Here is a 72,089-nt window from a genome sequence, read left to right on the forward strand (position 1 = left end):
AGAAACTCCCTAATCTTTTGATCTTGGTTGAAGTGATTTTCTTCTACAATGATTTGTAACGTAAAATTATAACTATGACTCGTGCTCCCCTATCAGATAACTAACTAAACCAACAAGGCATGATCCTCCACAACACTATCTCCCTCAGACAACTAACAACACCATTGCCTTTGCCTGGTGACAGAATGAATCACATGCCCCAATTTATAACCCAAAAGAACGTCCAACGTCACGGGATATAATAAGATAACAAAATGCACCGGAGATGTCAGTGCCCCATTGGGGCACTAGACGACGAGCAGCACTTGTGAAATGGTGAGATACACAGTGGGCTATTTGCTGACATGCAGGATGAGCAATTTCTGTACATGTACCTGGCGCTCCTTAATGTATTTCTGAAGCCAGTCAATGAGAAACTACAGGTGGCATGAGCGTACGCCATGGATAACGCCGGCTGAGAACTGTTAAGAGGCAAAATGGGGTCTGTGTGCAACTTGTTTATCTAAGATATAAAAAGGTGTGACATCTCAGCCGGTGACAGGTTCATGGCCCTTGAGCCTAAATGTTAAACATCTGTGGGACATGTCACCCTTGTTTATTCACATGAGAATCACTGAAATCACCATTAAAACACTAAATTATGCGCAATTCGTCATTCCAATCCCTCGTCATCAAGGCCTGACACCTGTGTGGAATCTGCCCATTTGTTTATTGGTATCAACTTGGGTGCTTCCTTATAATTCCTTCTTCTTTCTAATATGTAAAACGTTGGGTGTTCCATAAAACAAATACACCTTCGCCCCACAATAATTCCAATATGTTTTGTCATTCAATGATTTGGGAGTCCAAGTCCACCATGTTTTTCTTGCTTGCACTATGCCCACTAAACTAAACAATATGTTATTTTTAAATCTTTTTCTTCTCTTCTCGTGCCTTGTTTCTTGGAGAGCTATCGATATTTATTAAGAAATAGTGGGATGTCATTCATGCCCACCCATGAAAGAATCTTGGCATGGTGAATTTCGTGGGTAAATGCTGTAGTTTGACTGATCATAGATGGTGTGCTCGGTTGAACAGGAGGAGTTAAATCATGGAATAATAAATTCATTTTGGTTAAAATCATGTGTTTGGTGTTTATTACGTGCTGGATTAGTACATATAACATGAGTAAAACAATTGCTGATTAAATTACTTATATATCTAAAATAAAATGATTCCAAGAAATCATGTGAAAATTGAAAATTAAATGTATCGTACTTTATTATATTATTAATTTAAGGCATCTTTTTTTTCACTACGAATAAGAAAATTGCACTAAGATGTGTTTAGTATGATTAAGGTCATCTGGAAATTTAATATATTTTACTTAAGTACATATACATTCTCTATTTGAAATGATAGTTCATGATTTGCTTTATATGATTATAATAGTTAAATTGTAAACTCTACAAAAATATACTTACTATAGAGTGAAAACTAAAACTAAATTATTTTAATAATGTTTAATAGTAGAATACTAATAATTATTGTTTATTTAAAATATAATGTTTTTTTATCTAGGTTAAATTTATTGTAGTTATAATTAAGAAATATTAGTTTAATAGTTTAGTAAAGTATGATTGTTTCAATCAAATAATATGATTTCAAAATAATTACTATGAATCTAGGATGAGAGGTAAAGTATAATAATCTATTAGATTCGGTACTTTTTTTTCTTTTCTAATTAAATAGTACTTAATATTAAAAAAGTGGTTTAATAGAGTATGATTGTTTGGACCATATTATTAACTTGTTAATATGATAAAAATTAATAATTATTAAGTTCTTGAATGAGAGATAAAACATAGTAATCCTTTTAATTTTTGTGAGACACATTTTTATATTTTTTATTATATAGTTGTTAATATTGGAAGAGTCAATTGACTTGATAACTAGTATCAAAGTGTACTTTGAATATGAAGAAGTTGTAGATTTCAAATGATAGAACAAAGATGAAAGGGTATGATGTTATCCAGTGAAAAAGAAATATAAGAAAAATTGAAATATAAGAGGAATTATATGATAAAGAAATGGGAGAGAATGGTAGTGAAATGAAAAGTAAATCCATGCCCATTTTGTAGTGCCCCTTGATGTTGCATTCCATCATTGATTTTTTCCATCGAAGTTAGTTTTTATTTATTTTATCTTATGCTTGTTAGTCTATTATGCAATCATATAATTATAATCTTTTGGACTTGTAAGTATCATTACTTTTATGGTAGTAGGTTACACGTGTTATTTAGTGATTATCATATATACATGACAATTTTAGGATGACACAACATAATATTATATGATGATGTCTACACATTATATTTCAAGGAATTTTTTGCTATATTTTACTTCATGTGGTTTCACAATGATATATATATATATATATATATAGCAATGGTTGAGATATTGTTGTTGATCGTGCCTTATTATTATTTGGTTAGGGATTTGATATATGTTCTATACTACATAAAACATTCTTTAAATACATTTAACAAAATAATTTTATTGTAATGATATTTTAAGTTATGATTAGATATGAAATTGAAGATATTATAACCTTTCAATGGATAAGAATGATTGCATTATCAAAATGCCCTATGCTTAGCTTTAGTTAGTAATCATTTACATGTGAATAAAATAAACCTTACTTCATAGTTTTGTGTTGCAATAGTTGTTATAAAAGATAGTGACATTGGTCATTCGTGTGACCTAGCCTATTTATCATTATTTGTTTAGATGATGTATCCTTATTTTAATATTGGTCATATATTTTTAGTTAAAATGGTTAAGTTATGAAAGTTATAAGTAATATGAATAATTTAGATTTATTTTACTTTAACAATTTTGTTTTTTATTTATATTTATTTTGATGAGGACCCAACTTGAGACAAAATTAAAAAAAACATAAAATGAGACTTATATTATCTAAAATAAGAAGATATGGTATGTATTACAACAAGAAAAGACCCAACTATATGCCCTATGGGCTATGATATTATCAAATTTTAGAGGAAAAACTATTCTCATAGTATCTTCTCCTAGACTCCACCAAAAAATTGTCTTTGCACCTCAGTAGTGGGCCTTAAGTAGACAACAAAATAGAGCTTCAAGAAGTCAAATTATAAGTGACCATGGAAATAAAAGGTCTGAGAAAAGTTAATCTAACTTTTGATCTAGGATTTTGATTGAAAATTTTATTTACATTTTTTGAAAGTTCTCTGATCACATTATAGTCCAATGGTAAACCTATGTATGCCTCCATTTTTTTGAATTGTACAAGGTTGTTTAGCACCTTGAACTAGAACTTGAAAGAGTTTTAGGAGGTCTATAAGAAACTTAAAACTGCAAGAATTTTCATGCCATGAAACATGTTGAACTCGTTCTTTTTCTAGAGTGCTTAAAATTTAAATTTCAAGCCCTCCAATTCACACCCTCTAAATCTTTATAATTATGTCTATAAAAAAAAACCCAGATGTTACATTGGGACGTATCTTGAGGTGGACAAAAAGGCTAACCCAAAAAGTGATAATAGAAATCTAAGAACTTTGAAATCTCTATTTTATAGGATATAGGATTGCCCTTACATCAGATGCTCTTCAAGGTATTTTTTAGTGGCTAATATTCGTAAATTGGTTAATTTTAGAATTTTTTTGCTTGTAATTTGGCTAATAATTTAAGATTTAATGCAACCTAAATTGCCACACTTTTACTAAATTTAGTTCTAAAATATTTAAAATCGCCCAATAATTTATTTTATTCAAAAATTTAAACTGAAAGATTTGCCACAATATTTGATACATGATTATATTTGCTTCACCTAAATATTCTATATTATCAAAGACATTAAAATTAATTCACCAATAATTATCATAATTATTAGTTACTTTAGGGATATATCATAAATGTTTAGTTTTCACTATTGATTTAAAATATAATGTAATTATCCTCATAATTTCCATGAGATAAAACATGTTCAATTTTGATTTGTAATATTCCATGGCAATTAATAGACTTCCTATTATTATTGAGATTTGCAAATATTTTCTTCTCAAAAATTATGATTCCAAAATAATTAGCAATGTAAATAATATTTAAAATTAACAAATAGAGAGATTAGTCAATAAAAATAATTTGGTTTTTCAAAATAAAGAAAGATTCGCCAATATTTTATATCTTTTTCTGGAGGGGGTTTCTTAAAGTTTACCCTAATGCTCTTACATCAAACACCAAGGGTAATTAAAAAATTAGAGCTACCAATTCTCAATTGGTTAAGGAAAACTAAAATGGTCAACCTTTTCCTTAGATAACCAAGGTAAGTCTTCCATGTGCATCTTTTCAACTTCACAAGATGCCCTTCATACTTCTTGTTTCTAATATCTCCTTCCCACACTTCTATCCAAAATTAATTTAAGCTTCCTATCTTTGGGATATGAATAATCTTAAAATGAAAAACTAAAGATTTTAAGTAAAATAATAAGATTGCAAGTAAAATAATCTTTAGCTTGTTACAAGTGTCCAAATTTCTTAATAAATTTATTTAACGAATTTCAATGGACACTTGTAACAAGCCAAAGATTATTTTACTTTCATTCTCTAGGTTGTTGCAAGTTTCCATTGGAAACCATTATGTTCTCAAGTACACCACAAAATGATCCCAACCTTGGAACTCCTTATGCCTCCTCTTTTGGTATTACCTATTCTTATATTGCATGTTCATCCTAGTGATATTCTCACAAAAGTCTTCATGAAGATTCTTGACATGCTCAACAAAGTCCTCTTCCTTGGCACTAGTCCTGCCACCTTGGTACATCTTCCTTAATTTTGGCAAAATCCTTGGACTAATCCTATATACAATTTGGAATGGTGAAAAATAACTACTCCTATTCAAAAAATTATTCTAAATAAATTCTACATATGGTAGAATCAAATACCATCTCTTGGGCTTATCATGTACTAAACATCCTTCTAGATTACCGAAACTTCAATTCACTACTTAAGTTTGTCCATCATCTCGTGGGTGATGTCCATATCTGAAATTCAACTCTACCTACAACTTCTTTCAAACGGTTATCCAAAAAAACTCATCAAACTTTGTATTTGGTTCTCTAACAATAGTCTTTGGAAGATAATTTAACCTCACCACCTGTTTCAAAAATAAATTTGGAATGTAAATCACATCATGGCTCTTGTGGAAAGGAATCAAATCAGCCATCTTTGAAAACTTGTCAATCACCAAAAATAATGAATTATTACCCCTTGGTGTCCTTCAAAACCTAAGAACAAAAATGTTAGAATGTTTACAATAACTATGAGGAGGGAGGAGGGGTGGTTGAATTAGTTATTCAAGGTCAAGATGTATCAATTGAATGAATAAACACTTAAACTACTTGTGATCTTCACATTCATTAGCTCAGTCTTTATAGTCAAATTTCAGTGCATCAACTAGAAGTCCACTATCCTCAATATAAAAGACTTGCAAAATGTAAACATTAACAGTAAATTATCACATATAACATCCACACAAGTTTGACACTAGGATTAATTTGGAAACCCAATTTGGGAAAAACCACTAGTAACATGTCACCAATCTTTTCACTCTTCTAAAGTGAACTTTGTTAGGAGCCAACTATATAAATTCTATAATAACAAATAAATGCTTGTGATTCTTCTAATTTAAGACCTAGAAAAGGGATTTCAAATGACAAACTCCTCAAACCCTAATTCTCCTTAAAACAAGTGAAAACTTTACTTTGAAGCTTACAATAATGAAATTTAAAGATTTTGATTTATTAATTTTGTACTATAGAGTCCATCCAAATTTTACTAATTCAAAATATGATTAGTGCCATGTCCATTGGATTGTTACTCATAGAATTTTGACATATAGAACTATATCTATCCTATCACTTTATGAAAAGGAGAACAACACTCAATCTAATTTTTCATTCTTATAAAGATCTTCTTTAGAAAACTTTCAGTTCTCCCAAATTCATATCAAGCCTTTTAAAATTCTATTAGATTATCAAGAAAACATGAACTAAGATATACTTCAAATTGAATTATAATTAAGATTCAATAGAAATTATCATCAAATTCTAGAAAGTCAAAAGGAACACAAGAATATACAAGATCTTGATTGGGTAATAAAATAGTAAATTCTTTTTTATTTTCTTCTTTGAAAATATCCATATTAGTATCAACTTTAGAGAGAAAAAGAACTCCAAAAAAACTCAACCATCTAAATTTTGTGTTTCCATTAATGACATTTCTGAAACAATATAGCTACATAGCTATGGACCGACTCCAAAATATGAAAGTGTATGTTTATTAAAAATGAAAACTCATACTCCCTCTAGCCTTGGGAACTCATTTATAGAGGATGAGTTACAACAAGATTTAGGCATAAAGGGAGAATGATAGTTGTCCTAAAGAAAACATAGTTACAAAACAGACAAAAGTGTTACTATCATCAACCCATAGGATATCTGACTTAAGAACATGTGACATCTTTCATTTGATTTGAAAGTACTTTCATGATTTTTTATGTAGGCATACTCATAGTGAATGAACCAAAAAAGTAAGGTATCCTATTATGATACATACTTTTCCTTTCCTGACAATAATCAATTGCCATACAATCAAGTTGACTTTTCTTTATGGTGGGGTAGGGGCCTCTTCAATTTTATCTATTTCTTTCTTAGTAATATAAATTTTAATTCTTCTATTATATTTATTTTTAAGATGGTGGGGCAATTTTTTCTTCTTCCTCAGTTGTTATCAGATATTTTTTAATTGATTGTGGCACTTCTTTAGTTGTGTCGATGCCTTTTGGTTTGTCTTATATTGCCACCTATGAAGATTCTTCTATTGAGTCATATTTTTCCTTCCATTCATTATTAAATGAGTCATCAGACCAATTAAAATTAAGTATTTCTTTCTCCTTAGCCATGATGCTCCTTCCCATCTTCTTTAATTCTTCAAACTGAGGTAAAAAAGTGTCAAAGAATATTTGAACATTTTGTTGGAAATATGGTTAGATAGGTGTGTTGATGGTTGTAATTTATATAAACATACATTTACCATTTTATTTATGCATTTAGAGTTAGAAAATTCTCTAAGTGTTAGATAATTTATAGCAGCACAAAGAATGGATCTTAAGTGTATGAACAACTCATTGCAAGTTGGCTCATATGCAGTTGATGGAAGCTTCGTGATAGTATTGCGATGTCATGTGCTAGTACATAGATGTGTATGGACAATACAATGTGAGTTATGATTAAAATACTAGTATGAGTATTTAGTAGTGTAGAATAGAGCATAATAGAGAATTGGAGTGTACAGCCTTAGGAATTATTTTGGTCACAAAATAATTAATAAGTTATGATGAGCCGACTATGTGGATATTATTCCATAAGATATTTTATATTATGTCAAGCCTGTGAACATATGAAGGTTGATTGAATAGAGTTTTGTAAACATGCTAGGTATAAATAAAGATCCTATCTTGCAAAGATAAGTGTGCTATCTATGATAGATAAGAAAGTGTTGTATGATGCAAACTATTGTACATAAATCTTGGAATATTTGTGAGCCTTATGTGATGTGAATTCTGATGTATGATCAGAACAAGTATGAAGTACATCAGACAACAAGTATTGTATGTATATCTATTCTTGTGAAAAGCAAAATTGTATAATTGCATGTTAGGGAAGTGGGCTCTTTTTGCATACATTTTATTTGTTCTACCATCTTTGAATAGGGTTGAAGAAACTACTAATAGGGTTAAGGCTTCTAACAAGGCTTAGGCTCCTAATAGAGACTTGATATACTATATGTACTTCATAGACTCCGAATAGGGTCAATATCATTATGATGATCCTATTGTTTAGTGAATCATCTAGTGGGTATCATCCCCACCGAGATTTTCCCTTGGCCAGGGTTTCCCTAGTTAACAAATAATGGTGTTATGAGTTATCTATGTGCATAATTATATTTACTATTCAACATTGTTGGTTTACTTTCATATGAAAGTTATAAAGTAATTCACAATATTCAGTTGTGGGCAAAAGTTTGTGGAATACTAATTCACCCCCTTCCTCCCCCTTCCTCCCCCCCCCCCGGCCAAAAGTATTATCTATTTCTAAAGGTTTGTATTAGACCCAGGTTACTTTGAAGAGGCTTAATAGCTTCAGTAAGATCCAAATGAATATGAAATAGTTCAAGAAAAACCTAGAAGAAGCTCTTAAGAAGATTGACCTTCTTACTAAAGAAAGAGCTAACCTAAAAGATAGGTATGAAGATGCAAAATTCTACATTGCTAAACTGAAAGACAAGATTGATGATTTAGAATCTAGCAAAGAATCAATTATGTAGACTAGTGATAATGATGAAGTATGAGATCTTTAGAAGGAAAATGAGATCTTGAAATATGAACTGAAAATTGTTTACCTTAAGTCAGTCTTAAGAAAAATGAAGGCAAGAATAAACTAGATCTAAAAACTAATAATGCAAATCTTAGATGCTAGTTAAGTCAAGTTACATCTAAAATCAATACTACCAAGATTAAACATGTTGAGTTAGAAAAGTACAACATTATTGTGAAAGGAGAATTGACATAAGCTAAGCAATAGTTAGAGAAATTTTACTCTAGTAGTAAAAAGTTAGATCAACAGATATTTCACCAGAGACCTTCTTATGATAAGACATGACATGGATATTTGATTGGAGAGAAATTAGCCAAGAAAGTTGAAATTAGAAGAGAAATAGAATAGTTATTGAATCCCCTAAAGAATTTGATCTAAGTAAGGGAGGATCAAGAACATCTACTGAAGTATCAAAGGAAGTTGAATTGATTGACTTGTCAGCTAAACTTGATGAACTTAAGAAAACAAAGCAAGTTGATAAACCTAAACTAGATGAACCACTGGAGGAAGTAAGACATGAGTAGTGCCTGAAATCTAGGTTTGACGGTAATAATGCAAATAGTAGAATGTCTAGGAATACTAACCCTATATGTAATGAAAGAGGAAGATCAAATAATAGATCCAATGATGGAGAGACATCCAATGGAGAAAAGAACTAGTTTTTTTGTTACAAGTGTAACAATCCTAGACACATTGCAAGGAATTGCAGAGAACCTAAGAATTGGAATGGAACCAATCAGAGGGAAAATGCACCTGTATGCTAGTTATGTAATAACTTCATACAAACAACAAGATATAGCATAACAAACAAACAAAACTTTAATAGGAATCTAAATAATAGAAGGAACAAAAACATAAATGGTAGAAGGAATGATAATGGCAGTAACAACAATAAGAAGGAAGAAATAAAGGAACATGTTGATGAATTCAAGGAAGCATTTGTAATAGCTAAAGATCCAAAAAGTTCTTATACAGTTTTGGAGGAACAATTTTTCGATGCACCTGATAAGATATCAAAGTCACAAATTGCTTGTGATGATATCCTAACTAAATTAAGAAACTCTAGCAGTGGCAGAGCATCAGTTGGCCAAAACTAATGTTAGAGAGAGAGGTGGAAGTTGTGTAGTTAACAAGAGGTTAAGGACATAGAGAGAAGGCTATGGCCAAGTGCACAAGTCTTGATATGATCATAGTAAGAAGGAATTTAGAAATCAAGCTTACTGGTAAATAAAGATGATATTTGAATCTATGGTAGATATGCATTTAATGTGCACTACAATTTGAAATGATTTAAGGATCACAAGAAAGATTGTATGTACCATTTGTTTATGTGAAGTGTCTTGAGCCAATTAAAGAGTGATTTGATAGTGAATTGAAGTGTGAAGTGAAGTTTGAGAAGTGAAAAAGTTGTAGAAGCCCTAAATCATGATTTTAAGGTATTTTGCAAAGATTGAATCCAATTTTTCAGTATTTATAGTTACAATTCAAATGGAAAGTCAGAATGCATATGATGTAAGTGAAAGATCATGATATTATTTTAAGAGACATTCATTTATTTATCTATTGGATGATCCATTGGGCACTTTTTACAAGTTCTAGAAAATGTTTTGCATGTCAAGGACACCGAAAATTACATCCATTGTAAGATTAAGAGCATAGGAAATTTGTGTAACAATGACTTATCCTTGAAGTTTGAGTATGTGCATCTAGAGAATTTTAATCTAGTGAAGTGTATGTTTTATGTAAAGAGTTTGATAATCATGATTGGACTCAAATCATTTTAAGTAGGATACATGGTGATATGTTTTGGTTAGGAAATGAGAAGATTGTTATTTCGAATGACTTAATTCACAAGGTAATAGGATTAAGTAATGAAGGCTACAATCCTCTTAATGGGAAGAATGTTAGTGACAAACCTGAACATAAGGTTTGACGGAAGAAACATGAAGGTAGACTCCATTCAAGATTAAAAAAAGTAAAGTTGTTAACCAAGAGATTAGAGTAAAAGTTGAACCATGGATCAAGGGTTAACTTAGTACTGGTTGGATTTTTGCATGCATCTTATGTAATGACTATGTAAGGAAAAAAAGTTAATGTATGTGAGATTTATTACTTTTTATCTATTGGACAACTTTGCAAAGATTAAGAAGACAAAGAATGCAATTTTTAGATTTCAGTCCCTACTGACTCATCTATTCTTTTATGCTACAAGGAAGTTTCTTGGATTAATAAATTTCAGTAGCAATGAGTGCACAATGAAAGTGGTGACTTAATGCTATAGGTCTAAGCCAAAAAATGTCAAAGATGATAACATCGACAGAAGAATGAAGAGCTTCTAGTATGAGATGAAACAAAGGTATAGAATAACTTCCTTTATGGTGGAAATTGACAACACCTACATGGAAGCAATAATTCTAGGAGTTCAATTTATAGAACTTATGGGATATGAGATGAGAGTAGAGCTTATAGAAGGGTATGTGCAAATTATTCTTCAATCTAAGAAGGATACAGGGTGACCTAGATGAGGAACATATGAGGAGAAAATAAGAATAGTTCAGTTTGAACTATACAATAAAGAAAGCAAGAAAAAGGTAGAAAAAGAGATATATTTCATCCTTAAGGAATTAGGCATGACTAGGAAAGAGTTTAATGAAATAGAAGGTATTGTGCTAGAAATGAAGGCTAGTGGGAAGACTAAAGTGTTAGGAAAATCTCCTTTTGTAGTTGCAAGACCTTTAGAGGGTGTGACAATAGCACAACCATGTGTGCAAGCACCAATTACACCATATGCAGTAGTTGCATCAGTGCAACTAGTTAGGACAAGGAGTGATCAACCTAGAAGAAAACTAAAGGTTGAATCATTTGTTGCAGAAAGTAAATTAGAGAGATTGGTGAAGGTGAAACATGAACCTACACCAACAACCAAGAAAAGGGTCAAGTAGACCACCAATGAACCTAGAAAGATGAGTGAAACTGCACAATTCAATGATTCTAAGAAATTAGAGGATGAAACAGAAGATAGACCAGTAGTCCAAAATGTGCAAGAAGGAAGAGCAACAACTAGAAAGAAAGCATGGAAGCCAAAAGTAGAAACCATTAACATGCAAATTATTAATGATGACAATTTTGTACAGTTGAATAAATATTATGATTTGTATGGTAATATGGATAGAAGGTAGCTAGAGAATGTCATTATAAGGAACATGATTTTGAGGAACAAAAGGTTTATGAATAAATATTTGGGTAAAAGCACAAACCTATGTCACCTTTTATAAAGAAATGGGATATCAGAATGTGACAGTTCAACATTAATGACAAAAAAAATGGTATTTGTGTTTAGAATATGAAGATGATGTAAATTGATGAAATGTGTAGAATTGGATGAATTTTATGCCTACATTTTTATAATTTTTTGTGTAAGAATTTATTCATTTTATTTTATTTTGAAATCTCTTTTTTAACTGTAAAAAATATAGGGTGTAGTTCCCATCAAACAAGTATATGCAAATCATCTTTTTTTGTTGTAATTTGAAAATATCTTACAGATGGCATGTATAGCTAGGGAATAAAAAAAAGAAATAACTATTTTTGATGTATATTTTCTTTGTTATAAGTACTCAAGTTTGACCTTATCAGAATCCAACAATTTTTTTCTCCTGTCAAAACTTCCCTATCAAATCTACACCTTCTTGAAAACAATTACATATTTGTGAAGAGGATTCTCTCCTCTAGAGATAAATATGATTTTTTTTTTTTTTGATATGATTTACTATTTTTTTCCTTTTTTGAGGGACCATCTTCTAAAATGTTGAAATATTGACTTATAATATTTTGAGATTATAACATATTATAGCTAATCAAAACACTCAAAAATTTATATAATGATGATATTGAATTTGAGATCTATAAAAGGGTATTTTTATTTTTTGAAAAAAATTGAGTTTTGATAGAGAAATGAGATTTGACCAAAACGGGTTTTGGTATCATAAATGGTGACATAGATATGTGCTTTTACCTTAAAATAAGATACTAGAGGATTTGTATAATAGGATTTTAAATAGGAAAAGAAAAATATTAAAGGAAGATATGAATACGAGGATCACAATGATAAATAACTATGTGATGTTGATTTTAAGGATGAATCAAATAAAATTTTGAAAGGTATTGAGCCCTTTCTAAGGAAAAAAAGAAGAGAAATTCTTCTAATGGGAGGTAACTATAAGGATGTTACACAAGAAATAGAGAAGGCAATAATAATATATACAACTACAGTTCCTAAGGTGAGTACATAGTCTAAACCTAATAGTCCATCCTATGTAAAAGTACATACACCTTGTAGGGAAGAGTAAGAAGCAAAAGAGACAGATCAGGAATTCTCACTACCACATATCATTATGGGTACTAAATCCATGAAAGTGGATAGTACGCACATAACTGTTGATGCAAAAAAAATCCTTTTGCAACATTTGGCGAAACTATTATTGGGAATATCACAAAATACACAATTTTTGATAATAAAGAAGTAAATAAGAAAGAGATAGAGACAATAAGAAAGGAAAGGACACAAAGAGAAAAAGAAGAGAAGAAAAAGAAAGAAGAGGAAACAAAGAAGACAGAGGAAGAGTGAAGGAAGAAGTCACAGGGAGACTTTGACCTTAAGCAAAAATGAAAGATTGCGATGCAAGAATAAGCATTTTTTCCCAATCTGAAACATGTAGACATAGAAATGGGAAAAGTAGTGTTCCAACATGAGGTTGACATACCTTATGTAGCTCCAGTAACTGTATCTATTACATCATCTTTAACCAATCCATTAGTAGCAATAGTAGTGACATCAGATGATGAAGATTAGAAAGCCTTGATGAGCACATTAATTAACCTATTTGAGAAGAATAAATTAGTAAAGTATTTGGAGAAGACATTAACTAAAGTCTTTGACATAATGTAGAAGATAGTTACTACAATTATAGCTATTCCAGACTTCTGGTCAAAGGCCATGGAGTTGGTGAAAACCTTTGATAGGGAAAATACAACTTTAGCAGAAGTAGCTTCAACACAACCTCAAGTAACACATGATGCAACACTATTCAACATAGTGTACACCAATGTGTGCAATGATTTGAAGGCACTTTATGGAAACATCAAGGGAATAAGAAAGCATATTGATGAGGGGAAAATATTGTATGGAAAATGTTGGCATTCATACAAGTACCTTGAAGACTTTTAGAGTTAGATAAAAGCTAAGTTAAGTGAACTTGAAACACTCATTGCCAAGTTACAACTCTTAGAATCTAGCATTGAAGACTATGGAGTAGAAGTGGAGAAGATACATGGTATGATCAGAGACTTGGAATCTAATAAAGAAAAAACAACAAGGATATTCGATAGCCTTAGAGAAAAATTTTCATCAAAAATTAGCATTTTGTAGAGGTAACTTGAGGAATGACTTATTGCTTAGGCTTCTTATGACAAGTTTGCCTATACTAATTTGAGTGTAGTTGAAGTGACATCCTATGTAGTTTGTGTAATAATTAGTATCTTAGAGATAGTAAAGGAGAACTAGAAGAAAGAGCTAGAAAGACTAAATGTTGTTTATATAGATTATTTTTCCTTCATCCTATTCAGGTTGATCATCCCTTCATTTAGTGGGGTTTGGATTTTATTGGCCCCATCAATCTAGCTTCCAACTCTAGTCACAAGTGGATCTTAGCTACTACTAATTATTTTACAAGGTGGATAGAGGAAATTACTTTAATGGATGCAACACATATTTTGATGGTTGAATTCCCTAGTGAAATTGTAACTAGATTTGGTGTTACTTCCATAATTATATTTGACAATGCCAAATCTTTTGTTAGAACTCATATATTCTCTTGGGCCCTAGAACATGGGATATATTTGATCTCCTCCTCAAATTATTACCCCCAATGTAATGGATTTTCTAAATCCTCTAATAAGAACCTCATCAAAATCATGAAGAGGACAATTGAGGATAACTAGAGGTGTTGGCATGCCAATTTGAAGATAGCCCTTTGGGTTGATAGAATCAAAACCAAGAGGGCCATTGGGAACTCCCCATTCATGGTAACATATAGAAAGGAAGCCAAGATTCCTATCTCATTTGAGTTCCTCTCTCTTGAGTTAGCTCATCAATTGGAACTAGAAGAACACGACCCCATGACAATCAGGTTGGTAGAACTAATTAAATTAAAAGAAAAGAGGCAACAAGCTATGCATATACTTGAGGCATTCAACAACATGTCAAGAGGAGATTTGAAAAGAAGGCTAAAGCTAAGAATGTTAGAGATGGAGATGTTTTCCTTAAATGGGATGCAGATAGATCCAAACTAGGGAGGCATTCCAAATTTGATACTATTTGGAGTGGACATTATGTTATTACCATTTGAAAGTAGGCCAATGATTTCTAGTTATCTAGGCCTAATGGTGACATTTTTCCAATCCCAGTCAATGGGATCTATCTCAAGCCTTACTTCTAAAGAAGGTTAGTGTTTTCATGTACATAGTTATAGTCTTTTCTTCTTAGTCTTCCATGCTTTTTAAGAAGTGTGTGAACATAGGTTGTCTCCTAAAGAAGGAAAAGTTGAGAAGTTTTTCAAAGTTGCAAAGTACCAAGGGAAAGGTTATGGTGTTCACAATATAGTAGGATTCATGTTTTTTATGACTCCATAGACCAATGGATGTTCAAGGTCACTAGTCAATGCATAGAAAGCTTACATTCCCTTTGAGTTTCCAAAAATGTTAACCAAAATGCTTTCCCACCAAAAAATTGAATTCAAATCCCTAGGCCCATCCAACGGTCACTTCTTAATATTCAAATATTCAAATCTAAATGTAAATACAAAAATAAACAAAATAAAACTATAATGTATTCCCTTATTCCCATAAGTTTATTTCTCAGGCCCCACGACTTTCTCTACTGTTAGATCTTGCACAGATCTATGGTGGTTAGTTTCCCACATTCTAAACATGTTCGATCTTTAGTGAATGTAGGGAACCAACTTTATGACATGTGTATCTGTGGGTCTAGTTTCTCTTTATGGGTTGCAATGAATTTTGGGTGTGTTAGTGAAATGTCCCTTTTCTGATTTTTATGTGATATTTCAAGCCTCTAATCAGATCTTTAAGATCAAACAACCAATCTTTCAAAGATCCACCAATTTCTCAATAAATCCCAAATGGGGTATGCCGAAAATAGTGCCAAAAACTTCACAGCTTCACATATTATTAATAAATCTAAAAGTGGAAATTTTATAGAAATTTGAGCAGCATAACAGCCTATAAAATGATATTTCCAGATCTGTATAACATGCACACAATAGCTCCCAAATGAAGGACAAAAACAATGCTCATCGGGCTCCCGAAAATAGCACAAAATAGCCCGGAATCACCACAAAAAATTAATAATCTATCAAAAAAGTATAATCACATCCAAATAAATATATTCAGCTCTATTTTAACATTTAAAAGTTTTATATATAGTAGCAACCCAAACTGATATGAAATACTCAACTGGAAACACCAAACTCTTACAAAAAACACACCCAAAAACTCACAAATCTGCACTGTTCAGCACAAAGGCAAACTCTGCATGAGCAGGCACATGGAATGGCTTCAAACTACCATACTTAGCCTTCTTGGAAACCTACAAACTCATGTTCTTGGGTCTCCTTCTCCACAAGTTTGGCAGCCTCTGAAGAACAACAAAGCAATGCGCAAAAATCAAGTTCTGGAATGAGCCCAAAATGCCTCCAAACCCCTTAAAAGAGGGCATAACCCTAACTCACATCCAAGAGTGGTTAATAAAACATATTTTAATAATAATTTTCATTTATTAGTCCATTCGCTTCCAAACATTATCCCCTTTTGCTAAAACTTCACCTTTTTGGGCCTGCCTGCCTTAGCAAAGATTATTATTTTTAATTATTTGAAAAGGGGACATGACAAGTCCTCCCCTCCCAAATATTGCTTGTCCTCAAGAAATGGCTGAACAATAAACCAATCAATCCACCTAGATCCCAAATGTAGTCATGAACTATACTATTGCCAATTAGCATAGGCTCCTGTAATATACTCTGCAATATGACCAAGAGGAATCCATAATCAAACTGACAATTACAGCTCAACCAAACTCCAAAATCACAACTTCCACAGTCAAAAACCCATGAGACACAAACTCTTAGAACATAAAAACCCAAGTAAAGTGGACAAATCAAACTACCAACATAGTAAATACCATCAACGCATCCCACTGGCCTATACGGAATGTACAATCCAACTCTGCAACAATGGTGAATGCTCTCAAATGAAATTGTACCATGTATGGAGAATCCACACACTGTACAACTCCTGTAGTCAACAAAACTTTGCAAATCATCGACCACTATCTCATAACCATAACCCCCATGCATTGCTAATGGTGGAAAGATATTACAAGATAAAGAGTAAGAAATGGAACCCAAACCAAATTTTCCATGAACAACTGATATAGCCCACTATGACTAACTACTAGCTAAGTTAGGAGATTTCATAGCCAAAGGAGTAGAATTAGTAACAACAACTACTGAAGCATCACTCCCAAACTCTTGCTCTAAGTCATGTATTATCAAGCTGTCAACTACAGAACCTATCACCATGTCATGCCCATCACAATTCTCATCCCGAGGTGTCAAACTATCCCATAAATGATGACAAGCACTAGGAACCAAAGTACATCTTTGTGTCATCATCTCATCAACATGGTCATCAAAGGTAAATTGATGAGCGTACCTCATAGTGTAATGCCGATAGAATGCACCAATCTCAGTCAGTGGCTCAGACTGTAATCCAGATGAAACTAACTGCAATTGATCATTAACCATGTTGGAACTAACTACTACCTCCAAAGATATCACCAAGGGAATAGTATTACTAGCAGGAACCATGCCAACTGCTGACTCACCAACATATGATCTTTGATACATCTCTAGTCTTCGTGCCATCAGTACTAGAGGCCAACACCATGTCAAGCATACAACAATCTGCTACAACACCCAAATCAACTAAACCTGACTCTAGTGGAAATGAACCTGATATGCCAATGTTAGTATCAAGGATGGATGCATCCCCATCTCCACTATCTCTGACAATCTCAGCCATGGACATCCTCGGATCACCAAACACCACAACTTGTGACTGTATAGAATCAGGTAAAGACTGTAGCTGCTCTAACTCCATGGTCACCTTAGCCAAATGAAACTGTGACTCCTTGAAAGCCAACTATGTACTCTCAAGAATCTCAGAAATCACCTCAAGCTGCTCAGTAAGCTCACTCACCTCATCTTCCTTGGCCAACAATGTATCATATGCTTTACTGCCCCACTCCATAAGATAATCTTTGTCGGCTACCAACTACATATAATCCTGTATCAGAATCTAGATAGCCTCCCATAAAGAGTGGAACTCTGTCAAGGAAAGATAACTGCCTCCCTACTCATCACTAGTAGGAGAACCCATCCATAAACTGCTAACAATTGACGAGCAGCATCAAAATGTTGGCAAGCGATAGCAATGTCTCGCTCACTAACTCTCAACTGATTAGGCACATGATGGCACTGGCTTGACTATCTCCTACAAACCTCCTCTAATGCACTGTCTAAAGGAGTATCCTCAAAGTTACTAGTCTCTAGATTATTACCATCCATATCCTATGAATCAACTCTAAAGCTCATATCAACAAACGAAGTATCAAAAGCTGTAGCACTGCTATCCAACTCCTCTGTACCAAAAGAAACTACCAAGGAAACTAAGTCTTCAACTGTAGCACTACTATCCAACTCCTTTGTACCAAAAGAAACTGCCAAGGAAACTAAGTCTTCAAAACTGCCCACTACATCCTCCTAGATGTCATCAATGCCAATATGAACCTGGGACTCATCTGTACACACTACCAAATATGAAAGATCATCAACACATTCTAGCAAAAATGGTTGATTGGATATATGAACAAAGCCCAACACTGGTGTATAAAAACTAATACCAATATTGGACAAGCTGCTATCACAAGAAAAGACAACACCGTGCAATCTGTTAATCAAATCCATGATAACACCCAAACAATCACTGCTACCAAAAAGTGTTAAAGATTTCCAGTCAATTGAATCCCAAACGCCAATATAACAATCTCGAGTCCATATCCATAAACTAGAATCAGCTAGTAACTCAAGAAAACTCCTCACCTGAGTAATATGACCAATAACAAATAACTCCACATACCTGTCATGATGAGATAATGTAGTCAAAATATTGTCTTCACTCACCTTTAGCTGGTGGGATAAATCATGTGAAGTACTACTAACCTCAACCTCATGTGACGAAGCATCTAACTGTGCCTGGTACTCTCTCTTAGAAAATTCATGAATGCTTAATGTCTTCTCATCTCTACCAGGTATCTCACCATCATGCACAACAACATCCTCATAATCATCATCCTTGAGGTCAAATCTATCTATCACTCTTTGACTAAAATCATCAAATGTAGTTACCTGATCATGACCTTGAGTAGTCATTCCATGATACCACCAATCATAGGCTGCATCTTCCAAGTGTAGACTTGCAATTTGAACAACATCACTCTCCTTCATGGGATTAAGTGTGAAGAAGGTCTGTAATATTTGTAGCCATGCTCTAGCTGAAATTTTATTTGTTCCATCAAAAGTAGGTGCTATAAACTTGCTTATTTTATTTTTGAGCTCTCTTCCACTTATGTCATGCTCCCTTCTGTACTCTTTCTTGGGCATTAAAGTGTTCATCATATCCACATATTCTCTAAAAGGAACTAAGCTGCGAAAGTCATCATCTAAACCATGGTAAGTAGCTCTTAATGCAATCAAATTACCTGTAACCTCTTCCATGGGATTAAGGGCTAGATTTGGCACTGGTGGCTCATCTGCATGCAGAAAAATAGTTTTTGTTGATTGAGAGGGTGTGAGTTTTAGATTTCTTGACTCCTCTAAAGTGCTCCCTTTCTCATTAATAGATGCAACTCCTTGCAATTTTTCTGTCAATATTCGCAAAGCCTCTCTAGTTTCTGCCAAACTATCCACTGTTTGCTTCTGAGTATTTTGAATGTCTTGAAAGAATTTCTTTGCCATCTCATCTAGATTAGCCATACTTTTTCCTTCCTTGGATTTTATACTTTTACTTTCAACTAGAGGTTTCACCAAAATTTCTTTATTCCTTTCTCACTGTAAATATCTCTTTTCTCTTTCACTTAGTTGCATGCAACCATAAATTTTGACATGCAGCTGATTAGAAGCAACATGCAACCACCAAATTCACCAAGAACTAACATGCAAATAATTAGAAGTAGAATGCAACCATAAATTTTGACATCTAGCTAATTGGAAGCAACATGCAAGATTTGGGTAGTTATCAAAATTGACATGCAAGATCTGGGTAGTTGTCAATACTGACATGCAAGATTTGGGTAGTTGTCAAAACTGACATGCAAGATTTGGGTAGTTGTCAAAACTGACATGCAAGATTTGGGTAGTTGTCAAAACTGACATGCAAACTTCTACAAACCCTCAGGCTGGCAAGATCATAGCTTTGATACCACTGAAATGTCCCTTTTCTGATTTTTATGTGATATTTCAAGCCTCTAATCAGATCTTTAAGATCAAACAACCAATCTTTCAAAGATCCACCAATTTCTCAATAAACCCCAAATCGGGTATGCTGGAAATAGTGCCAAAAACTTCACAGCTTCACATATTATTAATAAATCTGAAAGTGGAAATTTTTATAGAAATTTGAGCAGCATAAAAACCTATAAAATGATATTTCTAGATCTGTATGACATGCACACAATAGCTCCCAAACGAAAGACAAAAACAGTGCTCATCAGGCTCTCGAAAATAGCACAAAATAGCCCGAAATCACCACAAAAACTTAATAATCTATCACAAAAGTATAATCACATCCAAATACATATATTAAGCTCTATTTTAACATTTAAAAGTCTGATATACAACAGCAACCCAAACTGATATGAAATACTCAACTGGAAACACCAAACTCTTACAAAAAACACACCCAAAAACTCACAAATCTGCACTATTCAGCACAAAGGCAAACTCTACATGAGCATGCACATGGAATGGCTTCAAACTCCCATCCTTAGCCTTCCTAGAAACCTACAAAATCCCATTCTTGGGTCTCCTTCTCCACAGGTTTGGCAGCCTCTGAAGAACAACAAAGCAATGCATAAAAATCAAGTTCTGGAATGAGCCCAAAATGCCTCCAAACCCCTTAAAAGAGGGCATAACCCTAACTCACGTCCAAAAGTGGTTAATAAAACATATTTTAATAATAATTTTCATTTATTAGTCCATTCACTTCCAAAGATTATCCCCTTTTGCTGAAACTTCACCTTTTTGGGCCTGCCTGCCTTAGCAAAGATTATTATTTTTAATTATTTGAAAAGGGGACATGACAGTTAGAGGTAACATATGTGGTGTGTTCCTATTGGCTGGAGGGTGAGTCTTGTGTACAATTTTTGGTGATTCATTTATGCCATCAGATTCTTTGGGATCTACGTCCTTCACTTCCTTGTATTATGGACTTTCTTAATGGATAAACAATGGAGAGAAGTGACAAGTTGATGTGTGGATTTCATGATGTCATGTGGTAGCTTTCTTTAATATGGGCCACAAATGTAGAGCCTTACAAGATAGCATGGAGACTAGAGTGGATTTGTTAGAGCAGTAGTGTAGGTTGATGGGTCCTTATTGGTTAGGGGATGACGTGCTCAATGAGGTGGATGTTGAATGTTCAATGGGCTCAAAGGTTATAAGGGGCAAGTGCCACATAACTAAAGTATCTTAATGATCATCGATCTTGTAGAGATCGATGATCGTGGCTTGCTTGCATATTGAAGATGTGAGAAAATTAAACAATGCATGGAAGTGATATAAGGATACATGTCCTTGTAGGCCTAGTTAAGAGGGTAAAAACCACAATTACACAATGATTAGGTCTACAATTTTATGAAGTGGATGAGGGTAAGTTGGAATGTTGGTGGTTAGTAGGCTAACATGGCAGTCAACACTTGAATTCTTTACAAGGTAGTAGAAAGAAATAAAACCATTGGTCCTCGTGGCTCATTTTGATTCGATGACCCCATTTGACTACTAATTTTTTCCAATTTGTCAAGCTAACTGTGGGATATGGAAAGTCTTTCCTATGTGATCTAATCTTCTTGATCAATCACAACCAGTCCTAAATGAATGTCATGCTAAGAAAACAAAGTAACACTCCACCGTCCCTAGTTTTATCCGTCTACCTAGTTAGAATGTTAATGATCATTGTTCCTATCTTCTCAAGGTGTTCTTTCGAGAAAAGTATTGTATTTTTTTGCATTTGGACATGTACTAGAATTAGATCTTCTCCAAATTTGCATGACTATCCTTTGCAGTTTTAATTTTAGTGGTTGAACTTGGCTTCTTTCTGAAGTTATCTCAGTTATGCTTGAACTGTAAAAGTAATTTTTTTCCCTCCAAAGGGCTTTGTCTTTTTTGATTTTTAGAGCTTTTCAGTAATTTTCCTATGCTCAATAGAGATCTTTTTGGCTATATCCATTTTCTATTAGCTGAGTAGGTGTGCATTCCTATGATCGTGTTTGTTGAATATATTTTGACAGTTGAAATATCATATGATCATGTTTATATTTTATGACTAATTAGATCAAGTTAATCCATTATATTCCTTCTCTAATTGTTTTATCTTTTGGCTTATCTAAGATATTGCTCAGATTAAAAAGGTGTAGACTATGGTATATTTTGAGGAATCTATTAAGTTCAAGTGCATTCATTGGGAAAGAAGTAGACCCATATACTATTTGGTGCATCACCCCTCTAGATTAGACTAGGTAGTTTTTCTTACATGCATTCTTTCTCCCTTTTCCTCTTGAGAACTAGTTAAGTGTATCCTAATAGTAGAGGAAATCAACCTTCTCTAAAGACTCAATCTCAAGTTTCAAAGTCCCACACTTTTGAGATTATTTCCATGTTACGCAAGGCTTCCTGAGAAGTATTCACTCAAGCTAGGGTGCAATCATTTGTGTAAAAAATTATCTTCCTTAATAGCCACAAATTCTAATTCATCAGATCACTTTCACTCTAATCTATTCTATAAAATTCTTTCCTCATTATCATATAAACAATTTATATCCTTATCTCTTCTAGCCTTAAATTTTACTCTAAATTTTTTTCTCTTTTATGAAATTTAGATGCATAATGACCATATTCATCACAAATCCAACATTTAAATATTTTCTTACCATCGTTTTCTCTTCTTACCAGAAGGGCTCTTCCTTCTTCAATCTTCTTGTCTTCTTTAGATCTACTACTACTAGCAAAATCTCCCCTTGCACTTGTACTTCTTGACAGACTAGGTCGAATGTTCATAGCACTGAAAGCTGCCTCAACTCTGGCTAGTTCTCTAGATTGTGTCATTTTTATTTCGATAGATTCTAATCTTCTAAGAAAAGTTTCGTGCAAGGCATTACTAGCTAAATCATTTGATCTCTTTTCTTGAATGGTGGTGAAAAACTTTTCAAGATCTTCCATATAACCTCGTCATCTTTTTTAGTTCCACCAAAGATTGAATACCTACAAAAATTTATGATATTCTTCCTAAATAATTTTTGATGGATTCATCTTCCATCATCTTAGCATCTTGAAATGTGCAAATCCAACTTTGAAATTTCATCCTTTTTGCATGATCATCACCTTCAAAAGTAACTTGTAATGATTTCCAAATTTCATGAGAAATTTGGAATACCTTTACCTAATTGTATTCATTATCTAGAAGAGCTAATAGTAGGGCTTCTTTGGCTTTTATGTTACACATTAATAGATTTCTCTCTCTTCTTTACTACATTATTCAAGCTTTTCATTGTTCCACAATTATCTTCTCACTCTTTCTCAAGATCTAGTAATCTAGACCCATGCACAATAGATGAGTCCTCACCTTCTCCTTCCAACTATCATAGTTGGCCCCATCAAATCTTAGACTATCTTTGTTGAACATATTCTTCATTGACCTCCCAAAGCTGTTAAGCCTTATCTTCAAGGACCTAATGCTCTGATACCAAGTTTTAGAATATATAGTCCACTAATATAACTTTGGGGGGGGGGGGGCAGGGTGAGGGTGAATCAGTTATCCAAATATCATCACAAACATTAACCTTAAACAAACTTAGCCATGTAATTAATATAAACTGAAACCACAACAAGATACTCATACATAATTAAAACCAAATATGTTAACTAGGGAAACCCTTGATTAGAGGGAAAACCTTGGTGGGGATGCTACCAACAAGATGATATACTAATATAAATATTCCTTATTAGAGGATAGGCCCTAATAGGAGTTTGTTACAACATTCAATATATATGAGTCCTTGTTAGGAGACTTTGAATCCATGTGAGGAGATTCCAACCCTATTAGGAGTTATTGAAGATAGTTGGACCCATTTCCCAAACATCTTCAAGGTTAAGATCAAAGATCCCATTGTCCAAATGATCTTTGTATTATTCCTTACAAATAATAGAACTAAAATTTTCTTATTCCCTTTTCTTTGTCTTGTTAAGTGGACTTTTGATCCTTTAGATCTTGTAACTAGATCTCATACTACACATCCAATGATCCCTTGGATTGCTTATACACATTCAGAAAGCATTATGCTCCTTCTTGCACTATGCACTAATACTTCACATTCTAGTTGATCCTCTTTGTCCATATCACATCCACAAATAATGAAAAAAACTTTCCTTTATACCATATCTTCTTAATAATTCCTTGATTTGGTCTTGAGGCTTTCCAAATTAATTAAAATAAGATAATTAATTAATTCACAATTACAACAACACTATCAGCTCACAATCTATACAAAATTTTACATGTGTGAAACCACATCTTGCACACACACTAGTGTCACCACATGATTGTATTCTATCATTTTTTATCCATGCATCACTTTCATTATATCTTAGATGAAACATAGTGATAGATCATCAGAACTTTGTTTTCCAATGCTCTATTTCTACACTACTTCTAGTAAAACATGTATAACTTCCATATAATATCATATAAAACTTATTCCCTTAAACCACACCATTAGGAAAACCTTAGAAACATATCCTGCATTGTGCATCATCTAAAACTTCCTCAACTTATGTGCATACTAAGATTATTGACTGCTATTTTCTCAGTCTTAATAGAATTACTACTATTTTGATATCAATGGAAAATGTAGTCATGAATGCAACATATCAATACTCTCCAATACTTAGGATACTCCCCCAATGTATTATCATCAGCATTCATGCTAACAACTTAATCAACCCATTATCCTAGAGTCACAAAAATAGGCCAAAATTGTAACCTCTAGAACTATAAAACATCAAAACTTTCTATCTCACAGGAAAATAGCCTATGCTAGTGCACTTCTTTGAAAATAAAAAAACTACTCTATTATGTATAGAACCCTTAACCTTCTCTAGAGGCAAGGTTTAAGGTAAATCCCATTGACTGGAATTAGCAGAATATCACCATCAAGCCTAGATAACTAAAAAGCATTAGCCTCCTTATAGTTGGTGCTAACATATGAGCCACTCCACATAACATCAAACTTGGAGTGTCTTCCTAGTTTAGCTCTATCTACATCCCACTTGAGAGCAAGGTATGCCTCCTTGAAAAGCCTAGCTTTAGCCTTTCTATGAAAACTCCTTTTTTGACCTTTTACTGATGTGTCTCATGTGTCTACATATCTTGTGATCTTTTTTCCTCAAATTCAATTAATTCTATCATCCCAAGTGTCATCGCATCATCCTCAATTAGCTCAAATTGATAAGCTAATTCAAGAGAGGGAAACTCAAGTGAAATAGGAAGCATTTCTTCCCTTCCATATACTAGTGTGAATGGTGAGTTCCCAATTTCTCTCTTAGGTGTAATTGAATCATCCCAAAGAGCTATTCTTGACTTTGAATGCCAACACCTCTAATTATCTTCAATTATCCTTTTGATAATCCTTATTAGGTTTTTTTTGGAGGACTTAGCCACACCATTTCCCTAAGGATAATAATTTGAGAAAGCTCTCAAATAGATACCATAATCAACCACCCAAGAGACAGTATGAGACCCTACAAAGGACTTGACATTATCTAATATAATTATTTAAGGAACACCAAATATGGTAATAATTCCATCAAGGAATTCCACTACTGAAGTCTCTATGGAATCCTTCAATGCTACTACTTTTATCCACCTTGTGAAGTAATTTTTTGCAGCTAAGATCCAATTGTGACTAGAGCAAGAGGGTGGATTGATTGGACCAATTAAATCTATCCCCCACTGGGAAAATGGTTGATCAACCTGAATAGGATGAAGGGGAAGAGGTGTTAACCTTTGTTTACCTAAATAGATAGAACATTTCCTCACATGTTTATGATAGTCATGGAACATGTTTGGAAAATAATAACCATCTTTCATGACCTTCATGGTTGTTGTTCTGGCTAAGAAGTGGCCACCATCAAGGCCATCATGTAACTCTTTGATCATTCTATCTGTTTGATCAAGGTTAATGTATCTTAATAGGACTCCATTGAGATCTCTCCTAAAAAGAATCCTATCCACTAGGACAAAAGGAAAGGACTACAATTTGAATTGCCTTATTTTATCTCTATCTAAGCCTTGTAGATACTCTCCTCCCAACAAGAATATTTCCATGTCATGTATCCAAATCTTCATATTTCCATCATCTACTGGTTGTTCATCTACTAACACAAGTGTAACCTCCTCAATTATCTCCTAGGAGGAAATCATCTTCTCATACAATCCTTTACCTATCATAAGATTTGAGATTTTGATGTCAATATCATACTCCATGACCTTGGTGATCCATCCAGCTCTTTTCTCATTGATATCTTTGTTTAAGAGGAACTCCTTCACATTTACATGTGGAACTAGGAGTTGGACCCTATTATGTGATAAAAGATGTTTGAATTTCTTTCTAGCTCGTATGATAGAAAGACTTTGCTTTTTCACATAATTTTATTTTTCCTCATAATTATTTATCCCTTCATTGAAAAAGCAATAGGTTTCTACATCATTCAATTATGTCAAGATAGCTTATATGCTTGATTCACCATCAAGGGTATATAGCATAAATTCCTTATCAATGTTGGGATTGATAAGGGTAAGATTTGATACTATTGATACTTTATTTTCTTCAAAATTGGCTCTTCCTTTGTCCAAGTGAAAACCATATTCTTCTTCAACATGGTAGTAAGGGGCTTGACCATGGTAGCAAGGTTAGGAATGAACCTTTTTTAAAAGTTGATTCTACCAAGGAAACTTTGCAGCCACTTTTTATGACTAGGAACTAGAAGAGAAAATATTTCTTTTGTTCTTTTTGGATCAATGGTTAAGCCATCCTTAGACATAATATGCCCTAGAAACTTCCCTTGAATAGTGGAAAATACAAATGTGCTCAAAATTAAAAACATACCATACTCCTTGCATTTGATGAGTACCTACTTTAGATGACCAAAGTGGTCTACCACATTCTTTGTGTTGACTATTATGTCATCAATGTAGACCAACACAAACCAACACAAACTTCTCAATTGTGCTCTTTATATCCATCTCCATTACTTTTTGGAAGGTAACACCTATAGTAGTTAGTCCAAAAGGAATTTTCCCATAGGCATAAGTGCCCCATTTAGGAGTGAAAGTTGTCTTGCATCTATCATACTCTTGGACTAAAACTTGGTTATAACCAAAAAACCCATCTACTAAGGAAAATATTTCAGAGCCACCGACCTTGGATAAGATTTTTCCCATGGAAGGGAGAGGATGGTGATCTTTTAGAGAGGCTCTATTTAGATCTATAAAGTCTACACATAACCTAATTTCCCCATTCTTCTTCCTAATAGGAGCAAAGTTAGCTACCAAAGAGGAGTGCTTAATAGGAAAAATAATATTAGCCTCTATCTATTTGGATAACTCTTTTCTAATGATACATTCAATCTTAGGATTGAGTTGTCTTTTCTTTTGTCTAATAGGTTTTGCATCACTATTTAATCCTATGGTATGTTGAAACAAACTTGGGTCAAAACCCTTTAAATCATCATATGTCCATGCAAATACATCATTGAATTTTTGACATAATTAAACAAAACTCTCTTGTTTAGCTTTAGAGCGTACATTTCCCAAACTGAGAATCCTTCCATTATTAATGACAATTGGCATGTGGTCATCTCTATTTGCAGCTAGGTTTAGACCTCTACTCCTTGCTTGATCATAAGGATTAAAAATACTCTCTAAGGTGATTTGACCCTTAGGAAACTTATTGGAGCCAAGCTTTATGATCTAATCACCATATTCATTTTTTTTTATCTTGGACTGATTCCTATTAGATATTTTTGATTCATTTTATAGAAAGTTTATAATTTGTACATTAGAGTCTAACACCTACCAATTGGCATGGTTATCTAGAACTAAAAGTCTTACAACAAGTCTAGTGTGTTGTTCTCTTTTGTCCTCAACATGCTCTAGTACATCATACTGATCACCTATTGCTATAAGTCTATCATCATGTTTTTTTGTCTCTTCTAGGGACACTTTGGGTATTGAGTGCTTGGAAGCCCTTAAGCAGATCCCAAACACTATGCTTGTATGATTTAAGAATACTATTCTTTGTGCTATTTGGGATCCTTACTTGGTTAACAATTAGCTCACTATCTTCAAAGACCTTTAAATATTTGATCCCCCTCATTTGTGTAAGTTGGAGGCCTTAAATCAATGCTTCATATTATACTATGTTGTTATTGCAACTAAATTGGAGCCTATAAGAGAAGTAAAACTTCTCCAAACTAGGGGAGAAAAGAATTACACCAGATCCTAAGCCATTCTCATTTCTCAAGCCATGAAAGAACATGCTCCATAATCTATCAATGTCCTCTTTTATTTTCATGAGACTAAGAATAGGTGCACCATTCTCCAATATACAATGTGTGCCAAGGCTTGTCTCTAGAGATTCTTGTGCTAGATCAAAATAAAAATTAGTGTCCCACTCATCTAAAAGATATTCATGCACCTCTATTAAGGAAGTGGTAGGTTCATGGGTCATGCCCTCATCATATATCTCATGAATTATACAATTCATGATTACAGGACTAGGTGTATAGGCTTCTATGTGATTAAGGGCCAAAGGTTCTATCCTTATGGAGGGTTTTGTCCCATATCTTTTCCTAAAGAACATATAGGACCAATTTGATGCAATATAACCACCTATCTATCTAGTGAAGTCTTAGGAAAGATAGATGAAAAAAATGTGAATCCACGTTAGCTATTGATATATCTTGAGTGGAAGTACAACCAAGGCATGCATGGAATTCCATTCCTACATTTTTAAGGATTCCTATGGTTATAAAAAAGCTACCATCTAACTGAAGTACATCTCTAACCATTGGTTCATATTTAATGCTAAGGATCTTACCTACACACTTGGGAATTATATAACTATTAGCTCTAGAATATATCATGCAATTATGAACTATTTTGTCCCCTATAATCAAAGAGACATAAAAAAGAGGGGGCTTGATTTTCTTACTTTTATCTCCTTTTTTTGGCCGCACAAACTTGTTGCATCATCTAATGTAGTTGAGTGGTTTGATAGCTTTATGCTCTCTAATTCCTATTGTCGTAGCTCCAACTATGATGACCTAGTGACAACATCCCACATAGGGATATTAACACTAGTCCTCTTCATATGATCTACAATATTGAGAGGAGAACCAATTACTTTTACTAGAGCCTTAGGGGCTATAGGAACTAATGACTGAAATTGGGAAGCCTGAGGTTTAGTAAAGTTCTTGTTTCTTATGTTTTTCTTCTATTGAGGAGAACCATCTAACTATGCATTTATAACTAGAACATGGCGAGTAGTACCTAAAGTTGAGAACTAGCTTGATGGAGGACATGTAGCATTCTCAATGGCTCTTCTTTTTCTTATGGTATTATGAGCTATAGAATCATAGTTATCATGGTTAGCATGAAAATGTCCCTCTTGCTAATGGTTCATGAATGAAAAATCACCCTATTGTTGTAGATAAGATTCATCAGTAAGTAGACTGACATTAAACTACTATTAATCTTCTTGGTCCTATGTGGTTAGCACTTGGGATGGTTCTTCCCTTTGGAAGATACAATAGTCATATGAATAACTACAAGAGGGAAATAAATCTTATTCTTGAGCAAGCTTGTATTGAGGAACTAATGCCCTTACTAGATTTGTGCTTGTATTTGCAACATAGGCATTACCTAGAGGCCTATTTTGGTTGTGTGGGACATAACCTTGACCTTGATTTGGTGGCCTATTATATGTGCAGTTTTGATAATGAGGATAGAAAGGACTTTTTTTTGAGCTTGTTTCCTTTCCAAAGTCACCAACTTATTGCTCATCTTTTTCACCACTACGAAGTTATCTTCTAGCTTCTTTTCCTAGTCTTGCAATTTCTTGTCTATATTTTGCATCAAGGCTTGCATCATGTTCTTCAACTCACCTAACTCATTGGAGGAGGTAGAGGATATTGGAGCAATCACAAGAGGTTGGCTTGTGGATATGGTAGGAATAGGGGTTATTGTAGGCTAATGAGTAGGAATATCTAGAAAGAAAGGTATTGGGGGGCTTGGAGCTAACTTCTTTCCTTAAATCAAGATATTTTCTTCTCTTATGGTAATTTCATATGTAGCTGGTATAGTATCCCGTCTCATGGCTTGTAAGGTGGTAACAATATCACTATTGAAAGCTCTTAGGTAATGCAAGAAGGTATTACCAAGGGAAGGTTTTACTATGGTAGGTATTATATCCCATGTCTTTTGGAACCTATAACTAAAATCTATCATATATTCATGGGGTGCTCTCTTAATGGTAGTTAGCTACTCTGAAAGTGATAGGTGATCACTTTTATCTTCAACATGTTTGCATAATATTTCTCCTAACTCATTCCAGTTATTGATAAAATTATGTGGTAATCCCCCATACCATTGTAAAAAAATTCCCTTTAGAGATGAAGCTAACAATCTAACAACAACATCATCTTCTATAATACCATGTATATTAGAGATGTTTGAGATTTCCTAAATGTGTTCTATTGGGGAAATATAAGTATCACTTGTAAAATTTGGTAGAATTTTAAGAGAAGATAATGGGATATAATATCTTTGGGCTAAAATCAGAGGACTCCCACCATTGAAGGTAGAAAATACCTAATTTCTAGGGAGGGCTATGTGAAATAGTGATCTATTTAGATGAAAAGATGGTACCCTAGCTTGTGACCTATCAACTAGAGGAGTAGAAAGAGGTCTAACACGTGTTTGTTTTACTTCTAAACTCCTAAGTGGTGATAGATAGAGTCTATTTACCTTTCTTCTAGGATTTGAAAATGAAAGTTTAGTATATTGAAAGGTACCTCTAGAAGATGCCCTTGTGTGAGCCTTGGTCATGAATTATAGCAATTTTGGTCTAGAAACCAAGATGTAGAGATCGAATCAACAAGTGCTTGAATGAGAACCTCTTGAAGGCTTGGAATGCTAAGAGAAGCATTGTTTCCTCAACATAATTTAAATTCCTTTCTTGGCACTAGCAGGCTAGTAGACTTCTTAATAAGCTTGAAAGCAATCTCACCAGGCATGCCAAAAACTATTGTCACAAAAGTTTGCACCCTTACCTAAAGGCAACCTTGTGAAACATGAAAACAATCTCCAAGCTGTGTGAGTTGAACTATGAGATTGAGTCGCCTTAGAAGGCCAACTTCCTTACTATTATGATGGACCTAACTACTTCTTGAGAGGAAAAGAGAGAAGGAAATGCATGAAAATCAAACTACCTAATCTAATCTAGAGGGGTGATACATCGAATAGTATGTTCATTATTATCTCTCCCTAGAAATGAAAAAATCACCAATATAATCCCAAAATACACAAATTCAATGCATGCTTAAACTCAACAACCACATGAAGATCATAAACCAATAGAATTCTATAAGGAAGGAGCTTCACTCTATATCATTTAAGGTCCAAGTAGATGCAATCATACAAGTTGAAGAATGGAGACAATTCATTAACAAGAGGAAAGATGATATTCCACAATATATTAATGGAAGAAAGAGGTACAAAAGAGAAATCTATTCATTCAGAGGCAAAGGAAATTATAGTAGCAAAGTATGCAATACAACTGATACTTAATCAGAGAATAGACTAACTCATGAAAGGGTAACGAAATTATGCTTTTATAGCTTAAGCATAGCTAAGAAAACTTCTACTGAAAGCCAAAATAATCAACCACTACCACCAAGTTATAGAGGAGCAATTATTTTTGATCCTAGAAAGATTTGATTGGGTGTACTTTCATATGTAGAAATCTGATCTTAACTACAAAATGGGCCTTAAAGTGATAGAAACAACATCCTCAATTGCTTTGATTGGGTAGATGGATAACCAAGGTGGTGGTAGAATGAAACCTTCATTTATTAGGTAGGGAGATCACTCAAAATAGTCATTGCAAGTGATCAAGGACATGTTTTCCATTAAAGGAGTTGTTTAATTTCATGTTCACAATAGTGCTAGGTCAAAAATGTCTTCAAGTCAACTCAGTTCAACTATCAAACTTTTCCATGTGGCCTTGTATCTTTTAAGAATTCTGCCATCTCACCCAACTTTCTCTCTGTTATGTTGACCTACACCTAATCTTGTTTGTAGCCTCAAAACTCATTTTCCCCATTAACTATTTGGCCATGTTAAATAGGGACATCTTTATTTTATGCCTTATTGCTTCTTTGTATCTTGAAATCACTTTAGCACACAAACTACAATGACCTTGTGAACCTCATAAAACTAATTGCTTTGTACCTTTAGAATGCTCAGGACCTAACACTTCTTTAACTATGTGAAATCATGATAAAGGAATTCATTGTTATCTTTTAACCATATCACCTCATCAGAGTCACCAAACACAAAGCCTCTCTGAATCATGGAATGTTACAATGGCTACCCTAGATGAATTCCATTTCACTTCATAGTTTCACAACCAAAACTTATAACTATAGATGAATCCATGCAATGTTGCACCTAGGCCTTAGTTGTCTCAGCATTACCCTTTCACATCTTCGTAACCTAAAAAACTTTTTTTATGAGTTAACTATGCAATGTGGCAATTATCACTAAATTTTATTGAAGCTATTGACTATCACACCATCGCATATTGAACACTAGAGATTATTGGTGGAATCGTAATCATTTAATTTATCTTCTTTCATTCAACAAGATACTTATTCGAGACTAATTAACATTAAAATGTCTCATAACCTACAACAAGGAAAACAATTTATTTCATGACTTCATTGCCTTGACCTTGAGGTACTCTTAACCATGCATGATGGTGCAAATAAAGCATCCTCACAATCTTTCCACCTTGATCTTAGGTTAGCCTCAACTGCATGCAAAGATGCAAAAGCCTTTAAACCTAACTATTGTCATGGATCACATCTTTGCAACTTGAACCTAGATGTTATCCCAAATAGTTACAAAGCCAAGCTAATGGTGAACATTGACTGTGTCACACTTTTGTAGCCCATTTGAGAGTTAAGACATAAACTACAGCAAAAGGGTGATGAAAGGTAGTCACATTGTCACAACTTGAGGCGCTCATATAAGATTTTCATATGATGTCAATAAATTAAGGACTTAGGAATATAAAAATAAGAATGAGGTTTTTATGTCTACCTTATATGCTTGCATGAAAATTATGAATAATTAATTAGGACATGGAACATGACTATCACCCTAGGAGTTCCATGGGGCTAACAACTTTAAATTTTTTAGAATGAGGGGATTAAAATGGCTAACCACTACATCTCAAATGCTTGGTGGTCTCCATTGTATTTTACTCCTTTTATGATCCTCTTGGATTCTTCTTCTATTGAATATATTCCATAGATTTAACAAAAGAATCATCAATAAAAAAATTTTAGACACATGTTCATTAAAAATAACATGAATACTTGCCTAATTATCTCTATTATCACCTTAAAGAGGTCATCTCTAGAGTTATTTCTTACCATTCATAACATAGGTTCATATTTCTAAGTAAGCATGGTTAATAAATCTACATCCATGGATACCACAGGTACAATAAGTTTTCCCACATCAAACTCTCACACATTTTTATGGGGTGTATCCTATTTCCTCTTAGAAAATGATTTCTCAAACAACTCTAGGCCTTCCATGGATGTTTGAACATCCCTTAGTATATTTCCCTTGTCATATAGACCCTCATCAATTTTCCATCTAGGTGTTTTAGAAATTAACTCTTTACCCTTAGTCATTTCATTTGTTGAAGCATTTAATTATCCCATAAAATACCATGAACATTTCTATGTTGGTAATCTATTTTTCTAAAAAAATCCCTTCTAGGAGGCATTTCACAATCATGAAAATTTTAGGGACAAAAAGACTCTTTCTAAATGGATAAGGACTTATTGAAATATTTTTCCTATTTCTTCATCATACCAATTCACCTTCATCATAATAATTCATAGTCTCTTGGCATTGAATTCTTTTCTATTTTCAATATGCTCTTGTAATTAAGCATTCATTTGTAGAATGGATTGTACCATCTATATTATATTTTTGAATTGAATGCACACAAGAAAAAATAAATTTTCATTAATATTTTGCAAAGAATGGCCATGCATGCATTGCAAGAAAATTTGAAAATATATGGTTGATTCACACCACATTTGATGACTACAATTTAATTCTACCATTGACTCATCTTACCACTTATTGATGTGTCAATCAAACTAGTTACACCTTGCCACCTAGAAAACACCTTATCTATTTGAATCATTTCTATATTGATCACATAACCATGGACACATGGTACATTATCACTTTGTCACTTAAGTTAAAAACCTCACTACTTGCAATAGAGAAAAAGACAAAAAAAATTATCTTCTTTGCATCAGATGGTTGAGACATCTTATTGATGTTTCATTCAACTAGGCCCACAAAGAAAACACATCACCTTATCATTTTGTTGCATTGGTTAAAGGTCTGGCACTTTTGAATAGCAAAATAACAATTACAATGGATTATCTTTTGATTTGACAACTAAGATAAAATATTTTTTCTTTACTTTTTATGGCCCACAAGGACATGTGGTACGATATCACATTGTCATTTATTTAAAAACCTTTTTATTTTCTTTGATGATAATGAAATGTCCATAGATCTATTTCCACATTAATTACCTTAGTTTTATCTAATAATATTGCATAGATGACCAACCAGGGTACATGGCACTGGCATTTTTTCTCATTTCTTATATTTCATGTATCTTCTCATAGCAATAATATGACAATCATTGATCTAGGAAAAGATTGATGGTGTGAAAATAATACCTTCATTGTAGGGTAAGGCCCACTTGGGAAAAATGTTGTGTTCTTACTTTTTTGCATTGTTTAAAAACTACGCACTTTTTCATTGCGAAAAAATTATATTCATTGATCTTCCACTAAATCAACAATTTAAATAAATCTTCAAAATATTCTTGCTTCTAGCTATGGTCAAATCAAATTACAACAAGTGTTTATTAGTGGCATCCTCTTTCTAAAGTCCATTAGCACCTAGGTTGTGTACACACATCACCTTATCACATTGTCAAGTTGATTAAAGTTCTTACACTTTTCAACAGTGACATAATGATAGCCCTTGATTTGACTAAAATCTATTATCTTTCATGAACCTTTAACTCATGTATTTTTATGGCCCCACTAGACACATGTCATTATGTCGCATAGTAAAAAAAATTAAAATTTTTGCACCTTTTCATTGTGATAAAGTGATGACCCTTGATTCAACTCAAATCTCATGGTTGTAAAAGTAGTATGCATCAAGGGTTCACCATAGCCAAAGGTATAACAAGAATTTAAAAATTGAAGAACCTAGCAAAATTAATTTGTGACAAAGAGGACTCAAAGCATGAAAATATTAGGATATAATTATTTTAAAAATATTACCCTTCCTCAAAGAAAAACCTTAAAATAAAAAGGTTCAAAAATATAACACGGATAAACCTTTTTATTTATTGCTTAGTGTTTTTTTACAAGAATTTCCTAACTTAGAAAAAAATGAATATGAGACCATTGCTAATGAAATTTTAAACATAACTTTTTTGAAATGAGAAATTATTAAGAGGGGTTAATAGTGGCTCTATCTAGGGTTGACAAATATTCCATGTTCATTCAAGGGATGAGAATCTATGGTTAGAATAGAACATAGACTTGACAAAACTAGACAACACTAAAAGTAAACAAAAACAATCCAAGAAACCAACCATAAGGGAAAAAAAAATGTACAATATATACAAATCTCACCAACCTAACTACTTTTCATGGAGAATGTGATACCCCTTAGCTGAAGTACCTCTTCAAAAACTATCTATAGACTAACAATTCAAGAATGTCACTAGAAATCTCTTTCAAAATATATGAATCTTCACTCCACTTTTCATGAACCAAATAAGGTCCTAACAAGATGGGATCAAATTCCCCATATTTTACTTTGTCTTAAATTTTTTCATTTCATAGTAGTACCATGTCATCTATTCCAAATTTTCTTTCTCTAGTATTTTTGTTCAAAAAGGTGTTTCATTTGTAACTGTAATTTGGCATTTCTTGTAGATGATTCTCTTCTATGCTCATTAAACCCAACAAGTTCATCTATCCTTTCATGCATAACATCTGTAATATCCTCATTATACTTTTGGACAAAATTGTACAAACCCGTTGAGTTGTTTTGGGGTATTCTTGAATGAATCTCATATTCAAGGTCAAATGGTGATACTCCAATAGCCTTCTTAACTATTACTCTATTGTCCAAGATAGATAATGGTAACTCAGAGTCCCATGTTTTCTTATTTTTATCCAAGATCCTTTTAATAATTTTTAACATGGTCTTAATTATGGATTCTACCTACTCATTTTGTTGAGGATGATAAGGGGAAGAAGTAGATCTATTAATAGAATATTTGTCACAAAATTGTATAAATTCATTAGATCTGAAATACATTTCATTATATGTTACAATTCTCTTTGGGAACCCAAACCTATTAATTATGTTATTCAACAAAAAATTATTCACAACTTTGCTAGTTACTTGTCTAGTTGGGATAACTGCTTCTTGCTTTGTGAAGTAACCAATATCTACAAGGATCTATGAATGATTGTTAAATTTATTAGCCACTTATCTAATGAAATCAATTCCCCATTATTGAAAAGGGGCTTGGAACTCTATAGGATTCAATGGTGTCTTTCTTGAAAACTTCAATTTTCTAGCAAACCCTTGACATGGGTCACACTTCCTAACCAAAAAATGAGAATCTTTAACTAAAATTGGACACCAAAAACCAACCCTCATTATTTTTTTGGGTTGCTATATTTTCTATCTAATGTCCTCTATAGACTCCACTATGCATTTCATTTAGTATCTTACTTGATTACTCCTAATCCACACATTTGGGTGACACTCCTTCAAGATTTCTCCACTAGAGTTTACCATCTACAATAACATACCTTATTTATTACATTTTCAATGATCTCTTTCAATTACCAGTCATGCTAAGTGAAGTATCCATATGTTGCAAGTAATGGATGACATATGCATTCTTGTACAATTTTCATTGGTCCATATCACAAGTATGAGGGCAATAGACTTCATCTACATGATTAATTTGATTGGAATCTAGATTAGATTGAGCCATCAAATCTACCAACACTTGGCCTCTTACCAACTTTGTGATTTGAACATGTATATGTTGGACTCTTAAATCTTGTTTATCCATCTGCATCTTGATCTACCATATACCTCTTGTTGAGAGAATATGTCTTTTACAACAACACTTGGAAAAAGGCTATAAAAGTGGCACCAACCAAGTAACATATAAAATATTTAACTATATTTACCAGAGAATATGCCTTCTTCTGACTTATATGATACTTTAGTTCTATAGCTTGAAGTGACTGTTGGATTGTCTTGCTGGAAAGAATGCTTCTGAGAGGGAGGGAGTGAGGGGGGGGGAGGGGGGGTGAATCAGAAGAACTAGCCTTTTAGCTATTTCAAATCCTTAATAACACATTTTAAAAAATGAGCATGCATGCACATAAACTTTAAGCAATCATAAGAAAAAAATATGCATCACCACATAACACTTTAGGTTTGGTAACCCAAAAACCCTCCAGGAATAAGAAGGTAAAACTGGGGTGGGGATGATACCCACAAAATCACTACAGTAATAATGTTTAACCACTTCTGATGGTCTGCCCTATTAAAGGCCTGCCCTGTCAAAGGCTTTACACTGTATCAATAATGACTTGGTTAAAGGATTTACAAACACTTTACATGAAGTGTCACTCTGTCAAAGGATTTAGTCACCTAGTTAAAGGATTTACAAAATAGTTGCTAAGCTAACCTATCATCATAGGATTTTCTCTCCAATACAATGGTTACAAAGTATTAGGTATGATAAACCTGATGAATTACAATTCTTCAATTGCTGAATATAAGCACTTGATCTTCTCTTCTGTGATCTTGATCCTCTATGATCTATTTCTCTTCTCTCTGATATTAGACTTCCTTAAACACTTTTTTTAATTTATGCTCTCTTTGATCTCAATCTAATTTCATCTTCCTTATAAAGACACTCAAAGACTTAGGGTTAGGTATGGATCTACGATCCATATTTAATCTCTGATTTTTGCTTATTCCTTGCACATCTCTTATTTTTTGCATGCCTTCTCCATTTTTCTTATTGGTTGCATGTAGATTGCATAGGAAATATAAATGATTTGATCTTATCACTTAGATCCTTTGAGATTTGTCTTATGTCAGCTATGAAAATAGTTTACGTATGAGTTTGTGAAGTTTCAAACTCATATGCTGATTCTATGTTACTCGGCACTTACTGCTTCCTGATGATCAACACCTTCTGTAACTCGGCTTCTTTACATGCTCCTATCTTGCTTGGCATCCTTTGAGATTCGACACCTAAATGATGCTCGGTACGTGGATCATGCTCGGCACCTATACTCACTCGACACATGATCTTCACTTGGCATCTAAAAGCTACTCGGCACCTAAATATTACTCGACACCTGATGTCTTTTTTGACTCGGCTCATGTTGTGGCTCAACATACATGATGTACTCAACTCCAATGTAGAATGTAATTAAGTGTGTTGGCACTCAATTGTCAAAAACTATTATGAGGTTAACAGTGACTTACCAAATAATACAAGGGTTGTTCAAAACCCTCTTCATTTTTTGAAGCAATAGTATTGTAGTTGTGTGAAAAGAAGCAAAGGAAAATATATGCATGGGCTTGATATAACCTGGAGTGATCATGCATTTTATCTCTTGAAAATAATTTGAAGGTTCTCCAACTCATTTTACTATTGCTCCATTTTTTAGCATCTTAGATATTAGCCTAGTAATCTTTATAGAACTTGTTATGAATCTCCTCAAGAAATTAGCTTGGCCAAAAAATGATTGGATACCATTGAAATTCTTAGGCTTGGGGCCTATATTAATAGATATAACCCTTTCTAGATTGATGTTCACCCCATCCATGGATACTATGTAGCTAAGAAGTTTTCTTCTGTGAGTCAAAATGTGAATTTCCTTGGATTTAGAGAAAGTCCATATTATAAACCCTTGAAGAAAATCTTCTCAAAATATTTTCAATGATCTTCTTCTTTCTTGGAATAAACAGTTGGATCATCTTGGTATACCACCATGAATTTGTCTATATAATTAGCAAAATCAACATCCATGGCTCTTTGAAAAGTTTCCCCTGCATTAATTAGGACAAAGTGAATTCTAACATATATGTAGGAGCCCCATGGAATTGTAAAATAATTTTTATAATATTCAACTCCATGAACACATACCTGATTGTAACCAAAAAATCCATCCATCATGGACATTAGGTTAGAGCTAGTAACCTATTGCAACATGACCTCCATGTTGGGAAAACCATAATTGTCTTCTAGAGAGGCAATATTGAGATTCCTAAAGTCAACACATAGTCTAATATCTCCATTTTTTCTTCCATCTAGTACTAATCTTAAAATCCAAGTAAAATGCCTAATGGGTTTGATAAAACATCCATCTATGAGTTTTGTCAATTCTTGCTGCATTTTCAAAGCTAGGGTGGGATTTATAGGTCTTTGTTTCTACCTAAATGGTTTGACATTATATTTTAGGGGAATAACATGCTTAAAAATATCCTCTCTATATGGATTTAGATCCTCATAAGACAAAGAGAACACATGTTTGATTATTCTGAATAAATCAAGCAATGACCTCTTTCTAGGAGGAGATAGATTTTTACCTACATAGACCTTCTTTGGAGATATATTTTTGATGATCCTCTAAAAGGTCATTATTTTGAGATCCTTTTTATCTTATTTCTAGATAATTATCTTGCAAAAACTTTTATAACTCTATGGTTTTAAGAAAATGAACTTATATTTCTATAAATATGTTATCTAAATGTTAAGACATGAAGTTGAAGAATAGATAGTTAAGATATGCTATATTTTCTTGAATCTATGGACTTCTATGGTATAATGAAAGAGCATTACATGTTGATAAATTTTTCCTCATCCATGCTATGTTTGAATAGATTCCTTCTTGTAGCCATAGGAATTGCAAAGAGTGATAGTTTGAACATCATACATTTTCTACAATTGATGATTAAATAAATACATGTGCAAGTTTTATGCATTCAATATTTTGTAGGTACTTTTTGTGCATATTCAAAGTCAACACTTCAGCACTTAGTCAAAGTAGACCAGATTCTAAATCACCACAACAAGAAGATTATTGTGTGATTTCTATTATGGCAACACACAAATATAGTTCCCTTAATGTACTATATTCTTGAAGGAGTTAATCATGGTTAATGATATTTTTGTTGTAAACTTTATGAATCTATAATTGATCCCCATTGATGGAGTGATTGTAGAGTTAGGAAGTTGTTGTAGTTTCCCTTTAAATAGTGCTTGATATAGCTTTAAGAGAATTTTTTGGGGGAAAGAAAGATAGAATAGATTGATTTTCATAACAACAACATGTGATCTTGTTTTTAACTAGATGTAATCTCTTATCATGAATGAATAGAATACAAAGTTGTAGTCTACATCTCTTGTCGTGATTGTCTTTTCTGTTCACTCATCCAAGGGGGCCCATTTGGTGAGTGAACTACTCTATTAGAATATATTTCATTTCCTTGTTTGTTTCTTTGTAAGGTAAAAATTTTCTATTCCTACAGCCATTGATAACAAAATCAATGAACTATTTCTATAGCATGGGTAAACAGATAGATTTACTATTTGCAACATTACTTTAAGCTCTAAGATAAGATGTTGTTTTAGTTCCTAGCTTAAGTCTCTCTTTGTTTTAGTTGTAATTATTTAAAGAGGAATTAAAGAATATACTTTGTAGCCACCCTCTCAACACTCCTGGGTTGACAAAATAAAATAAATTTAGTATGTTATTTTTGGAAAACACATGATTCTGTCTAATCATGGAGTCATTGTTAAAGGATGTCCAATCCTTTGTTAATAAGGTATTAAATTGACTAACCATTTTTCACATCGTTGCATGGGAAGGTATCAATATAATTCAATGTTGAAGTCATCATGTAAGTCTAGATTTTTGCATTATTTTGCATTCATAGAAGAAGGTACCTCCTTGGTAGATTTCTTCCTTGGAATATTTAGGAAGACATTTTTATCTTGAACTAGAAAAACCTTTTGAAAATCCATTCATTACCACTCAAGAACAAATACTCTCATCCTTTGATGAATCCTTGCATTTGAATGATCTTTGTACACTGAACTTGAATACAAATATAATCCACTTTCCCTTGTTATCTATCAACCGCTACCACTAGTACCTCCTCTAGGAATGGCTCAAACTTAACTTGCATTTCTATTCCTATCCCTCCTTAGTAGGGTAACCAAAATTTGAAGAACATACCTATTGCTACACTTCCCAATTTTTATGGCCTGATCACTAAAGATCCTAAAAAAATTCTCTTTGAATTTGGCATACATTGTAGAAGTTATGACTATACAAATGATGCCCACAAACTAATGTTGTTTCCTTTTGCCCCAAAAGAAGTTGAGCTCTAAGATGGTTCATGGGGTTGGGTGCCAATGCTATAGAAAATTTGCCTACAATAAGCAACTTGTTTCTCACAAAGTATAAAGAATATTGTAGGGGTCTTGATTTGAAAGGGAATAACATTTTAAAAATGTCCCAAAAGGATGATGAAACCTTGGATGATTATGTTTCTCAATTCATGTTCAACCTACAATGTAATACACAACATCAATTGAATGAGGAATCAAAGAAACATATTTTTATGAGAGACATGAATGATGGAAGTATTGAAGCTCTAGATCTTATGGCAAGAGGAGTTATCACTCAAAATACTTGGACTAGTATACAAAATATATGGTTGAATTATTCCAAAGCCACTGTGAAGAAAGGTAGGGGACTTAGAGATCTACCACATAAGTCCAATGGTAGTTTAGGAGTATCCAAGATGGAATTATCCAATTTGCTATCATGTTTCAAGAAAGACATCATTATTGATGTAGCCACTCAACTAGATACCATGCAATCCAAAGGGAAGAAAGATGAAACTGATACCATGTTGACTAAATATTATCCACATTATAGGGAAAAGAAAAGGCACTATAGATGTAAGTATATTACAAGTGTTGAGATACAACCAATGCCTAATGAGTTCAAATCCATTGATGAAAATGTAGAGGTGCTTTTTGTCACTCAATGAAGGACATGGGCTTAAAGACAAGGTATGCTACAAGATCCTCTTCAAAGTTATAATAATAGAAATCAATGGAAAAATTCTCAAAATATTGGTTTTAGTGGAAATGATAGTTGGAAACAACCCAAGAAAGTTTGGAAAAAATCTTAGTCAAGTTGGCAACAACCCAACAAGGTTGGTAGAAATCTTAGCAAGATTGGCAATAACCTTAGCAGGGTTGGACACAACCTTAGTTGGGTTGGTAACAACCCCAACAAGGTTGGCTACAACCTTAGTAGAGTTGGTAGCAACCTTAGCAAACCCAAATTTAGAATACCCAATCTAGCCAAAAAACACTATTGCGAACACCTTAATAGCAAGCTTTAATGCCTCCTCCTGTTATCACTAATACCTTTCCCAAGAAGACCCAAATACCAATTCAACCTAATTCTAATCTGAACAATACTAAACAACAAGCTCAACAACAAAGCTATGCTATTTGATTGAATGATATTCGCTTAAGGTCAAGCACCACTCTTCCTTCACCCCAAAAGCCTATAAAAACTAAAGTTGAAGACCCTTTAACAAAGAAGATAGATGAGTCAAATAAGTAGACCTCTCCTATAGCAAGAGAACCTCCATTCCCCCATAGGTTAATGGAAAAAAGCCAGCCCATAGAGAACCATGCAGTCATTAATTTTCTTAACCAACTGAAGCAGATGATAGTAAAAATACCATTACTAGATGTTATTAAGGAATTATTGGCCTCTACTAAAGCTATTAAAGAAGCATGTATTAAATAGCTAGGAAGGAAGAAGAAAGATCCAAAAACCATTCATGTCCTAGAATAGTTTTCTGACATAATGCTAGAGAAATTAATTGCACCTAGATACTCTAACCTTGGGATTCTAGTAGTTATAGTCACTATTCATGGGATTCAAGTTCAAAATGTTTTAGTTGATCTAGAAGTATCTATAAATATTATCTATAAATTTCATGATAAAGGAGGCATTATCTTGACTACATATCATTGGCCTCAGAGAGACACCCACCATACTTCAACTTGCTAATAGCTCTACCATTAAGCCAGATGGGATGATAGAAAATGTCATAGTTACCTTAAATTCTTGGGAGTATCTAGTTTATTTTATTGTTCTCTCCCCAAAGGCCAATATGGGAGGATATTCTTTAATTTTAGGATGACCATGGTTGGCCACAATGGATGCCTATATAGCTTTTTGATCTAGAAAGATGACAATATCCAATGGCATTCATACCAAGAACCTAAATTTATACTCCCCTGCTCAACCCTTGTTACTTAATAACCAAGTAATTTGGCTAGACTTGGGCGATGATGATCTATAAGTCAATTCCATCCATCTATTGATGATGATAGGTAGAGAATCATTTATAGCTACTCAATAAGAAGATAAAATAATTTCATCCATTATTTTGAATGAATATGGAATAGAGTCTAAAGTATGTCATCAAGATGAATGTATCTTAGAGACCACATTACCATCCTTGAATTCACCACATCATCTAGAAACTTTACATTTTCTCCACTTATTATTACCTCATGAGATGGATTCTTCTCTCGTTGCCCAATTATTCATGGTAGATAAGGTTATTAAGATGGAAGTTGGTCTAGGCAAACAATTGAATGTAACAATGCCTTATCACCTTCTTGACAAAAGATTATGTTGTAATTATTGTAGGATAGTCAAAGAGCATTTTCTTGGGATTATATGGACATGAAAGGATTAGATCCTATGATCTACACTCATAAGATTTACATCAGCCCTAACTTCAAACCTGTTCAATAGTCTTAGACGAGAGTTAACCTTGTTTTAAAAGATATAGTTAAGAATGAATTATAGAAAATACTAAGTGCTAGTTTTATATACCCCATCTCTGATAGTCAGTGGGTCTCACCCTTGGTTATAGTACCTAAGAAGGGAGGAAAATGGTTATTTTGTGTAGACTAAAGGGAGCTCAATTTAGCCACTAAATAAGACCATTTCCCCTTGTCATTTATAGACCAAGTCCTTTTTAACCTAGCTGGAACAAAGTATTTTTCTTTTCTAGATGGTTTCAATGGTTACAATCAGATACAAATAACTCTAGAGGATCAAGAAAAAATAACTTTCACCTTTCCATGGGGCACATTTACCTACTCAATTTTACCTTTTGGCTTGTGTAATGCCCCAACCACACTTCAATGAGCTATCATTAGTATCTTTTTAGATATCTCTTCTAACTGTATGGAGATCTATATGGATAATTTTACTATTTATGGTGCTACTTTTGAGGAAGCAAAAAGAAAAATAGAAATAGTACTTAAAAGATGTCAAGACTATGACCTTTCCTTAAATAATGAAAAATCTTTTATGATTGATGGAGGAAGGTGTAGTGCTAGGCCATTTCATTTCATTTAATGGCATCCAAGTAGATCTAGTAAAGATTGAAGTCATTAGTACCTTTCCTATGCTTGAGAAGAAAAAAGATGTACAAGGTTGTTTGGGATATGATGGATGTTATAGAAGATTCATTAAAAACTCCAGTCAACTTGCAACGCCTCTCTACAATCTACTCAAAAAAGATTCCAAATTTTCTTGAGACTTTGATTGTCTTACATCTTTTCTACAACTTAAGGAGGTTCTTATCACAACACTTATTCTAAAAGGACCTAATTGGGGATTTCTCTTTAACATTTATATAGATGTCTCTAACTATGCTATTGGTGTCATGCTAGGACAAAAAGTAGACTCAGTTGAGCATACTATTTATTTCATCAGTAAGAATTTGCAAGGTTTAGAGTTTAACTACATAGTCACTAAAAAGGAATTACTTGTAGTTATATATACCCTCAATAGATTCAAGCACTATATTACTCCCTATGAAATATTTGTACACACTAACCACTCTAATATAAAATATTTGGTGAACGAACCTACAATAGTAGGAAGATTAGCTCATTGGTTGTTACTCATGCAAGAAATTGATATCACCATAGTAGATAAACCTGGCAAGGCCAATGTGGTAGCTGATTTTCTCTCTTGGTTGCATGTCCCTAATGATCCTATAGCCATTGACAATAGTTTTCCAAATGAACACCTTTTTCCTATTTTCAACACAGAACCCATGGTATGCAAATATTGCTAACTACCTCACCATAGGTAAAAAGCTAGTTCACTTATCTACCAAAGCAAAAAAGTTGCTAGCAGAAATACATTTAACTATTCATGGATTGCTAGATTTATGTTCTATACCAAACCTGATCAAGTCATGCTTCTATTTCTAAGAGAGGATGACACATATGATGTCTTAATAGCATGTCATGATGAACCCTATGGAGGTCACTTTGCAGCTAAATGAACTAATTTCAAAATCTTGACAAATAGATATTATTGGCTAAGTTTGCACAAGAATTTAGCTAGATATAAAAAGAAATGTGACAAGCATCAATGAATGGGAAGACTCACTAAATCAGATGAAATGCACCTACAAGCTCAAATAGTTGTTGCAGCCTTTGACAAATGGGGGATTGACTTTGTAGGACCTATTGAACCTTCTTCACAAGGAAAATCCTATATTTTAGTTTGCACTAACTATGTAACTAAAAGGGTAGAGGCTAAACCCATGAAACACTCACAAGATATTAACGTAGCCAAGTTCTTGTATGGATCCATCTTTAGATAGTTTGGAATCCCTAGCGAATTGACATATGATCAAGCGGATTAGTTTACATCAAATTTGATAACTGCTCGTATGAAGGAGCATACTATCAAGCATGGTAAATCATCACCTTATCATACATAGGCTAATGGTCAAGTAGAAGTTACTAGTAGGGAGCTAGAATCCATCCTCACCAAGATAGTAGCACTCCATAGGAAGGACTGAGCCACATGCCTTCATGAAGCTCTCTAGGCTTATCAAACAAACTAGAAATCCACAACTATATTTACTCTATTTGAGCTTTTCTATGGTAAGTCAGCAGTAATGCCTATAGGATTTGAATATAAAACATTGAGGACTTCTATGGAGCTTGGTATGGAAATTCCTACTACATAATAGGACTAAAACTTGAGTTTAAATAGTCTTGATGAATAGAGGAAATCTACATTGGACAACATTGAACTCATTCAACACTAGAAAAAATAGTGGCATGATAGGTTTATCAAACAAAAAATATTTTTTGTAGGAGATTGGGCACTCCTTTATGACTCCAAGTACTAGCATAATCCAGGAACTTAGTTTCAAACACACTAGTTAGGACTGTATGAGATTGTTGTTGTATTTCCAAATGATGCAATTTAGTTATCTACCATTGATCCTATCCACTTAAAGTTACTTTTCAATGGGCATCTCCTCAAGCTTTAAAATAAGCCAATTAGCCATGAGGAGTTCCTATAGAAATTCTATCACCATGAGGATATTCTTATTCCTATAGCCAAAGAATCTAGGTCTCCTACCATGACTCATGATACTTCTTGACTCTGTTCAAGGCATTCATAATGAACACTTTCTTCTTGAAAGTACTTTCTTCACCATCCACTCCACTTCACCTTCTCTCTTTCCCATCTTACCATTCCATCCCATCACTCTGTCAATTTCTATGATCTTTTCTAGAACATCTTTCCTATAGCAGTTGCTAGGTACATACTGAATAAATTTGCATGCATTTTATTTTATTCATATTTTATTAGGAATTGGTATTTTTTATAATTATTCACTCTTGCACATCCTAGCTTGGTGGGACTCATGCCTTTTCATAGTTGTGGGGAAGGAAAAGTTTGAACATTTTTTTTCAAATCAATTTCAAATTGCATGTAACTCTAAAAGTTAGTTTTGATGACTGTAAGTAATTGAAACCTTAATGTCACATGTCGATGACTTTTCATTCTATGATTTCATCATTATGAAATTAAAGTCATTAAAAGTAGTTACTTAACTTTTAAGGATAATTTTCAATATGTTCGGGTGATGGACCTATACACGAGCCTAAATTATGAAACTTGATACAAGAAGGATATTATGAGATATTGTGCATTAAGCTCTCCAAGTACACACCATTTTTCTAAAATAACTAGTGTTGTAATATTGAAAACTTTGATTCACCAAGCTCTAGAACATCACAATTTTTCCAAAATTCTACTGAACATCAACAATGGGTGGAGATCTCTAGAGGTAGGAGCTAGTTGATCGTTGGGTTCTTCTAGGTGATGTGACCAATTGTGAGATGTTTAGAAGAAGGAGATGGTTGGATTATTGTCTTAGTTTAAAAGGATTTGATGAAGAGGTCACTCTTCAATTCATGAGTATCTTAAAGAATGGCATTCTAGTAGTTAAGGGCCTAAGAATTGAGTTCATAGAAGAGGTGGTAGCTAAGGTCACTGGGTTACCCCAGAAAGGCAAAAATTAGGAACAGGAGTTTGACCTATGGAGAACTATGACACAACTCAATATACACTAGGAGCCTCAACTAGACATTGACAAGAAATAATGTACTTCTATATTATCCTTTCCAATGGATTTTATTTAACCAATAGTATTTATCATCTAGTACTTCATGTGTGAAGGACTTTACAAATAACTACATGTCCTATATTTCAAGATTTTTGGCTCACCTATGATATGATTACAGATAGATAAACCTTCCAAATTTCCTATTTAACATTGTTAAGAAGAAAGATGCTTTAGTAAAATTAGGAAAGGATAAGTCTTATCTCTCACAATTTCTTAATAAAATTAATCATAGAAAGGGAGTTGAATAAGAAATCAATTGGGATATTGGAAGAGTGTTTGTGGTTAAATGAGGTAGAGCCTAGGTTGGTTGGCCTAAAAGGCTAGGGCATTGGATGAAGAGAAAGAACATCTACTAGTTTTTGTAAGGTTGTTCCCAGAATAAAGAATTTTCCTAAAGCCTCTCCCTCTAGCTCTAGAGTGACTAAGAAGAGGATTTACAAAGTTTAACCCTCCATTTCTAGCAAAAAGAGAAGCAAAAATATAAAAGTTTCTAGTGCCCCTAAGACCCCATCATCTGCTAAGAATAGGTCTACCATTAAGGAAGGTAAATATAAAACCGTGGAACCTAACAAAGAAAAGTTATAATGAAAACTAGATTAGGAGAGTAACTTTAATGAAACCCTGCACTAACAAGTGGAGAAAGATTCAAAAAACCTCCCAAAGTACCTGCTATGGATATACTTGCAAGAAAGAGGAAACAAAAAAATCCTCCATGCTTGTCAACACCACCCACAAGGTGAAGTGTGAGGCTTTCACAAGGTAGGGTTCTTGAAACCTCTATTCCAATAAATACCCTTGAGATTTTTGAATGTAAAAATGAGTCCTCTTTGAGAGAAAAATTATAGAAAAACATAGCTAGTGATAATGAGTACAAATTCTATAATCTAGAATTGGAAGTTGACTATAGTGTTGACTATGTTCTTGTTGATAGTGATAAGGAGTTTGGTTAGCTTGAAGTATATGAGGACCTTGAAGGAAGACATGATATGCAGGACATTGATGAAAGTTCTATAGAGTTTCCTTTAGAAGGCTACCTAGAATTTGGACCCAAAATTGTTAAGGAAGTAATAGAAAAACTAGATCAAGATGGGTTAGATAAATTAGCTACAATGGCTACTAAATCTAGAAAGGAAGAGAATGCATGGTGATAAAAATTGTCATAAGAAAAGGAAAATTTTCCACACCACAAAGTGTTAACAAAACTCCCCATTTCGCATTTGAGTGGATAGACCTCTTTGATCAAGAGCCATTTCCACTACCCAGTCTATCTACATCTTTGTCTATAGGTATTAATTTGTTTCAATAGTTGTTATGGGAGAGATCTCAATGGAAGCTAGAGAAAGAAAAACTAAAAAATATTATCAATGAACAGAGCTATCAGTTGAAATAGAGTTTAGTCTAGAATGAAGTCCTAAAAAGAAGAATTAAACACATCACATGATTGATTCTTGAATTAATGGAATGTAGGTCACCACCACTAGTGTATTCCTTATATTCCTTATAAAGATAAAACTATGGAACCTAAGGTTGAAAGATTATAATGACAACTAGATGAGGAGAGTAACATTAAGGAAACCCTACACTCACAAGCAAAGGAAGATTCAAAAAAACCTCTTGAAGAACCTATTGTGGAAATACCTGTAAGCAAGAGGGAAAAAAATCATCCATGCTTGTCAACACCACACACAAGGAAAAGTGTGAGACTTTTCAAGGGTAGGGTTCCTAAAACCTGTACTCCAATAATTATCACTAATTTTTTTGAATGTGAAAAGGAGTCCTCTCCATGAGAAAAATTGCAAAAACATAGCCAGTGAGAATGAGTACAAATCCCAAAATCTACAACTAGAAGTTGACTATAGTATTGATTATGTGCTTATTGATAGTGATAAGGAGTCTGGTGAGCTTTAAGTATCTTAGAATTTTGAAGGAAGCCCTAATATGTAGGACATTAGTGAAAATTCTGTACAGTTACCTTTGAAGACTACCTAGAATTTAGAACTAAAATTGTTAAGGAAGTAATAGAAGAACTAGATCAAGATGAGTTAGACACATTAGCTATAGTAGCTCCTAAATATAGCAAGGAAGAGAATATGGTGATAAAAATTATCACAAGAAAAGGAGAATACTCCACACCATAGAGTGTGAACAAAACTCCCCATTTCACATCTCAGTTGATAGAAGTTTTTAATTAAGAACCATTGCCACCACCCAATCTATCTACACCTTTGTCCTTAGGTATTAATTTATTTCAATACTTGTTATGTTAGAGAGATTAATGGAAGCTAGAGAAATAAAAACTAAAACATGTTATCAATGAATAGTGCTATGAGTTGAAACAAAGTTCAGACCAAGAAAAAGTCTTGAAAAGAAGAATTGAACAAATCATAGGATTGATTCCTAAATTAATGGAATGTAGGTCACCATCGCCATTGTATACCTTGTTTCATAAAGAGAAATTTGCAAATTCTTAAATTGACCATAATTGTGGAAGGTCTTAATCCCTCTATTTCTACCCCACATGAGTTTTATGATGCATTCCAATCTATTCTCATGCCCTTCAAAAAATTACTATGTGAATTGTATCTCCATAATCTAGTAGTACCTAATGATATGGAATGGAACTCATTGTTATATGTAGGGAATGTGGAGTTTAGAATAGTGATGTCATGGATACAAAATGAGATAAGTAGAGAACATCAAGCTATACCTTATAGGGAAACTGAAATTACAACATTGATGCTCATGAGACCATAAGTTTAACACTCTTGATAGACATATCTTGATTAGATTTCTATTTTAGACAATCCTACAGGATCTAGTAAGGTGTGTTTAGTCTGAGAAGGAGCCTTTATAGATTGGGAAGAATGCTCATCTCAAGATGCTTGAGACAATAATTATTGTCTCAAGGTAGTGATGGATTAAGATGCCACATGACCTAAAAATAAGAGAATCCCACTTTCCTCAAAACTTGACCCTTGTTATAGTTAGGATTCTATGGTATATTGACTTGGGGAGAGATTAGTACAAACATTGGCTTCCATTAAGATATCAACTCCCAATTCTCCTATAGCCATTGCTAGCAGTAAATGACAATGCAACGGATCATAATATGATAGCTGAAGTGCAACACTAGAAAAGGCTCAAGGAAAATTATGGGTACTTTGATTATGTGAAGAATGAGCTAGGGGAAAGGTCAACTAGTGATTGTTGAGTTTGGGCCTAGATTAGGAACTTCATGATTAATGGGGGACTAGTAATAGATCAGTTGGGGGAATGATGTGCCTCTAAAAGGCCATTATTTTGAGATCCTTTTAATCTTATTTTGAGATAATTATCTTGAATAAACTTTTATGACTCTATGGTTTTAAGAAAATGAACTTATGTTTCTATGAATATGTTATTTGAATGTTAAGAGATGAAGTTGAAGAAAAGATAGTTCAAAAATCCTATATTTTCTTGAATTTGTGGACTTCTATGGTACAAAAAAGGAATGCTATATGTTGATAAATGTTTCCTCATCCATGCTATATTTGGGTAGATTCCTTCCTATAACCATAGAATTTGCAAAGAGTGATAGTTTGAACATTATACCTTTTCTAACAATGATGATGAAATGAATATATGGGGAAGTTGTATGCATTCAATATTTTGTAAGTACTTGCCATGCATATTCAAAGTCAGCACTTTAGTGCTAAGTAAAAGCAAACCAAATTACTAAATCACCATAATGAATAGATTATTGTGTGATTTCTATAATGGGAGCACATGAATATAGATTCCTTAACTAGCTATATGTTATATGATTTTAATTACAGTTAATGATATTTTTTTGTAAACTTTATGAATTTGTAATTGATCCTTATTGATGGAGTGATTGTAGAGTTAGGAAGTTGTTGTAGTATACCTTTAAATAACACCTATTGTAGCTTTGAAAGAAGTTTTTTGGGGAGAGAAAGATATAATGGATTGATTTTCATAACAACATGTGATCCTATTTTTAATCAGATGTAATATCTTATCATGAATAAATATAATACAAAGTTCAAGTCTACATCTCTTGTCTTGATTGTCTAATTTATGTTCACTCATCCAAGGGGGGCCACTTGGTGAGTGAACTAGTATATTAGAATAGATTTCATTTCCTTGTTTGTTTCTTTTCAAGATAGAATAATGTTGTTCCTACAATGATTGATAGCAGAACCAATGAATTTTTTCTATAGCATAGGCCCATAGATAGATTTACTATTTGCAAAACTACTTTAAGGTCTAAGATAAGATGTCATTTTAGTTCCTAGCTTAAGTCTCTCTTTGTTTTAGTTGTAATGACTTAAAGAGGAATTAGAGAATATACCTTGTAGTCACCCTCTCAAAAATACACTACCAAGTTGGAAAAATAAAATGAAGTTAGTATGTTATTTTGGGAAAACATGTGATTCTATCTAATCATGGAGTCACTATGAAAGAATGTCCAATCCTTTGTTACTAAGCTATTGAGTTGACCAACCAATTTGTCCCAAGATTTATTTCTTATAACTCTTATGGATTCTTAATTTTACTTCTAATTGAACATTGTCTTGATTGTTAAAAACACTCTCCAATAGTACTAACCCCTTTGGATCTTTTTTTATTTTCAATTATAAAATTTCCTGACCAAAAATGGTATCCTTCCCATTTATAGTTTCAACAAAGGCACTAAAATCTAACTCCTAGCCATGATACTTATCTTCATTTAGAAGGAAATTTAGTATGTTTTTTTCATCTTCAAACACTTGCCATTTCTCTACATTATTAGGGATAGATCTTAGTTATTTTGTACTTCAATCTTTAAGACTCTAGCAAAAGATACAACATCATGTTTAAGAGCCACATTGGCCATTAGCAAGAGTACTTCATATTCTACTATGTTATTGGTACATGTATAATTATTGTGAAGAAAAGTTTGAATGTGTTCATTTTGGTGGCACAAAGACTACTCCAACCCCTGATCCTTCTTTAGAATTTGCACCATCAAAATAAATAACCCACAATCCATACATGAATTAAAATACCTAATTACATCATGTGTAATTAATGGGAATAGCTTTTTAATTTCTAAAATAGTGACTTCATCTCTGAAAGAATTTACAATTCATATCAAGGAAGCATGTGAAATTGGTGTTTATATTTCCTCAATCATATGGGTACCTCTTCCCTATTGAATTTGATGGATTTGTCACCTATGTGAAATTTAACAAAAGATAGGTCACATTGCAGACTTCCTTCCATTGCAACATTCCATTCCCTTGATGGTAACATACCATATTAGGGAGGAATATCAACTACTAGAATACTCATAGTTCAATAAATGTTAGGGTATGTAACTAATCTATATGATAATGAATTGATAGTATATATGAAAGAGACTTCTCTTATATCCATGTTTAGTGTCCACTTTCAACCCTAGGGACTCCATGATTTTAAAATGCATGACTATGTTTGAGGCTCCTAAATCAATCATACAGTTCTTGAGAATTTTTTAATTTACAATTAGAATGAGAAAGAAAAGGCTAGTGTTTTCTATATATGCTATTGATGAAATATCCAAGTACATTGGGGGTATATGAGATATTAATCCCTTATCTTCCTTTTCTTTTGGTGCTACTTGCACCCTTTCATAATGATTTCTCTCCCTTAATGACATTACCATTCTTAGTTCCTCCCAACCAAGAGAGGTTTTTTCTCTCATGCTCTTCTATTATAAACATCTTAAATAAAGGAACCTTTACAGTAATTTGAGACAACATAGTTATCATATCACTAGGACCATAAATTAGAGGTATACCTAAATTACACTTATTTTCTTGTACTTGAGCAGAAAGATCTTCAATTTGTTTGACAACATCAAGGTTTAGCTTCTTTTCTTCTGTATTTTTCTTGACTACATCTAAATTTTAATTTTCACCTTTTTCCTAGGTTCCCATTTCTTATCTTTAAGATATTTTACCTTGAAAACCATTTGATCCTTTCCTTTTTTGTCATCATTAATTTAGTGGGTTATATCTTTAATTAAAATTCCTAAATCTTTGCTAGCAACATTATTTACTATTCTATTTCTCAAGTTATAAGTAAGTACTATGAACTTGAGAAATCATCTCAACAATTATCTTGTCAATTTATTCCTTAGAAGGTTTTCTTAAATTCATGTTTTCCATCCATGAGGTCATGTTACATGATTTGTCATCAATTATGCTTGCCTCATCTAATTTTTTTTTTTATGATAGACTTTATATGCATCTTGATGATTGCTTACATCCATTTTAGATTCTTTAGTATCAGATTCTTCACTATAATTGTAGGAGCTGGTCACATTGGAGGTTAAATCATTATCCTTCATGTCTTCGTCTCCCTTAGGTTGTGATTGTGGGGATGTAGAAAATGGTTGAGCTACAATACAATAATCAAGAGAATATGGGGATTGATAAAACACACACCTAGGTATTTTGTTGGCCATATTTATGAAATTCCTCTGGAATGGATTTTGTGTATTCTTCTCATTTGCATTTTGCATAGGGTTATTAATAGGTTTACCATATCTCAACTTTTTGTTATAGGGGTAATTTTGCAATCTAGTTTGCATGTTCTAATTGTTGTTAAACTATGGCTTTTCACCTATATTAGTCTTATTTATATTTGTAACTAGATGCTTCAAATTCTTTAGTAAATTCAACATCTAATCCATTTTATCTTCCTTAGGTTTCTTAGTTATACTAGGTTTGTATCCTTCTTTGTTTTTACCCCTAGGATTAAACAACTTTGCATTATCCCTTCTTCCTAGCTTCCAAGATACTCTCCTATTTTAAAAAAAAACTATAGCTATTTTAAGAGCATCCTTCAATGTCTTGGGATCTTTGTGTCTTTGTATGTATGCTATTTTACCATCAAATGCATTGAAATAAGTAGTTAAACATACATTCTCATCAAATCTCATAACCTAGAATAATTTGTACATCCCCTTTTGTAATTTGACATTGAAATCAAAAGTAGATTCATTGTGATTCTTCTTGATATTGTTAAATTTATTCAAAATATAGTTGGAATTAGTATTGTCTCCATATTGTTCTTTGAAATACTTCTCTAGATAATCCCTTGAACCAATATTGTTGTCAGGGAGTCTCCTAAACCAATCTCTAGCATCTTCTATGACTGAATGAACAAATAGTTTCATAAAACAATATTTAAATTCTACCTCATAATTATTTAGCATGTCAGTGAATTTTCTAAAGTGTTACTCACCACCAATGGCATTATTTCTAGAGAATTGTGTGACTTTGTTGGTTAACAAATTGTCTTCCTTAATAATGTGGTGTATACCTTGACTCTTAGAGTGCCCAATGGCTAATGGAAAACAAAGAAGCTAACAAAAGAATGGGTTAGTGTAGTAATCTATCAAAGACCCCTAAATTGAAATTGACAACTCCATTTTAATTGCAAGATTTGCAATGAATTTTTTTATTTTGAGTTTTAGGGATGTGCTCTTAACTAGAGAAAAGAAGAGGTGAAGAACTAGATTGTTTAATACTTCAACCAATCTAGGAAACTTTCAAAATAACAATAACTCCTAAGATATAATGTATTCTAATATAAATGCAAGATTAAAGTGCATGCAAGGCTACCTACAATGAAGAATGAGAGGAACGGATGACTAATTGAGCAATTCCCAAATTGCTAAAATAGATGAGTTTTGACAATACCTAGATTGTCTCTTTCTTGGCTACTTCATTGATCGATTTCTAAACTCCCCAAACAAAAAACTAACACACACACACACACATAAACTATAGTGCACAACACAAGGAAAGGAAAAATTCTTATGCTGAGTATAATAATTCTTACACTCCACTAAAATGAGAAAAAAGAAAAACCAATTTTACTTGTGTGTTAATCTCAGATTGGTTTGACATATGAGTGACAATATGCTTAAGTCATTTACAAGATAGAACTTAGTTTATGCTGAACAAGTAATGTATGTTGAGCATAAGTTTTCAGATAGTGTATGCCAAGAAAGATATACAATATGTGTCAAGTAACTAGTAAGTATCAAGTCACTTAAGTGTTGAGCACACAACTGATGCCAAGTGATTTAGATGTTGAGTGATCAATAGATGCTGAGTCATTCATAGGCCGAGTTACAACATTAAAAATGTAGTAGATGGTGAGAATTAGGGTCTTCAAGGTCCTAGTAAAATAATTTTTGACACAATTTTTTGTAATGGAACAAACTTCTGTGTAAACCATTTTTGAGCCAACTTAAGGGTTGTTTTGTTATTCTAGATGATAAGAACCAATCTATATTGAGAGTCCTTATGAAATTTATGCAACCAATCATTTAAAAGGATGGATTAAGTTAAAAAATGGATGAATCAAAATTATTGATTCATAACTAACCCTAAGTAACCTTTCTTCTTAAGGAAGGAAAACCCAAAATAATGTATGTGCAAAGAGGAAACCATTGATTAGTAGGCTATAGTGCCTCTCATGTTTGTCATATGTACCTTGTTCATTTTGATTTGGAAGATACTTGATACTTTTATTCTATGTACCTTGAGATGTGATACTTTGATTTCAGTTCCATAGATGCATTATTGCTATGCTGTTCAGTTTATCATATTTTCATGGTGATGACATTTTGAGATGATAGTATATCTATAATGATATTTGATTATTTGGTATTTGGACATATTTTCTGATTATGTTATGTGATGGATTTTATGCTATGGTTATCTACTTTATTCTTGTATCTTGATGCTTATTATGAATGTGAGTGATGTAAATGGATTATTTAGGTATAATTAAATAAATGGTTAAATTAGTTATTTAATGCATTTATTGCTTCAGCTATGTTATTATATGTAATTTCACTTGATCATATGTTTTAGTGTGCAAGATTTATATCCTTGGTAGTAGCACATGGAGTTAGTGATTCAACTATTCATATTTTAGCAATGTCATCCCTATATGGTTGGCATGTCCTTATTTTAATTGTTTAATTAAACCTTTTGGTGATTATTAAATTTGAACTCATATGCATTATGTGATTAGACTAGTGAGTATGTCTGTGCATTTAGAGGTTTGTATTGTCGCAAAAGTTAAGGAGATTTCTGTGATTTTGGGTTTTTGGGCTTTAAATATTACCAAATTTAATTTATTGGCAGCTTTGCCTTAGGTGAATTCCTATTATGAGGAATAACCTATTTTTTTGGGTCGAGTAAGAGTCTAGCTAGTTTATTTGGCTATTTTCCCTAATTGACTATTCACTCAAAAAGTGAATAAGTATTGAAAAAAGGATTTGTTTTCTTACTTTTCAATTTTGCAATTTAGAAATTGGAGAGCTTTCCTAAAATCCTCTTTTTGAAGGATTGGCTTTCTATTTTTTGTGAGAGCTATGAGCATGGGATCTTTTTGAGGTCAGTCTTGTTAGATCTAGCTCAAGGAGAACTTGCTTTGTTGTCACTTTTGACAATATCGACGGGTTATTTATTTTTTCAGGCTGATTTCAATTTCTACCCCTTCTACTGTTAGGTAGGGCTTTTCCATTTTCTTGTTTCTACTCTATGTTAGCTTTTTTTTGGTAGCATTTTGTTAGGAGGTTGAAAACTAGTGTTCCCCTCTATTTCTATTTTTTGGTTCTACCCAATTGGTCGAGTATGAACATTTTCCCTATTTTTGGGATGGGGATTTGGGGTTTTGCATTGTTATGCTATCCATTTTAGTATATGGTGTCTGAAACCAAATATTATTGGATTTTTGAGGGCCTTGTAGCCAAAGATCAAATGGATTTTAATTTTGAAGTTTTCCAATTTTGGGGGTTTTTACCTCATTTTGTGTGCTACCCTATTTTCTTGAGTTTTCTTGGCATGATGTTGGTCGTGGACCTAGATGATCCATTTGGATGTTAGTTATACCACTATTGAACTTTTATGTTGCCTTGGGATGCATGCTACATCCATCCCCTTGAGTCTACTTTTACTTGAGTGACTTTTTGCTTTGTGTTCTCATCTAGTCCTTTTGTTATGATCTTCATGATGGTGTGTGCCACACATGAGTACATGTGTACATTTTTCTGGTGACTTACAATGCCCAATCTTCTATGGTACTTTTAAAAGTTATGGTTATTAGGGTTGGGTTGGGAATTTTCATGCCTAAGGGCACTCATTGTTGGATGAGAATGGTAGGGCAAGGTAGCATATGGAGGGGACTTCTATCTCATAGCCTAGTGATCATTGTACCTAGACGGTTGGTAGAATAAGTTGTTAATCAAGTGATAACTAGATAAAATAATGGGTGGTAATAAAATCTAATATAGTAAAATACATGTGCAAGAGTCTTCTATTGAGGAGTTGAACTGTACAATCCTAGCTTGGGTTTTTGCATGCCAAGTGACTCTGTTGACATTCTAGTTATGTTTTCTATTAGTGACATGCACTTATTCAAATTGTAAGTATCTAACAAGAATATTGTACAATTAATAGTGTTAACAAAACATTTCAGCTACTACTGAGTTCTACAATTGTGACCAAGTCCTTTGGATAGATTTCATTTTGCACCGAGCAGTTACTACTATGGTTATGATCAGTAGTGTAAAAAAAGTAGTTCAATGCCTACCAAGTTTACCAGTATAAACTAAGTTTTTCAATGCTTACCAAGTTTTTAGTTGATGTGATGTGAGTCTAGTGTTAATCAAGCTACTAAAAGTGTTAACCAAGTGACTCAGTTTATATTGAGCTCATAGTGATATCTTGACCAAGTTATGCAGTGTGAATCAAGTGATTCAGTCTATATGTTGAGTTTCATAGTATTTTCCAACTCACTAGTGTAGACTAAATTCAACAATACTTGGAAGTGATTAGTATGGACCGGGCTTCTATTTCTACCAAGTGCATGACAATGTTGAGCATTGATATTAGATGTCGAGTATCAGAACCTCATCGAGTTAGTTTTCAAAACCCAATTTTATACACTTTGGCCGAGTTTACAATATTTATGTAAACTTGTATTGTGGCCGACTTTGTAATTTTGTAATTGGATTAGTATATATGTAATGTATTGTATCACATCCAAAGTAATGTAATTGAATTAATGAAATAAAAAGAAAAGAGTAGAAGAGAAAATTAGAAAGGCTACACTAGTATGAGGAGCAAAAAAGATTTATTTATCATAGCAAGGTGATTTGTAAACTCAAAGAAATCTCATTTAGCAAACCAAGTTGCAAACTAGAGATTAGCCACTACTTCATCCTAATAGGTGGACTAGTCAAATATTTTAACAAGTTAGACCTAACAGTCTTGTGTAAATCTCTTTACTAAATGCATACATCATTTTTCATTTGTAAATCCTTTTGCAAGGTGGAACTAGCAATCATTGTTTCTCCTAATACAACAGATCATTAGAAGTGATCATTGTAAGCCTTAACATGCTAACTTTATACTATAGTACTAAAGCTTGTGGGTATCATCCCCACCCCAATTTTACTTTCTATTTGGAAGGTTTCTAGGTCACCAAATTGTGTGTCAAAATTGTTACGTATGCTTTAATGTTTTCAATTTCTCATGTATTCAGTTATATTAGACATAAAGGATTAACTGCTAATCAAGAATTAGGTTTTATAAGTTACTAATTCACCCTCCCCTCTTAGTAACTTAGCTTATCATAATATTTCCAATAAAATCTCCATGATGTCAACCCCTACTTAGTAGCCCATTGAGTGTCTAACTAGAACCTATATTTTATGCATTTTCTATGTTCTTGGTTTCAATCATCATACTGTCTAGTGTGATTGTTAGTCATAGAAATTGTGCTTTATGTGTGTTTGTGATTGGATCATTATCTCCATACACATGGTAGGAGTGTGCCTATGGGTTCCACATGGTTGGGAGGCATAGCTACCTATACTACTACTGGGGACCAGTGTATATAGATGGTCTATTGTCCTAGTGCGACCATTACTAGATGTTTTCACTTGATACTTCAAGTTCCAGAGTATGCTTTCTTGTAATTTATGCTTTAATTGTAATACTTGTATATAATATTTAGATGATGTTAGTATTGATGCATTTCCTTATTATTTTGATTAGCATATGTGGATGATGAGTTGATTTTTAAGATTATCCTATGCTCTACTTCTAGCATGTTAGATTTCTTTATGCTTATATTGTAGTACATTTTAGTAGTAACATCCTCAAATGATATTGCTAACAATCTATTTGATAGCTTGTGATGTTACGTGTGGGGATGGCTAGGGCCCATGATGGTCTTATGATGATAATATGGTTGGAAGGAGCTGCATACTTAGTTTGGTTGCTCTATTCATTGTGATGTTATTTTAGTACACTATGTTGTTCCTTTTGTACTTTCTCTTCACTACTTGTTTGATAGTTAGATGCAGTTTCTATCTTTTAGTATTGTGTTCGAGTGACTCCCTAGTGTGGAGGTTTTGAACTCTTCTTTACTCTCTAGTTTTTTCTTAGAGTTTTTCTTGTATTTATGGGTGACCATGTGTCAGCATGTAGTGATACTATAAAGTGTCGCATGCCCAAAAGAGATCTATCATGTGATCCTCGATTGTATAGCACATCTCTTAGAGAAATTTCATGTGATACTTTCCATTATTTCACCCAATTTGAAGAAGTGTTGTATGATACTTATAAAGTATCACACAACCTTTTGAAAGTGTTGTTTCCCTTCTTAGGAAAGGTCATATGATACTAGAAAGTATAGCACAAGACTGATTGAAAGTATCATTTGGCATACAAAAACCTATCAAAATGAATAGTGAACACTTTTTGGTTTGACCTAAACCTTTTGGGAAGTTTTTTAGCTACCCTCTTAGGTTCTCTCCAATCCTTTGGTATTGTTTTTTGAATTCAAAATATTTGGATTCAAATACAATTGTGCATCTTCTATAGTCAATCATTTTGGTCAATAATAGCATTTGGAGATTTGTTGGTGTCAAGATGTTCAGTTAGTCTTTCATTGCAATATTTTTGGTCCTCATATGTTGTATAACATGTACATCCATACTTGTTTCAAGAAAAAATCTTGGCTTATATTTATCCTTGTTTCCAAGGATCTCCAAGCGGTGCATTACACAGACAGAGAATTCATGGTGGCTAAGGAGTTGTGAATTGAGATATGCATTGAAGAATCAATTAGAGGAGAATAGAGGAAAGAAGTTAGAGGATAGAAATGATATATTTGATTAGAGATGATCAATTATACATGCAAATATGTGAACCATTATCTAGCAACAAAGTGCTAACCACAGGATGATTTCTAAGACATTCAAATAGATGAATCAATTAAATCTATTAACAAAGTAGTCCTAATAGGCTATTTTAAATCCTTTAACAAGGTTCTTACTTCATTATAAGCTTAAGACCTTTAATCAAGAATAGTTCTAACATGGTGTTGAGATCCCTTAACAAGTTAAGATCTAACAATCTTGTAAGGCTTTAACAGGGCAGACCTTTCATATGGTAGATCATAGTTTATGATCAACCATTGTAACCTTAATTGGATGCACTTTATAAGTGTAGTAATGAAGATTTGTGGGTCTCATCCCAACCTCATTTTTACCTTCTAATTGGAGGGTTTTTGGGTAACCAAATATCTTGTGTCATATGTGTGTTGAATGTTATTTTCTTTCATGCCATGGATGAATATGTTTAGCTAGCTATTTTAGCTTACATGAAAATTATCAGATGGATGTGTGGTGAATGATTTTATGGTTAAATTTTTGAAGGACTGATTCACCCCCACCCCCAAATGTGATTTGCTTTCATGCTATGGATGAATATGTTTAACTAGCTATCTTTGTTTACATGAAAATTATGAGATGAATGTGTGTGAATGATTTTAAGGTTAAAGTTTTGAAGGACTTATTCACCCCCCCTACCCCTTTGATTTTAGTTTCCCTATTGTATTTCCAACAATTGGTATCCGAGCATTGGTTCTCTAGAAATAAAATCTTTGCAACTTTGAGGAAAGATCTTGAAGATGGAATTTGACAATTTGGGAAAGGTTATTGATAACTAGAAGATTAAAGTACAACTTTCCCTATATTAGTTGAATGAAGCAAGAGATGATTGAAAGTTCTCATTAAAGAGAAGGAAAGAGATAGATATTGATGAGAATTACACACATTACCAATAGATTGATGCTATTGAGCTATTTGTAGATGGAAACTCGAGTAAATTTGATGCAGAAGTTAAAAATATGATGGAAAAGAATGGAGTCCTAACTAAAGAGGAAAGAAATATTAAGATAAAAAAAGAAGTTTAAATAATATTGCTATGTGATGTGATCGAGCAGTAAAAGAAAGATGAGGAAGATAAAGTCATGATTGAAGATGACAAAAGGATACTAACCAATAGATTAGAAGAGAAGACATCATAAGTAAATAAGATTTCTTAGATGCAACTCAAAATAATGAATCAAATAATGATTACCAAACATAAATTAAATAGAAAAGATATTAAGATCACAAACCTAAAATTATAGAATGAATGAATAAGAAATGACCTGAAAAGAGAAAAAGAATTTGCTGAAAGTTTCAACAAACCTAGTGAAGCCATCAAGTACTTTGAGAATCTAATGAGATCTCCTAGATCTAATGATGATACTACTGGATTGGGATACACTAGTATCAAAGAAGGAGAATCATCTAAAAGTGGTTAACAAAAAAAAAACAAAGGTAATAACTACAAACCTACTTGTCATAATTTTAGAAAGATAGGTCATACAAAAAAGATTTACAGGAGCAACAATCCAAATCAAAACTGTAAGAATAAATTCATGGGTAACTACCATAAGTGCAACAAACAAGGACTTTAGGGAAATAAATGCAAGACCAAGCATATAAGCACACAAATATTTGAAGTTTGTTGCTACAAGTATAAGAAGTATGGACATAGAGCATATGAGTGCAAATCCAAGTCCTTTCAATCAACAAATAAGAAGAAAAAGGTACAAAATAATGGGAAAACCTACAATTGGGATTACAATACAAGGTATAGTTGTCGCTATTTTTCAAGATTATGGACATGTTGTTGAGAATTATATTAGAACACAGTTTAGAAGTGGCTACAGTATATGGTTCAGTCAAACTACATGTTTTAGTTGTTTGAAGAATACTCACATCAGTAGAAATTGTCCAACAAGGTCAAAAGAACCTAGTAGTGAATTCAATAAAGGAAAAGGAAAGCTTGATGTTGAAGACGTTGAAGTGTAGATGAAAAAAAATAGAAGAAAAAGGAAGATTGTAGCACATAAAGCTTAGATGGGGTCACTTAATCTATTAGATTAGGTGATGACAACACCCCCAACTAGGCAATAAAGAGGTATGTATGGGATTGATATTTCAAAATTCAATTATGCAATAGTTCTAAGGATTCAATTATGAAAAGATCATGTAGCACGAAGCAAGATAAAAAGTACTAGTTAGAGCTTAGAAGAAATCTATAATTTTTCATTTTTCTACCAAAAGTTTCACTATTGATACTGAGTGAAAATATAGTTGATATCTATTAGAGTTGACAGGAAAACAACTTGACCTGCCCAAGATGATAATCTAGCAACAGATACTCAGCTACATGGATGAATTCAGAGTGTGAACACAAAGAGTTCTCAACAATCCAAAATGTATTAATGAGAAACAAATTGCAAGAATTATGTTGTAAGTGTTTCAAAATGCAAAGTATGGACATCCTTATAAAAGAATTTCACCCCGACACGAAAGTGGTGTGATTCATCCACTCACAAGGTGGAGTGAGTCATCCACTCACAATGTGGAGTGACTTATCCACCCACAAGGTGGAGTGAGTCATCCACTCACAAGGTGGAAGGAGTCATCCACTCTCAAGGTGTAGTGACTCATAAACTCACAAGGTGGAAGGAGTCATCCACTCACAAGGTGGAGTGATTCATTCAGTCACAAGGTGGAAGGAGTCATCCACTCATAGAGTGGACACATTTAATAATGCAAGTTGGTATTATTAAATGTTGAGTGCTCATTCACTATGCAAAAGTGAAATCTTAAGTGGTAAAAGGTGAAATAATCTTTTACTTGACCACAAGGTAAAAGAAGGTAAAAGGTGGTAACACCTTTACTATGCAAGAGTTAAAGGTTATAAACCTTAACTCTAACACCCCCCCTTAAGATGAGCAACAATGCAGCATAAAAATTACAAAGTAGATTTGGGTCCCAGCAACAAAGGCTTGATTAGGTACCCAATCACAACCAAATCTTTCTAAAGCAGAAAAATAGAGAAAACTTCATTGGAAAAACTCTACTCCAAAAAGAGATAGCTGAAAAAAGCTAGTGAAGGATTGCAGAAGCCTCCAACTAGAGGGTTGCTCTAGAAAATAGGAATATAGAGAAATCATGAAGAAACATCATTGAAGCATGAAGAAGTCACAAACCCTGTCAAATGTGAAGATCCTCCATGGCAATAAAACCTGACCAGGTAGAGAAGGCTGTGATCTATATGAGTGCTTTTTGATGACACTACTTGAATCATGAGGCACAAAAAGGAAAAAAAATTGAACTCAAAGATACAGATGGCATAAAACACCAAAGCCTAAAGAGCTTATCAATAGGACATGGAAGGTGACATCCAAAATAGGAATGAAGAAAAAAAGTGTCCATATGGTAAGTGTTCTATCTCACCAGAGTGCATAGGTACCCAGCCACTACAACCACTTAGTACATAGGAACAAGTACTAAATACATGGTTCACTCCATCGAACCAAGGAAGCATTAGAAACCAAAAGTGAAATCCCCTCCCCCCTCGAATGCTAAGAAGGGTGAGGTGATAGGCAACTGAGAAAGTGGGCCAATTGAACTACATTTCAAGGAACCATGATCAAGATGCACAAAAGAGTACATATGTGTGTACTAAGGTGATCAATATCAGACATGTCATGAGGCTAATGTCTTGGAAAGGACACTTACTGGACCAAGGAAGATGGCAAAAAAAGGCAAAACATCAACCCCCATATGGCATTTTATAATGAGTAGTGCATGTACAATATGATACAAGAAGAGAGATCCCAAAAAGATAGTAATTTACATGAGTGTCCTCAGATGACACTACTCGAATCAGAAGGAAAAACAAAGCAAATAGCTAAAACAAAAATACAAATGTAGTATGGCACTTTATCTCAGCATGTTTGAAAGAATGCATAGAAATAATGTCAATAATGATAAGAAAAGGTATAAGATTGATACAAAAGATAGTACAACCCAAAGAAAAAGATCCCATGCCATGAAAATGATTGGCAGAGCTGCTACGGTTGAGCAGCCATTGAACTATTAGCAGAGCTACTAGCAGTGATCAATAGCAGTGCTGCTTTGGTTAGTAAATCACAACAGCCAAAATATCCAAAAAAAAATTTTGATTTTTTAAAAAATATCACATTGAACTATGTACATAGGCTATATGCCTCTATCAAGCAAAAAAAAATTCCTCCTGGATTAACGTTGTCCAAATCAGACAAACTTTATATGGAAATGAGGGTTTTGACACCTTCTGGGTCCATCTGTGAAGTCTGTTTGGCCTCAAACTACTTCAAAAATTAGCGACCCCCTTGTTTTATCAACAAATACCCAAAAAAACACTAGATCTGATCACCAAACCCTTATTCTCCTATTTTCTATGTAGGATTTGAGAAAAAATACAAATCAAATCCACGAAGCCCAAGAATGCTTGCATGCAAAAAACCTGTCATGGAGAAGAAAAAGACAAGAAGAGGCAAGGGTTTGATCTAAAAACATGCAAATTGTGAATTTAGATGAAGAAGAGATTGAAGAGCTAATAAATACAAAGAGATCAATCCTTATAAAAGGAGATTGAAACCCAGAAAGGGTAACCTAATAAGTTACAAAGGGTAACCTAAAGGTGAAAGCTATTTAATAATTATTAAATAGAGAAAGCTTAAAAATGCATAAAGTGAAATCTTAAGAAGGGAGAAAAGGTAATTTAATAAATGAAATGAAATTATCCTTTTTCTCTAACACCTGTAACCTATCAACTCATTCATAATTGATATCATATAGGGGCCACATGAGCATTGGTGGTTGCATTGTTAGTGGACACCACAATTTTGGTCTATCATGCCTTCCCAACTATATGTATTTCAGAGCTTAGTGAAAGGTTGCCTCTAAGTTAATAGGATTATGTGGCTCTAATCTTTTGAGTCCTTCAGGTTGTCTTCCCCATCTTATTTTAACACCAACCATGGCTCTCTAAAAGGTAAAGTAAGGTAGGTCATATTCTGCATATACCCTTGTTCTGGCCTTAGAGATTCATTTTTTGATCTCCTTGTGCTTATCCCCATATTGTTGCTTCTCCTTCCTCAAATGTACATATAAATTCAATAGATTCTTCATCATCAAACTCTATTAGTTTTAGAAAATACCCTAACCAGCCACATGTATTAAATATTCTCACTGCCTCCACATCTGAAAGTGAAATAGTAAGCTCCACCAGTTCTCATCTCTGCAATTCTTCTCCCATTTGTGGTTGCCAATTTCAAACTCTACTTAGCTTGCACTATTACCTTCCTTCCTTCTATAATTTCAAGCTTTCTTTTGTTTTTAAAATTCATAGACCTTTTTCACATTTCACATTCTTTTTTACTAATTTCTGTCATGAAAAATATGTCATGAGTAATAATAATGTGGTTTTAATGAAAATAAATCATAGATATGGAAAAATCTTCACAAAATTGAATTTGGGTCATATAATAGCTTAATAGTGAGGAATTATTTGGGAATAAGAGTATAACACGTGACATTTGTGTACTATGGCAACTACGTTTTTAAGAGAATGTGCAAATTTGAAGATTTGTAATAAATAAATAGAAATGTCGTTGGGAATTAGTAATCTTCCCTACCCCTTGTGAAACATGGACAAGTGTCCTCACTTGTCATAATTGGCATGGGGTATGGAATTGGCATAATGTTGCAATAATATATGTAATGTAGTAATATATATAACCAACAAAATCTATGTTCTATAAATGAATAAATTTTTGAAAAGCTTATACCTACTAACTGATCATTGCATGTGCTAAAAGGTGGCAAGAGTTGAATGTAAGTAGTGATAACATATGTTAGTGAACTCATCGTGTTACTGAAAGCATTGCAAAATGATGACATGGAAGATGCATGGATGGAAGAAAGAAATGATATGGGTTGAAAAAGAAGAAATTAGAAGGTAAATGAAGAATTTTATCTTTACGTGGTCATAAAGTGTTTATTATGGGAATGCTTGAAGGATTTTTTATTGAAGAGTTGTAGGCAAGAGGTCAACACCTTCTATTAGAGGAAGTGTGTTAGCTAGGAAATTGTATGTTGGAACTACTAGAGAAACTTATCTTTGGTCTATGGTTTGTGATAGAGGTGCAACTTATGGCTATTTACAAGCAATTTGAGGTGGATGTGATCAATAGTTGTCAGCTAGACTACTCCATTGTCAAAGACATACTGCATTTCATAAGGCCCTAGTCATCAAGTCTGCAACTTCTCTAGATTCTCTTTGAAATGAGAATCGCATAGAAGGGCCCAATCTCCCACTTAGAATTGTTTATTACTACTATGCACATCATGCCACTTCTTTCATTATTGTTGAATGACCTCCATACTTTCCAATTCTATATTTCGTATTTCATCTGGTGAGTTCGAGTGGAGAAGTCTCTCTTATTGTGATATAGGAAGACTGATGTTCAATTCCAAAGTAGTGCATAGGGTTTTATGTTCAAATTCAAAAGGAGAAATTGTTTCTTTTCCATACACATGTTCAAATGGAGTAAAGCTAGTGGTTGTCTTCCATGAAGTTTAGTATGCCCATACAACTTTAGTAAATCTATTGTCCCAATCCTTCTTGTGTATGTGTACTATCTTAGTCAAAATGGTTTCAATTTCTCTATTGGTGACCTTTTCTTGCCTATTTTCTTGAGGGTGATAGGGATTGGATTTGTGGTGCCTTATGTTGTATATTTTTATAACCTCAATGATCAAGTTTGATCTGAAATAGGCTCCTTGATCTATGACAAGTTCTCTGGGAACTCCATAGTAGGTGAATATTTCTTCATATAAGAATTCAACTACTTTCTCATCTCTTGCATTTTTTATTGACCTAACTTCCACCCATTTGGTTACATAATCTATGCATACTAAGATGTAGTAGTTCCCACTTGATGGTGGGTCAACTAGACCAATGAAGTCCATATCCCACTTGTCAAAAGGTGTTACTACAATCTATGGATTGAGTGACATCTCATCAATTTTGGTTGGGCAGCCCATTCTCTAGAATTTGTCATAGTTGGTTGTATAAGTTACTGCATCCTTATGTAATGTTGGCCAATAAAATCTTAATTACCTTATAGCTGAGAGGTTAGTATGAAAAAAAATAGGATATCCTATTACATAATGTTTAAATTTGTTCAATGCATAGACTACAGCTAAAAGTTCTTTTTCAATTACTTTGTAATCCAGTTCAAGTCCATGAAGGTTTTTACTGATATAGTAGATGACATTTTCAAGATTAGTAGACTTTTTTCCTAAAACAACACCTAAAACATAGTCTGATACATTAGTATGAAAATGAAATGGAATTGACCAATCAAGTCCCTTTAAAATTGGTGTCATAATAAGGATTTTCTTAAGTTGTAGGAAGACTTCATTAAATTTGTGTGTCTAAATGAATTCAACTTCCTTAGTCAAAAGTGTATACAAAGGACTAGCTATTTTACTGAAATCTTTTATGAAATGCCTATAATAGCCAACATGACCTAAAAAAGATCTTACATCCTTTGATTTTGTAGGTATGGGAAATGTTAGAATTACCTCTATCTTAGCCAGATCCACTTGTATTCCTATAGCTTATATAAAATGACTAGGCACCACTCCTTCCAACATAAACATGAAATATTTCTCACTATTGAGTGATAGATTATGTTCTTGGCATCAGACAAGAACCTTTTTAAGATTCATCAAGGCTTCTTCAAAGGTGACTCCAAACACTATGAAATCACTCATGTATATTTCCATGCAATCATGTGATATATAAGCAAAAATGTTGATGACAACTCTTTGAAATATTGTGGGGGCATTACACAAGACAAATGGCAAGATATAATATGCAAAAGTACCCCATGGGCATGTGAATGTGGTTTTATTTTGATATTTAGGAGCTATACTTATCTAATTATTTCCACTATACCCATCTAGGAAAGAAAAGTATATATTACTAGTCAGAGTGTCCAGAACCCCATTACAACATACATCTAGTATATATAATATTGAAGAATGAGAAGAATAAGACATCATAAGAATTGGAATTATAGATGGAGTACTTGAGAGGGGGGGTGAATTTGTTACCTCAAAAAAAAAATCCATAGATCCCTTAGATGTCTTAAATAGCTAGTTACTACTCTCACTGGCTAGCCACACAGAAAAAATTTGTAACTCAGTAGATGAACTATGTATTAAGTTATTACTAATCTTTAAGCATTCACAGTTATTAACATGCATGCAAAAATAAATAACATGAACACAAGAGACACCAAATTTAACGTAGAGACCTAATATGAGAAAAACAACCAAGTAACTAGCTACCAATTTTCACTCTTCTAAAGTGAGCCCTGTTAGGAGCCAACCCTGTGAAAAGTTACAAAACACACTATTAGGTGTGACCCTATTAGAGGATTTAAACACCCGACTAGGAGTGGCCTTGCTAGGGGACTTTAGAATGATTCAATAGAACTATCCACCTTGTTAGAGGATTTTCAAAATGGTTGCTAAACCAAATCTATTAAAAGATTTAGAATTCACTACTACAATTGTGAGAAAATAACAATGTGTGACCTGAATGAGATGCAACTGAACTTTGCTGATATAGATCTCCATCTTACTTCAATAGATCCTCACTGATCAAATACAACTCCGCTGTTCCTCAAGGATATCTGACCCTTCTTCAAAATTCTCTCACACTTCCTCTTCACAATACACTTACTTGCATGCTCCTTCATTATAATTAGAATCCACAACTTGACCTTTTATTTATACATTACAAATTGTCAAGTCAGCTTATTTACAAGTTACATTTACCAATAAACAATACATCAGTTAGCTACAAACATTACATGAAACAAATAAATGATATTTTCCAAAACAATGAAATCCTTTATTGGTCAACCTTGCTTTGTAAGCACTACTCCAGAAATGATTTCCAGTGTTAACCAAGTGAAGCTCGGTAAACACTATGAACTCTGAAAAAATCCTTTGGAGATCGAGTGAACTCAGTAAGAACTAGTTTTCCTTCGCTGACCTTGTGAGCTCAATAGAAACTAACTTTCCTTTATTAACCTTGGGAGCTCAATTAACACTAACCTCTATCTCAAAATCTTTTGATGCCCGAGTGAGCTCAATAGAAACTATCTTCATAGTGTAGAATTCAAGAATGCTCAATAGACTCTGTAATTCTCTTTGTTGACCTTTTGAACTTGGTAGACTTTGTCTTTTGCTTTGCTGACCAACTGAGCTTAGTAGACTCTCTCTAATGACTGATATGACATTTGTGTAACATCAAAGACAACACACAATTAAACAATTGTATCAAAAAATCTCCCTCTTTGACATTGATGGCAACACAACATGTCATAGAAAAATGAAATTTGAAAACAATTCTTTTAATAACATTTCTCCCTCTTAGATTATATTCCACAAAGTTCTCAAATATAGTAATCTCCCTCTATGAAGTTATTACATAATCAAAAAACTCTCCACAAACAAAAGCAAATTTCTAAAAGCTTATGATAGTATACTCTCCCTCTTTGACAACACATGCCAAAGACAACACAAGCCAAATGAGTAGCAATGTACCTTAAGTACTAATTCATATGCAATGTTCTCATGATTATGCTGCATCAATTTATATATATTGAACTTGTTACCTATTGATGCATCACTAAAACTTCATTTTAGTGAGCCTCAAATAAGAGAATGACCCCTAACATACCTCTTAGATACAAGAATGCATCCTTAGGTAAAGGCTTGGTGAATATGTTAGCAATTTGTTCATTTGTATGCACATATTCCAATCTGATCTCCTTATCCTATTCCAATTCTCTGACAAAATGATATTTTATTGCAATGTGCTTGGTTTTTGAATGCATCACTAGATTTTTAGATATGTTAATTGCACTTGTATTGTAACAAAACATAACAAATGGTTCTTTGATTCCCACCTTCATGCCTTCTAATAACTACTTGAACCAAACAATATTAGAATAGTTTACTGCTACTGCAACATACTCTACTTTAGCTATAGATTGGAATATACAATTTTGCTTTTTATTTGTCCAAGAAACCAACCTCTTTCCAAGAAAGAAAGCTCCTCCACTTGTACTCCTTCTGTCATCAATGTTTCCTGCTGAATCTACATCAATAAACACTTTCAAATCTATATTGCCTCCAAATTTGTACCATAATCCATAATCTTCAATGCCTTTCAAGTATCTCATGATCCTTTTGATTGCCAACATGTGATTTTCTCTTGGTTTTCCTGAAAATCTTACTACAATACCAACTACAAGAGCAATATTTGGCCTTGTATGAGCCACATACTACAAATTTCCAATCATAGATTGATACAGTGTCTAATCTACCTCCTTTTATTCATCATTCTTAGTAAGTTTCAGCCTAGTACATATAGGAGTTCCAACTAGTTTATAGTCTTCCATACAAAACTTTTTCAATATCTCCTTGATGTATTTAGATTGAGTGATGTAGATGCCATTATTACTCTACTAAATTTGAAGACTAACAAAGAATTTGATCTCACCAAACATTGACATCTAAAATTCCTTGTTCATTTTCTCTAAAATATCTTTGCAAAGATCATCATTTCCTATGAACAAAGTATTGTCTAAAAATAATTTTGCTAAACCAATTTTGTTATCTAGTCGTTCCTTGATATACAAGCTACTATTATCATTAGTTCTCTAAAAACCAATCTAAATAAGATAGTTATGCAATCTTTCATACCATGCTCTAGGGGCTTGTTTCAGACCATACAATGCTTTGTGTAATTTTTAGACCAT

General features: G+C 33.3%; 1 protein-coding gene across 1 annotated transcript in view; it reads right to left on the bottom strand.

Annotated features, from left to right (window-relative positions):
* Positions 1 to 177, bottom strand: part of LOC149544510 (BAHD acyltransferase DCR-like) — a 4,473-nt gene extending 4,296 nt beyond the window's left edge. The window contains exon 1 of the mRNA XM_089795166.1: positions 1 to 177. This exon is cut by the window's left edge and continues 1,194 nt beyond it. The gene's annotated coding sequence lies outside the window, so the exon portion shown is untranslated.
* Positions 178 to 72,089: the final 71,912 nt, after the last annotated feature.

The sequence above is a fragment of the Cupressus sempervirens genome, chromosome 8, assembly GCF_028749045.1.
Source record: "Cupressus sempervirens isolate cs-2001-9-10 chromosome 8, ASM2874904v1, whole genome shotgun sequence".
NCBI lineage: Eukaryota > Viridiplantae > Streptophyta > Pinopsida > Cupressales > Cupressaceae > Cupressus > Cupressus sempervirens.